The following is a 72089-nucleotide window of genomic DNA, read 5'->3' as shown; positions in this document are numbered from 1 at the left end:
TTCAATTGCCTGCAGTCCCCTGCCTCATTTTCTGCACATTTTATAACTTCTGGAGCTTGTGAAGCAGGAGTCATGCTGACAACAATGAGAACAGATACACGACCCTGAAACCCTCTTTAATTATTTGATTGCAGATAATTTTTTCCCAACTTATTCAGTGCAGAGAAAGAATGATCTCCAGAAAAACACTGTAATGAAAACAGAGCAGGTTGCATATGAGCCTGACTTTTCAAACTCTGCCTTCTCTAATAAATCTATGGGAATATATTCATGCAAAATATTGAAATAGTTTCTTAATAAAATGACCTTTTATCTTTTTTTTTTTTCTTATCACTGCTCTGTTCTGCAGAGAAATGTCTGTGTTGTGAAAGCCTAAGGCAAGAAAATAGGAAATTTATTTCCAGAATAACTTCTGCCATAGACTTTCTTAGTGACCTTGGGCACTCCTTATCCTTGCTGTCATTCCCTTTCATCATCTTGAGGCTTGGACTAGCACAAGGGCTGCTTCAGGGTAGTTTTGTGGTGCTTGACTCATTATTCTTGGTAGAGGATCAGATTCTTAGGTGATATGAAAGTGTGAATCATTGTGCAACAGCATGCTGCAACAGAAGTGTCCAACACTAAGTTCTGTTATGAAATACTAATAATGGCATAATTGTATTAGGAAATAAGCCCTTAAAAATTGTTTGTACAATCTTTATTGATATCACTATTTTGTCTTGGCTTGAGCATGATGATTAGGTACTAAGGCCCTAAAGGCAAATATAAAATGTGCAGCATCACTACTTGGCTTCAGAGCAGTACTACACAGAAAAACAAGTAAATGCACACTGTAGGACATACTGGGCTGTCTTACTCATTGATCTGAACTACTTGGTTACCGGCACCAAAATATATTTTTATATAGTCTGAAACAATCTTATACAAGGAATAAAAGTATTCAAGCTTGAGAACAGAGTACTCAAGCTGCGTGTTCATGAGGGCCATGTGTTTGGGACAAGCAGACAAGGAGCTCTCCAGGAGAACCCAGCACCACACAGGATGTGCTTGAATGGGGTTGCAGGCAGCAGAAGTGTGGAAAGATAATGCTGTAGGTGGAATTGGTGAGATGGATATTGAAATACCACAGAGTTCTTTGATCATTTTAGAACATACAGGAGAATGCAGGCAAAAAGCACAGAAACAAAATGTCTGACAAAGGGTCAGAAACCACAGTTGTTAATTTGGGTAGATGTTAAGATTTTACAAAGAGATTAAATTCCTCTAAAGTGGTATCTTTCTGGGGAAAATATGATAGGTGGGATAAGTCTCTTCAATTTGAGAAGGAAAGCTATAAGAAAAGTCAGTGCCTGTAATTTTAAACCGGGTAAGTTTAATAGGATAAAACTCAGGGGGTTTTTAGTGAGCTGGTAACTAATAAAGGGAAGATGTCCTCAGCAAGGATAGTGGTGGATTTTCTGTCCTTTAGGAGTCACAGTTTGGATGCCATCTGGAGGATAGGCAGTAGTCCAAGACAAAAACATCAATATCAATGATATACAGGACAATCTAATGATCCCTTTTGGCCTGAGACTTCGGGAACTGAAGTTCACAGGAGTTCTGCCACTGACTTGAACGAAGGCAGGATTTCATCTTCTGTTCCCAAGGCTTTAATAATAGAAAAGGTATTAATTACCTCCACTCAAATGAAAGGAGTCAGAGTGATGTGCAGTACCATGAAGAAAAGCTGCCAACAGAAGCAGCAATGGTGTAAATTGAAACCAACTTTTTTTTTTTTTAAGTGAGTATTTTCTGCATTTCAGCTGCATAGTCTCTTGAAGCACATCTGTGTGGTCAGTTCTAATTATAGAGCTCTTCTGGGACATAACCCTGCGTACAGTGGGAACCAGAGCTGCATTGGCGACTTTGAAAAGCAGCAGATGAGAGGGGGAGATCCCAGTGATCCAGATTTTGCAAAAAGAATGGATGCAATTTTGGTAATTGAAGGCAAAGGAGGTTGTCAAAGATGGGTCAAATTGAAGGTCAACTACATTCTCAGTGAAGAGAAGCAGGATTAACAGCAATGGATAATTCTGGACTCTGGAGATGACTGCATCTCTGTCAAAGAGCCAAGAGAAAAGACAGATCCTTCTGCTTCAGTGGGGTTGACTATTGCTTCAACTTCAGAAACTGGCTTATTGTGTAGCTGCATTTAGGTGCCTTTGCCAGAAGTGAGGCTGCTGGCTGTGTACTAGTTTCTGTTAATAAGACACATTTGAATGTTATAAATCTTCACATTTTCTATTTCTTTCTGTCTCTGTTGAGGGCATGGAGGTGATGCACCATGGTAGCAGCATACTCTGCTCATTAATGGCTGATGAGTTATTTACCTTCTCCCATGGAAAGAAGAGCTAGAAAACTTTCTACAATAAAAAAATATGTCTGGTCTAAAAAAAGATTTAAATGTCAAATACAGGAAATACTCTGATGATACTGAAGATATTGAAGGAATACTTGTGATTTTCCTGTTTTCATTTAGATTTGCATTTTGTTGCACTGGTTAATGAAATGCAAGAGATCCCTCTAAGGTATGAACAGAATCCAGTAAAGCATGGATGTATATCCAGAGTGAGTGCACAAAACCTACAAACATGTAATTGATCAAAATGTCTGTGAAGTGTCCTGTAAAAGGATTTCAACATCAACTGTTTTTGATAGTGAGTATATATAGTGAAGCCATCAGCACAGTCAAAGAATAATGGTTAATGCTATGCTTTAGATCTTTGAAAATGGAGAGAAAAGCATAAATAAATGGGTTCCAGTTTATCAACTCTGCCTGGTATATGCCTTTTTCAGAAAACTCTGAAATTCCAAACTGAGTTTGTAACAACCTCGTTCTGGAACAAAGATTATGTGACTGCTCCACTGAATCAGTGCTTCACTGAATCAGTGATTCACTATCACATTTTATTTGCTGTGAAGTTGCACTGTTTTTTTCATGATAGTTAGAACTAGGACATACAAATTTTACCTTGCTCTTTTCTGACATGACCTATGATCTAAATAATTCACATAGTCTCAGCGCTTCTTGATCTCCTTATCCAAAAATGCAGTGCCAGTTAAGCCATACCAAGAATCACTTCAATGGAAATATTTGTATTTTTAAAGTTCCTTGCACCTTGCTGCTCTAGTTCCTTGCACCTCTTCTGCTTTTTTTTCCTTTCTCTCAGGTGGTAGGAGAATGACAGCATGTCAAAGAAATCTGGCTGGTCCAGCTGTACTTCTGCCTCTGGGCTAGATTGGAAAATAAGAAGATAATTGAGTAAAAGTCTTCTTAGGAAATGTCTATGATTACTAGATTATTACGGGATAGTTTTACCATCACTGACCAAATTCAGACATGACAGTGCCATATCCAATCCTATTTTCTGTACTTTTGATATTACAAAAACTATCAAAGTCTTTATAGGTACTGCTGAAATGTTACATCAATTCACCATGAGAAGAAAAGGTCCCAGTACTACAATGGTTTTTGTCATTTGATAGCTTCATCACACTAAAATTTATCTTTCAGTGTCCCTGCACCCATTTTTTGCTATATTCACAGTTGGCTTTTATTTCTCTTTAATATTCTATATATTTTTCTTTTATGGTATGTTTTGGATACAGGTCACTTTTTTTTTCTTCTTTTTGTTTTTTAATTCCTACTCTCCAGCTACACTTATTGCTTTCTATTACACGTATATCTCTTACACAGTTTAGGCAAGTAGCATTATTTCATTGCATTTGGTTCCTTCTGATCCTGGAATACTTGGAAGCCATACTTATTGCTAAATATCACCATTTTCTAAAATCCAGAAAAGTAATTTATGGCTTATTTGCAAAGCAAATGTCACAAATAGTGAGGTGCTTTCAAATTCTGAACCTTGAATCCCCTAGCTAGTATTATTCTGGCTCTTGTACAGTCTAAAGCAGTGTAACTATCAATGTGACACAGCTTTAGATCCTACTCAAAACACAGGAATGCATTTTCCATGCCCCTTCTCTGGTTCACACTCAATATATGCAGATGTACAACACCTTCACTTGAGTATTACATCAGAAACCTCACTGATGTTGTCAGGAGATGTGCTGCATGGCTAAACATCAGATGACTGAAGCTATAGATTCAGATCTGTAGAAAATTTTTGAATAATTAGGCCATTTAAATAACCAGTTAAAATATCCTTCTTTTAAATTCAGTAGCAGTTCCCACAAACTAAACTGACTAATCATCATTGCAGCCATTAGTCATATCAGTAGAAATTATTGGTGCAATATTATGAGTAACTGGAGGAAATTCTGAAATCTGTTTAGTGTAGACTGCACCAGCTGTTTGTGGTAGCTCAGAGAAGATGGCAATGCAGCCAGTGGGGTCCAGCTCAGGACAATGCATCTGAATTCAAGCACCTGTTGTTGCCCACACACAGGTATCTAGAGCCTTTTGAACATCCCTTGAGCATCCTGCTGAGCCCTCAGCTCCAGCTGCAGAAGGGTTTGGGTCTCACTGTTGTACGTAGCAGCTCTGTGTGGATGAGTGGGATGCACAGGGTCATCTTGAACAGCAAAAGCAGCTGGTGGGTGTGTGGGTGAGTCCTGCCCTCTCTCAGGGGCTGTGGGAATTTGGACAATTGTCTCACATGTAGACTTTGATATGCAGACATCTATGTGCAGGTGTTTGCCTCCTTCCCTGTATGCCATTGAGGGAGAGAGATTAATTTCAAGAGGTTGTTTAGACACACTTAGGGCTGGTCCTAGCTCTGGTGTGCTCCACAGAGCACATTTCTCCCCAGATGCTTTAGGAGGTCTCACAAATTCAGAAGCTGTCCACAAATTCAGAGTCAGACCCAGGACTGAACCAAGAGGGAGAAGAGAGAAGACACAGACCTCTGCCTTGGGATGGGCAAGCTCTCCAGGCAGTGCTGGGTTTGTGCACATGCCCCTGGAGCACCTGCCTGCTCCCCTCAGAGGATTTGCTGCTGGGGCAGGAGTAGATGGGGAGCAGTGCTTGCCAAGATTTGGATATGCAAAGCACAGACACACTGCAGCACAGCTGGGGATGGGCTTGTCCACCCCGTGGTTTCTACATCTGAGAGCTGTCTTTGCACAGCCGTGGGCATGCAGACAGCATTCCTAAAACAGCACAGTGATCTCTGGCTGTGGCACTGAGGGCTGGCTGTCCTTGAGGATGCACAGGAGGAAAAGGGGGATGACACAGCAACTGCCATCTATAGTGGAAGCATCATTTGTGGCAGAAAACAAATGCTGTATCTTCTCTAGCACTCTGCTTCCTTTTTCCAGTAAAGAAGAAACTAACTTCCTAACTTCCTATGAAGTTTCCTAACTCCATGCCCCAAATTAATGTTCTGTGCTTTGTATATAAAGGCCAATCTGAAATTCTTTAGCCACTCCAGAAGGTACTGATAGCCTTTAGGAGCTCAGATGTAGCATCAAACAGCTGGCAGAAAAGTGACACGTTAATATCCATGGACAGATATAAAGGTGCATAGTATATCAGCGACATTGCTGGTCTCATTAAACTCATCCATATGCACGCTTCTCTTCCTAAAATGATTCCGGGGTGTGAGAGCCAGTCTCCGGCCATAGATGGCACCAAACAGCCACGAGCGAAGCAATCCCTTCTTACAGAGGGAGCAGCCGGCTGAGGCTGCACCGGGACAGCCCCAGCAAACGCTCTGCCTGCCATGAGGGGCCAGGAGCGTCTCAGCTTCTTCCAAGACACCGTTCTGTACATCACCCCAAATCAAATAACCTTTCTGAATGGCACAATTATTTTTATCTGTTCAATTCTCCTCCCTACCTTCGGGTTATTTCTTTTTAAATACAGCAGCACATAGAAAGTCCTACTACAGTCACAGATAGAGAATATTGGCACTTGGAAAAAGTGTGGAACAGGACCAGTGCTACCTTGAAGATCTAGCAGTCTGAATAGGTTTTTGCAAAGGGTTGAATGCCATGAAGCCTAATTTTTATATTTTCATGCAATTAGGTAAAGTAATCCTATTAATAAAATGATGAATCTGTACTTTAAAACCTAATCACTGGTTTTTATTCCAACAATAGTTACTTGGGTGTGTTACCTGTGTTTCTCCGGTGCCTCCCTGAAACTTAGAGTTTATAAATTCCAGCTCAAATTAATTTGTAATCATGCTATTCTTTTTCATTTCTGTACCAATTTAGTCTTTTAGTTTAAATAGTTCTTCTCCCTACCCAGTATTTCCTCCTCAACAGAGCTTCCCACCATTAGACAGTGTAACTTGCAGCCACATAGCAACAGGCTTAGGAGGAAGACATTTGCTCTTCTAGCCTTCACTTCCATACCCTGAAGATACTCCCAGAGGTTTTCCCTCCTTGTCTCCCAGCAAAATATCCATCTGCCATTGGGGCTAGAGCATCATGGGCAAAGGGCTTATGAAGACATCAGCTCGATGAGGCCATCTGGAGGGCAGGAGTCAGCTAAGGTCAGGGGAGGGATGAGTGAGGAATAATCAGGAAAGGGAAGAAGTGAGGGCATGGGATGTCTAAAGAAGAGGTGATGGGGTTGAACAGTGCTGCAGATAGCTTGGGGCAGACTCTCTTGACCAGCTTTGGAGGCTTCTGTCATTGCCTGCTGCAGGCATACCAGGGAGACTAGAAAACAGACATTTTGGGCCACACGTGAGGCCTTTCTCAGCTCACTATTATCTGTTGTCTGGAGTCTTGCCATTAGGGTCATCAGTCTCCTGCAGGTCACTAGCCTGATGGTCTCCTGACCTGCTGGTGTCTCACGGCTCTGTGCACCTTGGAGCCCACCCATTCCCCAAGCCTGGCCACCAAATGGATCCCAGCCTGATCCTCCATTATTTCTCAGAATACACTCCCTAATCATTTGCTTGCCTTCAAGCACAGTGTGCCATTATTCTCCATCCCTTCTCCTTCCCTCAGTTATGGCCAGTCCCCTCACAGTGCCCTCCTTGCACAGCTATGCTAACAGCTTTTTCCATTTGGGAGGCTTATTACAAATATTGCAAGGGTAGAGCCAGGCTTCTCTCCCCTCTCTGAAATAGGTCATTTATTTTGAAATTATAAAAGTTAGATGAAATTTAAACAACAATCTGATGAGCAGGCAAAACTGGGGACTCATTTGCAATACTTACTCAGAGGTGGGCAATTTGTGCAAAGCTGCTATATTTTGGTCTAGCTCTCTTTGCAAACTTAATTGCATATATTGAATGAAGCTTTGTGTATCCTTAGTAAAGAATGGAGGCTATAAAGACTGCATATTGCTAGATCTGAATGTCTGCTTTCATAATCCTCAACTTGGATGCCCAGTATTATATTTGAGAAGACTCCTTTCCTTTCATTTTAGTCCATTTAATTTTAGTCAATTAATATTGACTGATACTGAATGATTGCTACTGGGACTAAAAAGGGGAAAGTGCTACATGAATATGGAAACGGGATAAGCAAATTTATTTTGCAAACATAAATTTGGATTTTTAAGGCTTTGTTCAGGTATATCATTAAACAATAATAACAATACGTTCCAGAGATCAGGGGTTTTTGTGTCTATTCTGTAGACCACTTTAGCTATGGAATCAATTATAGTTGCATTGTGAGATTTGCCTTGGTACATGTGCAACACAAAGTGCAGAAGTAGAATATTAAAAAGGTCCAATTGGCTTAGCCCAAAAATTTTCTATTAACAGTGGCTCCCTCTGAATCAAGAGGACAGTATTTTCAGCTTCAGCTTGGAATTTATTTTCCATAAATTCCTTCACAGAAATTAAGTCCATATCAGAGTACCAGATAAATTCCCCTGCAGATCCCAGGACACCTAGCATCAAACTGCTGTCTTTTAGATAGGCTGAATATTACCTGGTTTCCAAAACCTAGGAGTAGGTTTTGTATGACCTCAGGCAGCAAAACCATCTCTACATGCACAGGCAGGTAGAGTGTTCCCAATGTCCTCAACATGCCTGAGCTCATAGAAGATGAAAAGACTTCCCTGTCAGGCCCCAGAGGTATTTAGAGCATGTACTGATGGTGGCATGGAGGGTGTTATTTTTTTCCTGACCCTGAAGCCTTCAAGCATGAGATTTGATTATAATCATTGTCCCATTGCAGAGCTGCAGAGAATTTACGAGTATCAAGAGCATGGCAGGAAGTTCCTTTTCTCTGTAGAAGACCACCAGTGGGTATACAGGGTGACCCTCACATTTCAAGTGCACACACACAGACACACACAGCTTTCCCTACCACACCCACAGGTAGGAGGGGGACAGCTAATTCACCTGAAAGCATGTAAACAGCATCTCTTTCTCTCCTGGGTGAAGCATTCAGGCATTCACTCCTCTCTCTGTTCAGCTAAGCTCATATGGAAATTCCTGAACCATATTTCTATTTCCAAGAGTGGAACCATTGTGGCTTCTGCATATGAGACATGGCTTTCCAAACACCTCCCACCTTCCTTTTGTGAAAGGTTTTTCCTAATGTCTGGATTACTTGTGGATCTCTTCCCAAGGCTGGTGCAGTGTGGGGCACTCTCCCAGCTGGGCTGAGTGGGGGACAGGTTTGCCCCCTCACTTGCACCTTCATCCTGACATGACCTCTCCTTCCTTACAGCACCATGATTTGTCTTTCTCATTTTCTCATTTCTTCTCATTGGAGCTGCTAATTTCCAGCATATTCTCTTACACTGAAAATGTGTAGAAATATGCTTTTCCCCCCAGTAACTGGATCTTTCTTTTGTAGATGTTAAAGCAAACCCTGCTGCATTGGCACCGTGTACGCAGCAGATCCAGAGTGCTAAGCAGCTGATTCCTGGTACACATTACCAATGCAATCTTCTGAGATCCAAAATCTTGCCAGCAAAGACTTTGTGACTCATCCTGTGAACCATCAACATAAATGCTGAATAGACTTGGACCAGAAACTGAGTATTGGGAGATCTATCAAAACCTGCCCAATTCATCAGAGATTTCCATTCTCATCTACCTTGGGACCTGTCTGTAAATTTCTGGATTTAGTACTTGCCTTCTTTCACCAAATAAAAGCTTTTAGATCTAAACCTATACATAAATAATATAGATTAAATATGTTAATATATATTAGATACATATCAATATACTAAATATATATAAATACTTTGCCAAAACCCAAGCATATTGTCACTATTGTTCAAACTGTAGTTAAGTCAAAGACAGTGAAATTTGATTTAAGATCTATCTGCCGTGAAACTGTGACATTGATTACCTGCATTTTTCATCAAATCGTGGAATCATTGAGATTGGAAGACACTTTCAAGATCATCCAGTCCAACTGTTGACCCAGCAATGCCAATGTAACCCCTAAACCACTAAATCACATCACCCAGCAGATGCAGATACATCTTGAGCACACTTCTAGCCTCACCTCTTTGATACTACATCCTTATAGAAACCATTCCATTTGCATATAAGGTTCCACATATTTTTCCATCTTTTTAATGTTGCAAATGAATATAATGAAATAGTTTAATACACTGAAATATTAGTGCTAGTGATGAAAAAATCTCTTTGTTTATTTCCTTTAAAATCCTAGGTGTGACATTTCTAGGATGGCATATTTGAAAGGGTGTAATTTTGATAGGCACTGCTTTGAATTTTCCCATGTTAATTTTATAAAAATGAAAAAGAAAACTTCTGTGGCAGCTGAAAATTTGTTGCTGTGGTTTATATTATTCTTTTTGCAAAAAGAGGACTGAGTAGAGAACTGGTCCTTTTATACCACTAAAGTATGCAATGGAAATCTTTGCTTCATGTGAGAGCTTCACCCACAGGCTTTTAGGAAGCAGATTTGGGGACCCTCCCCGCCACTGTGGTGGTGAGTGTTTGGGGCTGCCCTTAGTTCCTCAGTGCCTGCCACACCCACCAATGCCCAGAGCACCCCCCCTGGCTATTTCATCTTCAGCTTCCTCTTGAGAAGCAAACACAAACTAAATACATTTCAGCTACATGGTTGGCAGGGTTTGTGTTTGCATCCTGGTCGCATGTGGTTCAACAGATGATTTTTCTAAGCATTTAAAGAGCTGCAAAGAAAGCAACATTTCTGGTTTTAGTACTTTAATCACAGTTTAATGATGTACTGTGCTTTTACTGCTCCCTTGCTCTACAGTTTTTCTTCCCCAACACTTATTTCTGATCTTCAGGGCGTATTTAAGCACCACAAAATGTAGCAGATTGCAAAGCACTTACTGTGTATCTTGGCACTAATTGCATTACCAGTTCTGTTTTTCTCTCCACAGTTATTACTTATGATATTTATATGAGGCCTTCCCCTAGATATCTTAATTGATATTGATGTTATTGATGACTGTGGTTTGAGAACTCTTGCCTCTGTTGCTGTAGGGCATTTTGCTCCCAGATTGCACCAAATTCCAGTTATCTTTTTTACTGTATTGTATTTTAAACCACATAGATGTTAGTGGATTATTTAAATAACTTTTCCTTCAGTGTGGAAATAGGCTTCCTATAGCTAGTTTGAACTCATCACTCAAGGGAAGTCTGAGAAGATATGACAGTATGGCCACAGTAGCCCTGGCAAGGCGACTCTTGGGGAGGTTCAGGATTGCTCTGTGCACTCCAACATTCACCACAGGTGGTACAACCACCTTTGGTTGTTTCTTGTCACGTTGCACAATGACAATCAGCAGGTTTTTTCCTCTTAACTGTCACAACTAATGAAAAAATCACAACAAAAAGCTTGCTGCTTCATAGGATCACACAATAATTTGCATTGGAAGGGACTTTTAAAGGTAGTCTAGTCCAGCCCCCCTTCAACGAGCAGGGAAAACTTCTACTAGATCAAGTTTCTCAGAACCCAGTCCAACTCAGCCTTGAATGTTTCCAGGGATGGAGTACCCACGACTCTCTGGGTAACCTGTTCCAGAAGTTTGAGACAGCCTCACTTAACCTGATTAACAAAATTCATGGCATGATATAAAAGTTCCCAGAATTGCTTTGGTTTTGTTCTAACCTAAGCACCAGCTGCTTCAACTGAAGTATTAAAATAAATTGTAGAGGTTTTCTACAGTCAGTTGATTTTGTAAAACTTTTGATGCTTTACCAAAATTGTCCACAAGAGCTGAACATGTTGGAAAATTCATCTCCAACTGAGATAAATTCAGATATGCTTAAATATTGCATTATATTATTTCGGACTTTAGTTGCTTGACAATATCTTTCTAAGATAACAGAGCTTTGGAGGCATTTGTGTGTGAGCTTAACTCATTCTTGCTATGTTTGAACTTTTGTGTATAATCTCTTACTGCTGTTAATTGAGACAATCAGTTCTCAAGGAACTTACACAATACTAAGTGGAAAAACTAAAATAAATTAAAATGTGTCCCCAGTACAGATGAGAAATGCTAAAATATGTTGATTAAATGCCGGCATTTGTGAGTCAAGCATGGGAATCAGGTGAAGAACAATATAAGTGTAAACATGTAATTAAAGGTGAATTCTTTTTCCTAAAGGAACCAAGCCAGCCCTTCAAGAAACTGCAAAACCCGAGAAGTCTCCCCAACACTGGAGCCATGCACGAGTTGAGAGCAGTTACTGATCCTCCATGAGAGACCATGACTTGGGAATTACTCCTCAGTGGCAGTTGAGGAATTAATTTGAATTAATTATTTGGTTTTAATAAGTTTAAAAAAAGATGTTCACTTCTAACATGTCTAAGCTAGTTGAGCAGGAAAATAGAATAAACATTAAAGTACAGGACATGCTCAAATGAAACATTATCACTAAAAAGCTTTGTAAATCAAGTGCCCAATGTAACAAAATCTGCTGTAGAACAAGCTGAATGGGCATTTCTGAGACTTTCTGTATGGCTGAGAAGGTAAAAATATAGTTCCTTATTTGTGCTATTATGGAGCTTCAGCCTCAGTTTTTGTTGCCTTAGATGCTCCAATATCCCTGTGAGTACTGGTCTCCACTGAAGTTAAGTAGAGGAGATTTATAAAGGAGATTTAATTACACATCTAAGACTTGTATTTTTTTACTTCTATCTTAGATTCAGTTACTAAGTTTCCATTTTTCAAATTTCTTATTTCTACTTATTAATATAATAAAAATATTAAAATGTAAAAAGAAATTATAAAAATGTAACACATATAGTTGTGTTTGCACAGCCTGAAAACCACAACTTTGATGCTTAGTGATTGTAACAAATGTGAAATAAAAAAATCTAGGATAAAATGTCTGTCAGGTATGCCTCAAATTGAAATTCTCAACACTTTGCTTTATTTTTTGACTGTTGAAAGTAGCTGGAAGAAAACAGGACCTTTGTTTCTTAAGACTTTGTTTCCTTCCACTATTTCTTTCCTATCCTAAGCCACAGATTGTAATCCTGTTGTCACCACAGTCTGTCGTGGGAATATGATATGATGCAGTTCTCACTGCTGGCAAAATGTGTTTCAACTCAGAAACACAGGGAACCACATTGTATAATCTCTTTCCTCAGTTTATATGACATAGAGTCGAGTCAGCCCTAACCTATCAAATGGGTAATGAGTAAAGTGTTGAGATAAGGAAAAGAATTAGAAAGAAGAATGTTCAGGGTGTATGAGAAATAATCTCAAATTAATATTTTCAAGACTGTCAGTACCTCTTTCTTACTGAAAACTAGCTTGTGCACCGGGCTCAATGGGTTCAAATATCTTACATAAGTCTCCTGAGGCTTGAGACACAAAGTCAGATATTATGAACGAAAATTTCATCCTGGGCTCTACACTTTCTGCTTAAAACTGTGCAAATTGTCTTGCAGAAGCACATGATGTGCAGTGGCAGGATCCCCCAGTAAGAAAGGCACCAGCACTGCTCGGCATAGCATGTTTCATGGCAATGCAAAGGGATGGTCTGGAAAAGGAATGAATCCTCAGGACCTGCCTTATGTCATTTGTTCTCTTGCCAGGGTGTGACTCCAGGTTTTGTATTATTTCATCACAAAGAAGTCGTGACCTCTTTCAATCCCAGCTGCTGTTTTCTTCCACTTCCCTCTTGTTAAATCAATACTAGCATAGCAAGTGGAATTTGACTCATGAATGCTCACATCTAATCTTAATCTGTTAAAATTTGAAAAGAAGAAAAAAATCAATAACTGTACAGATAATTTTTTATTAGACACAAGGATCTTTATGAGAAAAGGAAGGTTATATGAGAAACAACATATAGGATATTGGATGCACCACAATGATCTGCAGATTTCCCACTCAGCTTTTTGCGCACCTGGAACAAGGAATGTACTTAGAATCTATTTTTATTTTTCATTATGGAAATGTGAAGATTATGAAGAATGTTACACAAAATCTCCATGGGTTAGGACAGAACATAAAGGTCATGCTCTAAAGAACTGCTCACCTTGAATCTCTCTGTGGGTTCTGGCCAACAGGAAGATAAGAAGTCTCTATACTTACAAGTAATCATAGCTGCAAACTGTATTTTTCTTGCCTCATTTTGTGCACTGAGTTGATTGAAGATAGAGCAAGATCTACTCAGAGGATTGTCAAGGTTATCAAAATACACTCCCAAGGTTTACAGCAAGGAAGGAAAATAATGAAAGATTTCATACTACTAGCACAGTTAATGAGAGAAGAGATGCAGACAGCACACATCAGTTTCTTTTCTCTGCTGATCTCTGAGGAAAAGGCAGGTCATTCTTATCTTGATGAAATACCAACAAGTGGAATTAAAATTGGAACTCCAGGAAGAAGCAAGACATTGTTGGAAATAGATCTGCACAAGGAAGTCTTGAAAGTAAAGGCAAAATAGAAAAAAAGAAAAAGAAAAATATTTGAGTTACAAAGTACATTTTAACTACCTAATCTGTGAATGAGGATCTTGAGAATAGTGTGACTCTCCTACTCCTAGGACAACCCTTCCCCACCTGCATGGCCTGATGTTTCTTGATAGGCCATTTTCTGAGGAAGTTGAAAACCTGAGCTTTAGTCCTTTCAGTCTGAGATAAGTCAAACAGACACATCCAGGTGCAAAACACAGCTGAGACCTCCCATATGGTTTATAAGGATCTATAATCCCTTTTCAACTGATAACTGTGGGGCAGATAAAATGGACATATCCCAGAACAGATCACAATCTACCCTGCCTTGTCCCTGAATTTAGCACTCCAAAAGCAGTAACTTGTTTGTCTACTCAGTTCAAAATACACAACTCTGTGAATATGAATAGGAAGTTCCTGTGCACATTATGTCTAGAGCATTTCTAATTGTAATATAATTCTGAGTTTCAGGAAGGCTGGTCAGATGTGAAAATGTAAAGGGAACTGATCCTGATGATAACGATAAGGACAAAGGGGCGTTTGGTGTTTAGCTCATGTTTTCTTAGAACAAGGCCTGATAATAAAAAGGAACAAAAGAAATGTGATGAATGAGAGTGGGGCTCCTAAGAGGAAACAAAACACAGTTGCAAACAAAGATAGTGAAATAATAGGGATCCTTTAAAACAGTTGGTGCTTTCCCGCAGAACCTAAAAGACACAAAGTTCACATAGGCCAAAAAGGCTGATTGCTAAACATTTATGTGTTTGTAAACAAGGTGTAATTTGGAGTCAGAAAGAGTCAGGGCTGGATGATGTGCTGACTGAATGGGACATTGATTTGGTCAATTGAAACTTCAGTGCTCCTAAAACTTCAATGGCTTGTTTAAATAATATAGCTATCCTGTATTTCACATGAAAAATAACCTTGGACACGAGCATTTCCCTGTTTTCAGATTTTGCAAAATGTAAATTTGGCACTTTGCAGTAGAACACAAAATGGCAAGCATAAAAACTCATCAAGTGTATCTGTATTTTTTGGCATCCAGTTTAGATGAAATAGAAATAATAAAAAGTATCGAGGCAAGGCCTGATACCAGGTCAAGGCCTGATGTCTTCCAGTGCAAACAAATGCAGGTGCTTTGGTTTCCTTTTACAGAAATACTGACAATATATAAACCCCTTCATCTTTCTTTGTCTCCATTGTAGTAAAAGACATAAGAAACAACAATAGAAATCACATTACCATATGTGCACTGCCAAGTTTAAACATGGATTAATTCAAAAGCAAAAATTCTAGCATTTCTGATGTATCACTGGGCCAGTGTGCAATTCATTCATCCCCACAGTGCTCCAAAGATGCCTGGCCTAAAATCCCTCAGGAAGAACCTCAGATACTCCAGCAGGCCCCCAGGACCTCAGTTGTGCTGCTGGTCAGGAAACACTTTACCACATTATAGCTCCCAAATACTCTTCTCATGATGAGTTCATGGCTGTGATGCTTTCCTCTCTGAGTTTGGCCTGAGCACAGCCATTCTTCCCCAAGAGACCCAGGAGCTCCAAACATGTGAGATCATGGGGCACTTCCACAGTATGAGGATGGAAAATTCCTGTACAGCTCCTCTGCACCCCCACCTCAAACACCAGTCAGCAGATAAAAGAACAACACAAATGAAGGGAATTCTGGAGAGTGGAGTGTTACACAGCCCCTCAGATGGAGAGGAAGGTCTGCTGGCTGGTCTGGCACAGAGATGCAGTCGATGCTCATGTGCTGATGTTGGCCCCTATTGACCAATATACAAACTCACATCTAACCATTCACATCTGCATATATGCACCTTTTACTTCTTTGTGTAAGATGTAGGTTGGGCTGATGCACACTTGGACAAAAGTAACTTTATTTTTCCAGACTGTGGTGGTGGAGCTGTGAAAATCTGACCTTCTTCTTGCAGTGGGGAATAACTGCAGATATAATTCTGGTAACTTGAGGGTTTGGGATTTGTTATAATTATTTTTTTAGCTATGGGAGGGCTACCTAGAGCCTTCTTAGCACAAATCGCCCCCTCCTGATCCCAAAGAAATAGTTTCACTTATTGACACAAAAAATTCTGCTCATAAGACACAGAATAACTTCTCCGAAGTGAGAAGTGTGATCAACACATGCTTGAAAGCATTTCAGGACCATTTGTAGAAATAGCTGTAGTTGTGTGGTTTGCATTAGTACTCTGAACTATTCCCAAGCTGAGACCAGATCTTGGTGTTTGCTCATGCATAAGGGGAAGTGTTAATGTTTACTGAGACAGAATGCTGTTGCTTAAGGAGCTCAATTAAATTTATCTTTCTTGGCCTGTGGTGTCTCACACACAGAGCACCAGAGAAAGGCAGATAAGGACAACCCCATTTTCTGTGTTTTTCAAGTAACTGTGACAAGTGGAAACATCAGTGTGAAAACGACTCTATGCTATTAACAGTTTTTCTTACCAAATCCCCATTATGAAAGAAGAATGTGGAAATGGAAATAGCCAAATTATGCATTGAAAGAGATATATTTAATATGAATTAAAGATACTTATCTTCATTAAAATAACCTGACAGGCAGCTGCTGTGCATCATTCAGTTAGAAAGACTTGGTATTCATGTTTATTTTTCATTTACAAAAGAGAACCCCTGGGATATGATAACTTAGCTAGAGCTGTTCATCTTGAAATTTTTATTTGGAATCCAGCCTGGTTTGCAATAATCAGAGGTTATTATCTGATGGGTAGAAGTGGGGAAAAGAATATCTTAGGGTTTTTTTCTTGCAAGTTTTAAATTACTTTGGTTAGAATGTGAGAACAGCAACCTGCAGATAGGCAGGGCACTGGTCCAGCTCAGTCTCTGACATTGGATGCTGAGAAGGATGTGATGGATCTGCCTTATCTATGTCTGGTAGTTTTTAAGCTTCTCCATGCTTTTGGTCTCTGTGACACCCTCTAGCAATGAGTTTGTAATTTTAATCACACGTTATATGAAAAAGCATCTTCTGATAATTTTAAGCCTGTGATGCCCCACAGCTATGTAAAAATAGCTATTTACATTCTATATCATTAATGATTTACAGATATCTAATAAAATTCTTTCGGCCACCTATTTTTTCTGTGCTGAAGAGTAACATAAGAGAAAATAGTCTGTAATATTTTCTCCCTTTTCCTGAGTGTTGTTCCCATTCTCTGATCCTAATTGTTGCCTATCTGTACCTTCTTTTAGTTACTGTATCAGTGGAGCCAAAGTCCAGTACTCAAGATACAGTTTCACCAGTGGCTCAAAGGGTGGTATAATCACAGTTTCTGTTTCATTTTGATACCTGCACTTAATGAGCTTCATTAACAATGTTTAATTCATTGGTGAAGAGTGACTTCAACCTTTACAACTCAGGCTTACACCCTCACTCAAAAAGCCATTTTAAATCACCTTTAATTTATTTTTTGACTTTTGACATTTATTTATGACTAATTTCACCATTTGCAAGAAGCTCCCTTCTTGAACTTGGGATGTTGGTGCTTTTTCCATTTTTTGCAGGAATACTGTATTTGAATACCTTAGACTTCTCCAGTGCTATTCTTCCATAGTCATAGGTAGAAATACTTCCTTTAAACTGCTTAGGATTAAATCTAGAATGGCTTTTCTTCTTGTGGATCATCTGACTAGTTGGGCCAAGAGTTGAAACTATCTAAACCGGTTGTCTCTGAATAATAGCGTGCTCTGAGCTCTTCCTAATCCCCCTGCAGACAGCTGCAGTCTCCCCTTGCACCTATCTGATCCTTGCAGCCTTTAATCTGAGGGTGCTTTGCAGCTGCTGTCACTCTCTGTGTGAGTCACCAGAAGCACAACCTCAACCATCAGGTGGATTTATCATGCTGAACTTTACCCACTGAACAGGTAAATATTTTGTCAGAGTTTGCCTGGCAGACTCCCACGCTTGTCATCAACAGAGAGGGACAGGCATGCACAGAGTGTTGGGAGTTCTACCATCTTTGGGATGGAGGGGCTGTCCTCTAGATTGTCCAGGCTGACCTGCTATTTAAACAGAATAATTATTTTGTTTCTGAAGAAAAATCAGATAATTATAACTGGTTTTTAACTATTGTTCCTTTCTGGGTAGGAAATTCCAACCTAAATTGATTTTACAGCACATATTCTTTCTGTTACCAATATGAAGCTGAGCTTTCTTTTAACTCACACTACTGCTCCTCTAATGGTGTAGGCTTCTCTGCTATTCAGATGTATTTGAACTCCACTGTAGTACAGTATCACACTGATTATTTTCTATCAGATTCTTACTACTATAAACATTTAAAATTAAATATTCCTGTTCATTAACCTCCATCACACAGAGCACTTTCATGTGGAACACTGATCTAACCCCTGTTTATATGTCTGACTCCTTTTGAGTGTTTGCATCGCATCTTTGTTGTCTGCTGTTTGGATTTTGTCATCTTCTCTCAGGCATGCAGAGCGTTTTCAGATTTGCCCTTTCAATAATGAGTCACTCCAACTGGCGTGCTCTCCTGCATCTGTCACCTTGTCTTCAATCCTCCATTTTAAAGCACTTCTACATTCTCTTTTTTCTTTTAATCCTGAATGCTAGCAGACCCTTTCCCTTCTATGCTGAAAGCTGGGGTTTTCACACATTCTGCATTTTCCTTTGTTATATTTACTGGAAAGATGGTTTATGGAAATAAAGACTGTTAAACACAATACTTGAGATGTTCAGGGAATAGAAATCTTAAATTATAAATATGAATCTGTGTAGTGTCCTCGTGGGACACTCAATCATAGCAGCCCAGTTCAACAAGAGAGCAGAGAGATGTGGTGAGTCTGTTGATCTTGCTGACAGAGTTCCTTGGTACACATCAGTTTGGTTAGAAGGAACAGCAAACACAGTTTGTGCATAATTCATCAAAAATGGAGATCTATGTTTTTAAATAAGCAAACAAAATCAAGTATTTCTCCACCTGTATGTACTTATACAACAGAAATAAAGAAACAGACACATTTGCACACACAGAGATGAACCTTTTGAAGTAAATGATTTATTAAAAATTATATCCCTGGCTCAGGTGCTCACTGAGGCATGCTATTCAGCTGAGCTAATTTCTTGTATCTGCCTTGGAAAGCCATTACCCCAACTGTCACCGTGGTTTGCATGTGCAGCGCAGAGGAAGACACAAAACCTGTGTCCTCCCGCTCTGGGGAGAGCTCCCAGAAAGCTTTCCAGCCTTGAGTTCCATTACAGATTTGTCCTGCTACTTGGCCTGTAGGGAATCCCATGTCCATGTGAAGCCCATGGAAAAAACACAGCCTTGTGCTGCACGTGCTCCTCCACAGTCAGACTTACATGCATTCTTAAAGGGTGTGCTGGGGAGGCTGATGCCATTCATAAATCCAAGCCTTTGCAGAATATTCACTATGCTTCCTCTCATTCCACAATACCAAGAGCACCTTGAATACAAAGGAGGATTAAGCTTGGTCAAGCCAGTACTTTCAGGGGCATCTCACTCCTAACACTCCCCCCTCAAACACTCTCATTCCCTTAAAAGTGGAATTCTCCAGAAAATTAAAGGTATTTGTATTTATGACTGAGAGGAAGAAATTGAAAACTCCATGTGGAACATCCTGTATGTGTTATGCATGCATAAACCCTTGGGTATTTTACACAGAAATGTTGATTATAATTATAGTACTAGAACATCTCTATCTGCCAAAGCGTCTGCCTTGCACCTGCTCTCCTACCATGGAAAGAGAGCAATGAAAGAAAACAGAAGCTGCATCAGGAAAGGGAAGAAAAATAGTAACCTCTTTAGAAAAGCACCATCAGTTTTTATTCAAACAAATTTTTTCCTGGCTTCAGTGTGAGGAAAAAACAACCAGGGATCTTCCACTCTTTCCCTGCTCATGTTATAAGCAAATTCATGAAGGCATCTCAGATCTATAGTTCTTTGAAGAATTGAAATGACAGGATGGATCTTCAGAAGCTGCTATTTTCTCTTTGTCTGATTGAACAGTAACAGGTCTTGCAGTGTCAAAACAGGTTTTCTTTCCCTACCTCTGAATGTCACGTGTTTATTGGCACTGTGACATCGCCTGAGAATTCATACAGCTCCCTTGCAGGTCAAAGTAAAGTCACTGCAGGTTTCAGAGGCAGGCGGGGCAGGATTTAAAATTTCCTTTTGAGGCATTTTTTTTTTGAGGCCATTGAATCCTTTCTAGATTTCCAGTGTGCTGCCAATCAACATATGTTTTTTTCTGATAAAAGCAAAATGTGCACCTGGAAATGAAGCTCTCAGCTATTCTGAGTTAAACATAGTGCTGGGTTTCATATATAATGAAAATTATATGTTAATATACATACTAATATATGTTCAAATGCAAAAAAAAAATCCCCAAACTTTCTCTCAACAAGGTACTTGAGAATGCTTATGCATAAAAGTTGCTTTAACAGAGCATTCACTTAATATTTTTTAAAATTATGCCTATCACTCCATATTCATGTCCCCTTAATCCTTTCTATGTAACTCAGTAAATAAATAAATTAATAAACCCACAATTAAATATATATGTCTCAATGTATTTAAAATATTTATTTTAAACAGAAAGGTACTTGGTGTGCATGTGAAGCCATATTTTATTATGGAGTATTTGCCAACAATGTGAGGCATCTCTTGCAGTGCTGAGAGAATGAATACCTAAGGAAATAATTTCCAGGATTAGCTCTGCATTTTGGGTGGAAAATGCTCTTAAAATTTTTTGTGTTTTAAATTTCCTCTAATAGCAGCACCATTTAAAAAATACATATTTTTCACAATTTTTATTTAGGAAGATACATCTGACAAAGTTTAGATTTCCTATTTTTCAGTTTCCAACTAGGCCATATATATTTAGGTGAAAGTTAATTTAATATGTACTTCATACATATGCAAAAATTCCATATATATTTCATGGTATATATATATATGAAATGTCAGTATTCTTGGATGGTAAGAATATATATATTTATTCTCCTATATAATGCATGTTTTATATACAACATATTTTTACAGTATAAATATAGCTAAAGATAAATATAAATTCTGTAAAGGTGAAAAACAGAGAAACAACAATAATTTAGAATGTCTGTTATAGCTACAAAGTATTTCAGTAACAAAAAAATCCCCAAATTTGTTATAATATGAACTGCTATTTTGAATAAAGAACCAGTTTAGGAAGATGGAAGGTAAATGTAATGGAAAAATGTCAGATTCTTTTTTTATACTCATGCTGCAGCAATGCCTGGAGGCCAGAGAGATACTTGGCTGACTAACAAAATGCTAATTATCCAGAGACTTCTGTTTCACAGAGTAAAGCCACATCAGTAACTTGGAAAGTGGGATCGTGGAATTCTTAAAGCATACTAATTAAAAAAAATGCCAGGAGAAAATTTAAAAGATGAGACAGTAAAAATTATTAATAATGTGATATCACACTTATTGCTATCCTTTATTTCTTATTGTGAATACCAGGATGTGCAGGAATGCATTGTCTCATAATGAGACTGTGGCTGTAGCTCAAACAGGAAAGAAATCAATAAAACTGTGAGCATAGGAAGGTGATTAAAATACTGAGGATGCAGTTTTAAAAACATTGTGACAATGTTCTTCAAGGTCTTAAAAAATGACAAATTTATGACTATCAGAGAAAATTTTCAATTACCTATTTTGAAACTTTTACCTGTGTATGATACCTGTATCTGATTATCTACATTCATGTCAAAAGCAAATATTATATCCCATAGTTTTCTGCTTGATTTGAAATATATTGAATATTTTGATAAATTTGGTGGTGAATAATATCTTGAATATTATATTTGGGCATATAAAGACATGCACAAAGGCTTTTGAGGGAAATTAAAAAGGGGAGGATCTTAGGCAAAATTTCCAGCTGGAATACACCACAGATAGTGTCTTACACTCACAGACAATCGTGTGCCAAAACATTATAAAGACTGTGAGAGTGAGCATCAGAAAGTTAGAAAAATGCCAGGATTATGGTTATCTACACAACCTAAATTCAGCTTGCATGTGTATATGCATTATGGCAGTCAATGGCACCACCACTTCCTGTTTTTCACAAGTCCCTTCCCTCTCTCAGTGCTCAGAATAGGTGATGAGAAGGTATTGATTGGCTTTTCAGCAAATCATTTGTTCTCTGCTCAGCCTGCACACTCTGATAGCTTCCTTTCTTAGCAAAAACAAGACAAGATTCCAAAATGCTGCTCTGATGGCCAGGGGAATTGGATCTAGATGATTTTAAGGTCCCTTCCATCCCAAACCATTCTGTAATATTAAGATTCTGCCAGTAACCATGGTGGCTACAGGAATTAAACAGACTCCACAGAGCCTTTAGAGACTACTGCTGCCATTTTATACCAAGTGGATAAGTTTCTTTAAACCTGGCTGGCCAGTTTGAGATAATGAGGACTTAATTTTTCCATAGACTTGAAGTATATAGTACTGCATTAAAGGCATGATTCTCATTAATTTCAAATGCACTCATGAGCCTCAGATCTGTAGTGTTCAAGCTATTTAGGACACAAAAATGCAAGAGGGAATTTGCACTTGCAAATCCTGGGAGGGATGGACTTAAGCACTTCTACAAATCTTACTGCAGTCTCGTATCAGACAAACAAATACAGAAATGTGTCATTTGGATTCACATTACCTAGCTTGAGACATCTAAAAGCTATTGTCAAGCTAGACTAGGCATTTCTAAGTTAAACTGGTCATCTTTCAGAGACAGTAGAGACACAGATTGAGCCAGAGAGCTTGTCATCTTGCCTGCCTAGTGCATTTTTGACATTTTAGGACATTTTTAGAAGACATTCTCTTCTTCTAGGGCACAATCAGTTGTCTGAAAGTTTCTATTGAACAGCAGCCTGAATTCATATTAGATTTAAATTAAGAACTATTAAACACCTATATATGACGAGCTAAAAGTCACATGTGAACCTCATAGAATTTTTTTTAGGTTTCTGGTTTTTTGGGTGGCTGACTGCAGCATTAAAATTGTTCCACATTACAGTCTTGAGGTGAATTGCTATGTTATATAAGTACAAATGGAAAAACCAGGTGGGAAAAAATCATCAGGTCTTGCAATAATAGGACCTGGATAGAAAAATTCAGGCCTAAGATGCAGGATTTTGTTCTTTGAGAAAGAAGAGTAACAGTGGTACTAACTTGGAGCCTCTCTAGAAGGCTATGGGACCTTTGCAGCAGGTTTCTCAGGCTTTGCTGGAATAGAGTCTCCTGAGGTCCACACAGGCTTTGGAAAAGTGTACACTGGGGCTACAACTCCTACATTGATTTTATTCCCAACTCAATTACCGTCTCCCTTCTCCTCAATGTACTAATATTTTAGTCATGTATCTTCCCAATTTTGACTTTTCATCTTACTTCTTATTAACCAGTCCCAGGTTCTAGCTTTCAGACTCTCTTTAGATTATGTCTGGGAACAAAACATCCAGGCTCAATGTCCTTCACTAAGACTGTTTTCCCAGTATTTTCCCATTTGTAAGCACTTGGAGGTCTTCCTGTCCCCAGTCCTTCACCTCAATCTTCTTACCCTGTTCTGACATCACCAAGTTATAATCTTCCAGTCCAAACTGTCCTTCCCAAGCTAAATGCCTTCTTTTGCCAGCTCCTATTCTAGTCACTCTTGCTTTGCTTCTGCAACCTCGCTCTTTGGTGACTGTCCTGCCTCTTCTCCCTCCCTGTTCTCTGCTGCCTATCTGGGACTTGGATCCAGTCTCCTTGCTCAAACATTGTCTGTTCTTCCCACATCTTTAAGATGCCCTTCCCCATATCGACTAAAACCTACTCCTCTCCAAACAAAAGGCACCAGAACTTTTTCATATTGCAAGATGATCTCCCAGTCCCCAGAAGTGTTCAAGCCAAGATTGGATGGGGCCCTGAGCAACCTGATCTAAAGAGAGACATTGCTGCCCCTGGCAGGGGGGTTGGAACTAAGTGATATTTAAGGTCCCTTTCATCCCAAAATATTCTATGATTCTTGAAAATGGCTCGGTGATTTGAGCTGTTTTATTTTGATTGCAGTCTCCTCCACTCCCACATTCTCTCCTACACCCACCCCCAACTAATTCCTCCACCACAGGAAAATTTAGCTCAAATAAAATTTGGAAAATTATAAGCAATGGAAATTGTGATTTTAAGGGTACTAACAAGCAGCCTGAAAAACAAGTGATATCAGTTTTTACCTTTGGTACCTTTGGCACTTATCTGCATCTTCATTAATAACAGACAGGCTAGCAGCCTATCCCTTGTGCTCAGCGCTATCACTAAGGATCCCTGGGAGCATGCTCAAAGAAGTGCTGAAATTCTGACACGATAGAATTGGCAGCCTCATAACATCAGTCACAAGAAGCCAGTGAGGAGCTGCAGGCTTAGAGGGTCTCTGTCAGCACCTATCTGCAGGCACCTGAGTAAGAGCTCTGACATCCCTGCAGTGCAGTACGAGATACCGAGTGTGCGCCTCCGGCTGGCACTGCTTATCTTCAGGACTCACATTGCCTTTCTCAGGTGCTTGTTTCTCAGAGGTACAGCTCTGTTTCTTGCAATTCATTCCCTCCTGACAGAGGTTAAATGCTCCATTATATACATCATTCTGCATTATACACATCATGCTTAGTGGCATGCATCTTTAGGAAGAGTTGATGCTGTGCTGATAGCTTGGAGAGACAAGGGAAATTGAAAAACAACCACTCTGCCTCCATCGCTATCTTTGTAGCTAGGAAAGCAATATATCTGAAGAAACAGTTAATTGAATGGAACATTGTGAGAGAGGAGATGACATTGCTAGGGACTGTATTACTGGGGGGTCAGATCAGGACACTCCAATGATTATCTTAATTTCTTCATCTCTTCTGTCAATAGCTGTTGACTTCATTTCATTTGGCTGCTTCTCACTTATTTCCAGAGGCAAGAGGGCAAATCCTGCCAGTGCCACACTGCAGCACTCTGTGCTCCAACTGCAGCAAACACTGTGACATTATGCTGCGTTATGAAATGAGCCAGCCAGACACTTCTGCTGAGTCCTGGCATCAATGATGTATCAGTGTTTCACTGACTCCAATTCTATTAAAAGAGGTTAACAAGATTGGTGCTCAGCACTGATGTCTCTGTTCCTTATCTGCATGGAATTTAAAGTGCCCATAACTCAATAGCAAGTGATATTGCTATTTTTTTAAAAGATCCCTGTAACTGGTGGCTGATTCCATTACACATTCTCAGTCCCTTAATGTGCTGCTTTCCCATGTGGATACATTATCCTTTACCATTTGCCAGCCTGGGCCTGGGAGCGGAGTGCAGAGGGGGAGGGAAACGAGGAAGCCCAAGGTGCTGTGTGCAGTCACACTTTGCCACTTGGACACGAGGGGCCTTGCACGTGTAGCACGAACAAACACAACACATTGCTCATCCCCCAGCAGACTGCAACCATCACCCCAGCACAAAGTTTGTAACAGCACCAGCTCTGGGATAAACCTAAGGAACTTGGAGGGTTTCAGTCTCATTGACAGAGTGAAATGTAGAGCTGTGACCCTTCAAGTGAGGCCATTCACTCCTGAATTACCAGGAGCTGGTTCCCAATAGCAAAAAGAGACTGAAAGACATCCTTTCTTGGAATTGCATCCCTCCTTTTCACAAAGTTTTCTTTCTGATTAAATAGAGGAAGGGGAAGAATAATTTTCTCCATAAAATAAAAGAAATACATTTAATACTAATACAGCCTAGTCAAAATCCAGTGAAACGAGGAGAAGTGGGATGGATTTGTCCATGAAAGAGGATTCCATCTTTAGACCTCCAACATACACCTCTGTAGGAATCACCTGGCACTTTGGTTTAAGTGGAATGACTCTGTTTGATTATATACTGCATTTTTGTATATAAATAGGATGGAAAAATACACACCAGCAATAGGACAAGCACCACCTTTATTAGCCAAGCAGTCATTTTATAGCCTTTGGTAACACTGGTAATGTGAATAGACTGGTCTGCTGACTTAGTTCTGTTCCTTTTTTTTTTTTTTGTTAAATAAAAAGGTTAATTTGTATTTATTTTATTTCTTGGAATGTAGTTTGGATCTCATATTATTTATTGACAAAAATAAATCATTTTGTGGAAATGCTGAATGAAGCCCACTTTCAGGTACATTAGGTCTATTGAAAATACTGTATCAAATCCAAATAGTGGTAAGGATAAAGGTTGGTGAACACATCTGTGGTGGTCTTTTTGCTTTGCAAATTGATATTTTACTTTCAAACTATAGCAGAAAGAATGCTCTTTGTGTCATATCACAGCTAAAAAATTCTTAAGGCCTCATAAGACACCACTACAAAGTTTTCAGTAAATTGTTTTTGCACATAGATGAACATCTATCAGAGCTGTTCACAAATTTCCTGTGTGAACTTTGCTTTTAGTAGGCAAAAAAAAAATCAATTTATGAGCTAACAGGCCAAACACATAAATAAATGACATATGTATGTACAGTCAATACCTATATGCAAATATCAGACATAGACTTAATTCCAAAACTTGGTCCTGAAGTGTTGCTAAAAGTGGAAGCATCAAGATGACGCTAGGCTATAAAATAATCAAGATCAAATTTTGTCTGTTGATCAGTTTTCTCAGTTCAGTCTCAGTAAGCAGAAGAACAATTTCTCATGTTTGACCTTGCTTTTGTCACTAAAACAAATTCCTGACAAGATTAAGCCAATTCTCTCCCTATATCAACTCATGTAATAATTTTCATGAAATGTCCCTCCTTTACTCATAAGTGAGAGGTATTTCTGCCTTAAGTGAGGTGAATATGAAGCCAGCTGACTGTCCTCTGTCCAGATATTCCCATGTCCCAGTGTGATTAGCACTGTCTTGTCAAATTTAGCTCTAAGCCATTTGTGAACACCTTTTTGTTTATAGTAGCACACTGAAATCTGCACAGATCTCTGTGTTTGCTTTTCTGTGTATCCTATTAACAGTGCACTACATTTCAAGATATCACACTGTGGAAAGCCACAAAATCATTTTTAATCAATTTAAACCAAATTTTAAAAAAATTACTTTCATTCTGGAAAAATACTACTTGGGATAATTCTGATAAAACAAAATCAGGGTTTTGTTCCACTGTTGTAAAATCAGAGTAGAAGAATCACTGTACAAGAATTTTTGCACTCCATTTGAAATTCTTCAATTGCAATTTTGTACAAAAATTCCTATAAAAATCAATTTATGGCTAAGCAGGATTAAACCCTGTAAATGACTGGCTATGATCTGCTTGGAAAGTGGTAAAAGGAAATTTTTTAAATCTATGACCTTGAGAGAAATTTTCAAAAAGCCCAGGTACTTTTATTATTGCACAAGAGTAAATAAAACTACAAACCACAATTTTTCAGTTTTCATTCCAGTATAATAAAGCACAGTGTACTAGATCCTGTTTAACAGCCTTCCTTTCCTAGAGGCAGTCTAGTTATATATGTACAACCTTCAACTCAGGACTTGCACTTTTTTAAAAAAGTAGAAATTCAAAAAAGCAGGAACTAAGGCAGAGAACGAGGAATATTGCTGTAGTTAGATGAGTCAAGAATGCATAAAGGAACTGCCTTTATTGGACTTCATGTTGAATTCAGAGCTATGTATTCCACTACTGTATTAAAAGAACCAGTTTAAAGAGTATTCCATCACTCCCATTACACCAACTATTTGTTCAGCAGTGGTATGTAGCTCCTACTTGAAGAGATTTTAGCATGATGAAACAATGCACCGTTACTACACAATGCACAAATTGTAGAAGAGACAAACATGACAAAGCATCTTCTATCCCTGATTTACCAGTTTCCAGCCTGCATTTCAAGGTCAATGGGAAGATAGTAAAATGTTAATGGTGTTGTTTTTTTTCTTTTTTGGGGGGGTTGGTTTTTTTTGCTTTTTTTTTTTTTTTAATGACATCAATGATAACAAGTTATTGCAACGACAGACTTCTGTATTTCTCTCAACAAACAGGACTGCATTACTGAACTGTAAAGCCAAGAAGACTCACGCAGTGTGAAAATATGCAGGGGAACAACAGCTGTTAGTCATTATTTTCTCCTTATCCTTTCAACACCTCTCTTTCAATTTGCTCTCTAATGGGTAAATCACACTTTCTCCCTAGGATATTTTCTCATTTCAGGCAGGTACTAAAAAGAATCCTGAGACAATTAAGAATCATTGGTCAAAGACACCCCATCTTTTGTTGCTTTTACTGTAGACATTAAAGCTAATTTTTATGCTTCACCAAACAGATAAAGCTGATGTTGTGTTCTCCTAGCCCTTTGTCACTACTAATGCGATGGAGGATGTTTCTGCTTTCCTTCTTTAGACAACGAACCTTGCCTCTTCTTTTCCCTTACATAGCCTGTGTTAAATTTCTCGAAGGAGAAATGTGAAATATAAAAATTACTGCTTTCACTTAATTTAAGCCAAAGAAGAATCTACTACCAGAGAGCTTTTAAATATTTCTTTTATGCTTTACCTCACCTGACAAGCTTCACAGTAGCTATTTGGAGAAAAAAGTAGAAACCGTTTTGCTTATGATCATGTTTGGTTTATTGCACAAGTTACTATACTTGGCTTGATTCTCTATTTCTTAGCTGTGAGATTAATATGTATTGTAGTTTGAGCCTTTTGTTCACTGATTTTAATTAATCTCATTCTAGGCCACAGTGAAAGTGAGGCAGGGAAAAACACAAAGAGCTACAAACATAATGTCCTACTAAATTGGACTTTTCACTGGGAAATACGTTTTTCTTTATTAATTCTTAAAGTCATAATTATCAATTTTTCCAAGTGGCCAAATGGCACAAATCTCCAAAATGAGTATGTCTCCAAATAGAGTATGTCTACTGATAAAGTTGGAATGTGTCCCAGCACACACAAGCTTGAATGTGTGCATTCTTCCAACTATTTCTTGTTCAACGTAAGTGGTTGCTTTCCTTCAGAAAGGCAAGTTGGTCTACATCTGGTTTTGACTTTAAGATGTGAAAGATTACCCTGATTACATTTCCCACACAGCTTCTAACACGTAACATTTTTTACAACTGGTACTGCTGGTACTATTTAGTGAAATGGATTGTGCTGAAGATGATGTGGAGAAGGCACAAGCCTGTAGCTACTCTTTTTAGAGCAGCAGCTACTTGCAGTTATTCTTGGGCAATGCTAAGGTAGATACATTCCTATGCCTCAGACAAACTCAAGAAGGCAAAATATTATTCCAAACAGTGCCTCAGTAATGTGGGTCTTTAACGGGACAATAAATTACCTGGGGTTTAAGCCCTCCTTCAGCATCTAGGGCAGCTCCATCCCACCAACCCTCCTAGTCCTTAAGGCTGATATTATTACTGTTTACCAGCTCTTATGTAACTTGTTTCTGCTCCTCTCACATGCATCACTGATTGCAACCTCAGAAAGAAAAGGGGAAACAAGAATAATAAATAAAAATTGAAACAAAAGTAAACTCCCTTGGTACCGGGGAACATGGAAACGGCGGGAGCTCCATGTAGAACCTTGCACATGTAGTGACAGCATCCAGTGCTGGCAGCGGAACAAAGTATTGGGACCACAATAAAAAGGAATTAAGACAGGCATGGTAAAAATACCCTATTAAAAAAAGGGGTGTGTTTGTGTGTGAGTGTGTGTGTGTGTGTGTGCGCGCATATATTTAGATACAAATATATAAAAAGAGCCACCGCCGTTGCCTGAGGGGGAACACGTCAGGGAGCGCACTGGGTCTGACGCGATTAAGAACTCCACTGAAGGGCGTCATGTCCTCCGTCACCCCGGGATGGGGTCCCTTTGTCCGTGCCTGCCATCCGCGGCCGGGCCGCGGTGCCCACACGCCGTGACTCGCCGCTCCGGGGCATAAACAAACACGGCTGGAACAACAAAAGGCCGCGGTCGCGGCTGCCGGACCCCGCCGCCGGGGCGCAGAGCGGCCGGGCGCATCCCCGGTGCCGCCGCCCCCCGCTCCGTTCCCACAGGGCTGTCCCCGCCCGCCCCCCGGCAGCTGCCATGTGTCTGCTCGAGTGCGATTAACACCGACTCGCCAAATCCCCCCCACGCCCGCTTCCCCTCCCCGGGCCATTTGGGGCATGCCCGCGCCCCGTGTTTACACGGCGGCGCCTTCGCGCGGGGCCTTTCTGCGGATGGCGCTGGCAGATGAGCCGGGGGAGGTGGGGGCTCCGCGCCGCGCAGCGCCCGCCGCCGGCTATAAAAGCCTCCGGGCCCGCGGGCGGCGGTGATAAGCGAGCGGCCGCGGACCGGCGGAGGATGGAGGGCGGCTGCCCCCGCCCGCTCTCGGCGGCTCTACCCCCGCAGGGCTACTCGCCCCTCTCCTCCTCCCGGTGCGGGGGGCGGCCCGGTCCTGCGCTGACGGCCCTGCCCTCGCCCCGCAGCCCTGCGCCCTTCTGGAGACCGTGGGTGCCCGCGCCGGGTGAGGTGGCCCAGCGGAGCCCCGGCCCCGCCGCGGTGAGTGGGGAGCGGCGTGGCGGAGCATCTGCCGCCGGCATCGCCGCGCACTCGGCGGGGCGGGGATGCTCGGGGAGGGCCCCGTGCCGTGCCAGCGGGCTGACCTCTGCTCTCTCCTCCGCAGCCTCACAGCCCCGGCGGGCTGGCGGAAGCCTCCCGAAAGCTGGCGCAGTACACGCACCCCGTCAGGTAAGCGGCAGTGCCCGGCCGCCGCCGGTTTCCGCGGGGGACCTCGGGGCGCCAGGGGCCCGTGGCGCTGCGCGGCCAGGACAGAGTCCCTCGCTCGCCAGTGTGTGTAGTATCGTAACATTAGCTCTCCCGCCCCTATTGTTTCCACCCATATATTTGTGTAGATATTAAAGTGCCTTGGGAATGAATTGGCCATCTACGTGGTTTTTAACTGACAGATCCTTGGGCAAATTATTGCCAGGATTTGTGTATTTAATATATTTGAGTTGTTGATGTGTCTCTGTGGTTTGAGACTTAAGACATATTACACAGTTATGTGTAATAATAATATGGGTGTTTTTTGGTGGTAGTGGAGTTGGCTGAAGCACCCTGTTACCCATTCCCGTGATTAAAAAAGGCACGGGGCTGTAGTTCCTAGGCTGTGTTGCTGCGCAAACATCCAGCGCCCTCCCACAGCAGAGAAGCAGGTGGAGGCGTGGGAGAGAGTGGCAGGAAGAGAAGGTATGCACTGGCTAAGCCACCATTGCCGAGGAAAATACTTGTGTAACTGCTGCTTTAATGATAAAGGCAATGATAGTATCTGCACTGTCAGTTCTGAAAAGGAAATAAAATAACAGCAGTTGAATCTGTAGAAGAGTCTGTATTCAGAAATGCTGCTAGGTGTTGCAAGATGCTTAAAATAATTGCACAGTCAGTTTTTCCAGACAAGAAGTGCCTTTCTTTCGAATCTAGGCTTTCATCGCTCAAATAGTGATGCACTAGCCAAGCAACTGTACGGGCAGACTTCACAGTGACAGCTCCAATGCTTAGGTTTGAGTGAATGCTGTTGCTGGGAACATTGGGAATGGCGACCTGTTACAAAGCTAATGTCAGTGACTTTGTTCTGCCAAGGAAACAGTGTTCTGTTAAACAGTAGCCTAAAAAATATTTCTTGTAATTGCTAGAAAGCTGTCTGCTTCTGTTTCTTCATGCATTTCTATTTTAAACAATCTGCCATCAGCATTTCATTATGTTGTAGTGTGCTAGTCTCTTGGCTCTTGGGACTTCTGTGGTCTATTCCTTCTAGCTAATTCCAAACTGTAAGCAAAAGAGGACACTAGTTGAAAAGGAACAGGAACTTGGGAGTATATGAATTGCAATATATTATCATTAGCTGACAGCCCATGCTAACTGTGATCTTATCAGCATATTTTGTTAATTTCTGAATACAACACAGACTGCTTTAAAATCTACATCCATGGGACATCTTCCTTATGGAGTCTGTTGATTGTTTTTGGAAAGACAGATGAAATATCAAGGTCTGATCACACCCAGACCTTTATCATTCCTTTGAATTTTACAATGGTGTGAAACAAGTATCACCAACTACCTAGGCTGGGGACCTTCTGTAAGAAAACTACTAATTTGATTCAAATGGTTTTTTTTTTTTTTGATCCTGTTTGATGCCAATTATATGAATAGTTCCAGTAGGGGCAGCACAGTTAATGAGGTACTGGAGTGGGAAGTTCCAGATGCAGAGTCTTGGGCTTTTGAAGTTTTGCTGCAAAACTCTCATTCTAAATCATCTTTATACCTTCAGATGAAAATAAGAATCCAGAGAATTCTTTTCTTAATTGAATGTAGAAAGCAACTTAGCAATTGAGCATGTAAGGAAAAGCTCTATAGGATGCTTGTTTTAATAGAATTTCACTTTGTTTTTTTGCATGTTCCTCCATGTAAAATATGTAATAACAATAAGCAAATCTATTGTATACTTGTTTCAGACTATTTTGGCCCAAATCAAGGTGCTATGATTACTTGTATCAGGAAGCTGAAGCACTTCTGAAAAACTTCCCAGTTCAGGCTACTATTTCCTTTTATGAAGACTCGGATAGTGAAGATGATGAAGATCAACTGGAACAAGATTCAGGAACAGAATCAGGTTGCTGACTGCAGGGAAGACTAATGCTACTTCTAAGACTTAATTTAAACTTAATATAAATATGTATTATAGTATTTTTAAAGATAATTTATTTCTACGTAAGTTATTCTTAATAAAACTGAGATGCCTTTTAATTTTAGCCTTTTTCCTTTGTTCCTTTCCTGTCCTGGTTTAAGTGGGGAAGGTATTGATTAGTATTTTTCTGTCTGAGGTCCTACAGTTTGTAGATCATAAGCTGAACACCAATTTTTTGAAGCAGAGAACAGATGCCTTACTTTGAAGGGCTCTACGGTTGTGACTTTCTCAAAGTCTGAGGACACAAGGAAAACTTGTCAATGTGATTTTGTAGGCTCCATATGGAAGTGTATCAAGGAATCATTGCATTAAGTATTCCAATTGTGTTGTGCCTGCTGTTACAACAGAGTTTCAAACATGGAGAAGAGAAACAATATAGCTGTTTTTGAAACGGAGAAAAGAGTCCAAATTCTAATCTAGTTCTTGTGTAGAAGAGTTTGCCTCACATCACTTGTGTTCTCATGTATATGTGCTGTGTTCTTATACGTAAAAGTGAGTTTTATACTGCATTTGTTTGTAAAGTGGACATCAAGAAACGAGAAAAAGGTCTGAGTTGTAATAATAGCGAGCTTGGTTTTAATAATTGAAACAAAGTTGCATCGTGAAGGCCAAAGCCCCTAAAAGAACAACAAAACAAACCCAAAGCTTTAAATTAAAGGCAGTGCCTGTCAGGGAGCGGCTGTGTACTTACCTGGACCTGCCCTTGCCTTGTGTGTGCAGCTGCAGGCCGCGCTGGCTCAGTGTGCCAGCGCCATCCAGGGAGTGCTTGCCCCGTGCTCCCAGGGCCCTGCCGCAGGATCGAAGCGGGCCCGCACCCGGCGCCTGCCCACACTTAACCTTCAGAGCGCGGGGTGCACCGGCTGTGTCCGCCACAGCCTTCCGGCCTAAGCACCTGGCGCTGGGACCCCAGCTGGACGGAAAACCAATCCTAGAGCAGGGCCGTGCACCCCCCTCGCCCCCGGGGTGGGTACGCTCTGCTCCGTGCCCACAGCGACGTCCGCTCCCGGCCGGTCTACCCCGCGCCGCCCCCCAGCCGAAGCCTCCGGCCCCGCCCGCCGCGGCGGAGCCTGCGCGCTGTGCCCCAGCGCCCCGCCCGCCCGCCCGCCCGCGGGGGCCCGGCTGCGGCCCGGCCCGGCGCGATGCTCAACGTGCCGCCGTCGGCCTTCCCCGCGCCCGGCTCCCAGCAGCGAGCGGCAGCGGGTGCCCGCAGCAAGGTACGGGCGGCTCTGCTGCTGTTGGTGGCTTGGGGGGAGGTGGAGGGGCCCGCGTTTTTCCCGCTGCGGCGGCGGCTGCCTGGCCTGGCCCCGCCCGGCCGAGCTGCGGTGGCTGCCCGTCGGTTCCCGGTCGGTTCCCGGTCGGTTCCCGGCTGCAGCTGGGGCAGGGCTGCTGTCGGCCGCCCCTCTCCTGCGGCCGGGTCTCGGGCGAGGGCCCGGCTCGGCTCGGCTGCGGCGCTGGAAAGCATTTGGTGCTTCTCGTTAGAGAGGGCGGCGGTGATAGCGCTTCCGGCACTTCCTGCCCCGGCTGTGCCTCCTGTGCAGCGATGGAGGCTTTCACCTTGGAATTACTGCGTGCAGCTCTTGCTTTATGTGTTGGATCTTCATCTTTGCAGGGGTTTTGAGAACACTTGTTGTCTAGAGACCTTTCTTGGAAAGCAGACTTGGACTAAAGTAGCATTAAGAAATGTTAGTTTATATATGCTTCATTTTTTTTGCTTCTGTTTTTCCTGTGGTTTTGTAAGACCGCAGTTCTTTAACCCTGTTTCCTGTTGTTAAAGCTTGGATCAAAAGGGTTCCCAAACTGTGGTCTTACTTGTTTACTATTTCTTTAAATGCTTTGAAAATCCTCAGAAAATAAAGGTTCTCCAGCATGGGTGTGCTTTCTGCAAGGAATTGCAAACCTGGTGTTGTAAATTGTGATTCACCGAGTCGGTATTTTTTAGAAACAGACACTTGGTGGGTCTCCATTACTCATTAGGTGCTGTTGAAAAGGAAGGTGTTAGATACCCTTTAGATCTTGTTCTGCCTTTCAGGACAGGCCGTGGCAATACTTCTCTGGAAAGCTACGAGACTTCTGTCCCAGCTTTCTCTGGGTCAGGCTTCCAGTTGCTGTAGGGCTTGTGAAAAGTCTTAATGAATGCTGTGAAGGCGAAACTTGTATTACCTGACCGTGATTTTTAAATTTCCTTTCTTTATAGAAAGAAAGTAGTTTCTTTACGAGCTTTATAGAAAGCTCGTAGTTTTCCAGACCGTATCTCAAATGATTTGCCACCACAGGCAGACTTGGTGTCTTCAGCTTGCTTTGGGAAGAGTTATCTGAATGTTTGTTGCTGTTCAGTAATTTCTGTGTCGCTACCCAGAACACTCCCTGAAGCACTCTTTCTACAGAGTAGGGTTCCCAAATATCAGTGAATAATATGAGTTGGGTCATTTCTCTTTTGTTTTTGTCTGAGCCCTCCTATGGAGCTTAGAAAAGTGTATTCTTAGAATGGCTTTTTCTTCCTTTAGAGGTGGAAGTTGTTTGTATATTTGTTATTTTTCAGGTACCTTTAAAACCAGGAAGGAGTCTTATGGATTGGATTCGGCTAACTAAAAGTGGGAAGGACTTGACTGGTTTGAAAGGGAGGCTGCTTGAAGTCACTGAAGATGAGCTCTCTAAACACAACAAAAAGGAGGACTGCTGGATATGTATAAGAGGTTGGTTGCTGTGATATTTCTTCTGTGTTTTTTACCTGGTTTCTCTTTTGTGTACTTAAAGAAGAAGCAACAAAACTCAAAAAACAAGAATAAAAGCCATGCTCTGAGAGAAACTATGCACCTCCTGTGTTTAGGCCAGGTGTAATCTTGACGTACTTTGGCATAACTTCAAGTAAGAGATTTTGTGTTACAAGGATTTTCTTTGCTTTCAAGCCTTTCAAAAGAAATCTTCCAAATTGGCATGTTTTATACCTATTTTATAGCTGCCTATGAAAATAATAAAATACAAGATTTTAGGTAATGTATCAAATAAAAAGGACTTAGCAACAAAACAGGGCTTTGAAAATGGTGACATGTACACTTGTCAGCCTTGGACAGTTTATTATTTTAAGCAGTTGACTATTTTTAAGGATTGCTTTAGAGCATCCAAAAACATATAAGTATTAAAAATACTACTTCAACCTGGAGAATGGTCTTTAAGAAATAATTGTGAAAGCACACGTACTACTTCATAAAACTTAGTAGTGCAAATGACAGTTGCCAAACAGAGCAAATGTAATCTCTGACTGCAATGACAAATACCTGTGGGGACTATGCAATTCTATTTCTGTTATTATTTTAATGAAATTTTAGCTCAGAAGTTGAATCATATGTTATATGTTTAGCAATGTGTGAAGGTGGACTGGAGCAATAGCTGTGGCTAAAAGAGTATTTTCAGAGTTGCAAATGACGTTCCTAATTGTCCTACAGAAAGGAGCAAAACATTTCCCCTGGAGTTTAGACATTTAGAGGCTAAAATACACTAATATCACTGTAAATTTATTAGGAGGTAACACAAATTTCTATGAAGATAGAACCACTCTTTCTACAGAAACGTCCCATTAGTGTCTCTGATCTTCTTAATCTCTTAGTGATAACATTGATCTGGTCAGGAGCAGCATTGATATTTAATAAAATGTCATGTCTGAACTTCAGCAAAAGAAAGTTAAGAATTTCTGTGTGAGGGTGATTGTATTATTGTTGGGTGTTAAAGGTGATGAGGGTGAAAGTAAAGGTAAAATGTTATTCAATAGTGGCCTTTGAGCAAAATAATAGGGTTGTTAATTTCCTGTGCTGCAGTTTCATGTGCTAGTAAAACTACAGTAGGAGGAGAGATAAGGAAACCTTGTCTGCTATGTTCATTGGTTCCTTTTTCAGTCTGAAAAAGGAACAACTACTGCAGACAGAATTACTGCCTAAAGATGCTTCTGTTTTCTTTTTAATCTCATTTTACCTTTACTGCATCTCTGAGGCTGGTTTTTACAAGAACTCCATCAAGTTGCCTCTGTATCTTGCCTTAAATTTTTCCAGGTCTGCCTTTTCTGTGTTCTCAGATGACTAGTGAAAAAAGCATCATATCCAAAAATGACAGTAGCCCTCATATGTGGGCACGTAGTAAAAACATATAATTATGGAAAAAGCTAAATTAGGTCTCTGCATTGGTAGTTAGACTGTGTCTCTAAAAGAAAGAGCAGAAACCCATGAGAGCAGTGTGAAGTAAAAGAAGAACAGGAACTAACTTGGTTCAAAACCCCAGTGTGATCAAAGAAAGGTGTCATATAGGGCACAAATTTGTACATAAAGGGGGGTTCAGGGAAGTTAAAAATGCCTGAAGGGTGTAGAAATGATATTTTTCTTTTGCTCCAGCAAGTTTGATGGTAAATTTGAGTAATATTCAGGAGGCCATGGCTATGCAGAATCTTATAATTCTGTGTGTGCAATAATCATTGCTGCACACAAGATGGCACAGTGAATACAGCCATCAGAAGATCAGGTTGGTAAAGTGTGCAAAGATCCTTCCTTTGTTGTTGACTGGATCATTGTTGTTGGCTGGGATGGTTGTTCTTGCCAACTAGGATTGCTCCAAATATGTCTGCCCCAGGCTCAGTGCTGAATGCCTTTCTCTTCTTCTGAAGTAATTAATGTACAATTCCTAATGTCTTCAAAGCTTTTTCTTCAAGCACTGGCACAGTTCTGGTTTTGGTAGCTTTGTTTTGATAATGTTAAATATCTTCAAATATTCATGCAGGTAGGGAAGCAATGATCACATTAGCAGCAATATGTCTGCAGTTAAATCTGTTTATAGCTGCATTCTTCAGGCTCCAATAAGCCAGTTGCCTAGCAACAATAATTAGCTGGCATCATTTCGGACCTGTGAAGAAACATTGTTTTATGTTGCTGGAAGTGTAGAAATAGTGCTGAGCCCTTTTACTGGGACAGATACAGCCAGAGTTGTAAGCCTTTAATGAGCACGAGCTGTGTTAGGTGTCTTATATTGCTGAATCTGAAGAATGGAAGTTTTGTTGCTGATGGTGACAGTATTTCCTTGTGTGGGACAGTTCATTCCTGTAGGCATTTCATTCCATGATGGTGATGGGTGATACTGGAACAACTATGACAACACTTCAGGGAGAACTTAATTGGAAGGGAAACTGAAAACCTTTTTGTGCACTAGCTGGTTCAATTTTGTCTCTTTTTAAATCTGCCTGTGGTACTTTTACCCCCTAGCTAGGATACATCATATTCAATTTCTAGGTTGAAGTCTTAACCCAAGGCAAGTGCTGTGGCATCTGGCATCTGTTGCACTGGCATCTTTGTGTAATAAGATACCTCTTGTGCTCTGTACAATTGTGTCACTTATGTTTCTGTTTTTGTGAAGTCATACTGTCTGTTCCAATTATGCCTACTGTTTGCTAGTACACTCTTTAATTTGTGCTATCCTTTCCATTATTTTTGGAGACAGGAGTGGTTGTAGAAATGCTGCTCATATGCTTTTATATTCTGTTTTCTTCAGGATTTGTATATAATGTCACGCCGTACATGGAATACCATCCAGGTGGTGAGGATGAACTAATGAAAGCAGCAGGAACTGATGGTACAGATCTCTTTGATCAGGTGAGAGCAACTGGCAGCAAATGACACTTGCTCACCATACTTGAAAAATGGATGTTTTGCCATTATTTTTAGGGCATTTCCGTGGAAATGGTGATTTGAACTTTTTCAGTCCCAAGGAAAGGCAGCAGGTCACTGCTGAGAATGACACTTACATGTACTGGAAGAGACATGTAGTTTAAACTTTGTATCAAAACACAGTAATGAAAATATTACTTTATGTTGTTAGAATTACATTTCAATTAGACTTCTTTTTTTTTGTAGCAGAAACAGCAATAAAGCTAGCAACAATTTGAGATACCACCTTCTTAATAAATTGCTTCAATGACTACTGTTGTTGGAGAGACCTATTTTTCTAAGAGCTTTCTCTTTTTGAAAAAAAGCTTGTAGAATTCTTTGTCTATTTACTTGGCAGCTGCATTATCAGAAAAAATGCTGGAGCTTCTATTAACTTTAACTGGTGAACAACTCACAAGATGACAGTTGGTCTCTTATTTGTTTACTATTTCTTTAAATGCTTTGAAAATACTCAAAATAAATGCTCTGAGGCATGGGTGTGCTTTCTGTAAGGAATTGCAAACTTGGTGTTGTAAAATGTGATTCACTGAGTTGGTATTTTTTAGACACTCTGTGGGTCTCCGTTACTCACTAGGTTTATCTGAAAAACTGCAAAAGAGCAGAAAAAAATCTCTCTTTCAGACAGGAAATATGCTACCTCTTTACATGTCATGCATCAGAATATGTTATGACTTCATTTGCAGATATTTTTACATTGTAAATAAAGATGGATAATGTTTTAGCTTTGTTGAGTCCTTTGTTTAGCTTTGTTAGTCCTTTCACAAATGAAGTGTTGGTTTTGGGCATAATTTTTTGATTTCAAGAAATCTCTGGTATTGAGTATCCAGTATCAAGTTGGGGCTTGGAATTATCTTGCTGGGTCATTATATGATGTCCTTGAAAACAAAATTTTTGACATCAGGAGTATTTGGGGAAGCCCCTGTAGTTAAGTTCAGATATATACTTGCAACTTTTTAATTTTTTGTCATGGGAATGGAAGCAGGTTTAGATCCAGAAAATAGGCTTTTCAGTTTTATTGTTTCTGGCTTACGACTTTTCTGTTACTGGAGGTGTTTGTTTTCCCCTCTGCTTTAGCATTCTGTGTCTGTCAGATAGTATTATTTTTTTTTTCAAGAGCTTGGTAGATTGCTAGTGTTCCCCAAATTTCTGGAAAAAGTAACTGTCATTCATAATCCTTCATTTCTTTCTGTTACCTGTATATGAGGAAACTACAATTTGTTGATGGGATTCTTTATCTCATCTCCTTAGCTAGTCCAGTTGAAAGTTTTTATTTTTAAATCTAGGTACCATTCAAATTTGTCATGCAACACTTTGTTTCCTTTTCTCTTCTTGTGATGTTATCCTGGATGCCTTATCAGAATTCGCTTTTCTGCCATCCATTTCCTCTACAAGTTCTCCAGTTCTGGTCTGTAAAGCTACTGCTTTTTCTTCACTTTATTTTACTTTCTTAAATAGGGAATTTCCAAATGATTCAGTGATAGTAAGACAGAAGCAAACAGAAATACACCAGCTTGGTAGGAGGTGTTTGTTTGTCTTAACTATTATTTTTTATGTTTGTTTCCTTCATTCCTTTTCCCTTTACTTGTCTAAGCAAGACTAATAAGCATTGTGATAATGGCAAGGTCTTTGTTCTGTTAGTTGTGTAGCATGCATCATAAAAATGCTGTTCTAAAATATATATATATTGTAGCTCAAGGTTATGATGTTCAGGTATTGCAAAGCATAAATGAGTAAATTAAACTATTGTAACTTTTTTCACAATCCTATTGTTTCACTTAATGACATGATATCTGTAATAGTAGTAAAAATAAGTACTGACTGATGTGATAGTGACTTCTAATGTGTTTAAAAAATAATCTGCTAAATGAATTATATTAGTCAATGTACAGAAATGAACTTTTCTATTTCAGTGCATAGAACAACATAGTAAGAATTCCAAATTTTATGAAAAAATATTTTGTTAATGTAGGTTCATCGTTGGGTCAATTACGAATCAATGCTGAAGGAATGTCTTGTTGGGAGAATGGCTGTCAAGCCCATTGCTGTTCCAAAAGGTGAGTTGTTTTAAGAAAGAAATATTGTCTATCATACCTTATTCCAAAATTATCTGGAAATTATGAGAAATCCTAAATCACCTCATATTTATGAGGAGAATCTATTCTTGTGTAGAGTTGAAGGCTTTTGCATATATTACTTTTTTTTCACCAGATACCTGAAGATGAAATTGTTGTATAATTGAAGACTTTTAGTAATGTACTGCTATGTTTCTTCTTTTGTTTTCAGTCATTAGAAAACAGCTGTACATGTGTGTTATATATATTTGTGTATATAGAAAAGACCTTTTTACTGTCCTGCCATCTCTCTTTTTTCTTCTGATCCCAGAGGGAAAACTGTCATAGGCAGCTATCATATTGAAATAAAAGTCAGTATTTTCAGTCTAGTTATTTCAGCCCCTTACATACATCTGGCAAGTTGCATATGCGTTGAGTTATTTGAATACACTTTGTGGGCAATTATTTTTTCCAGAGGTCCTTTCATTTGAATTTACCTTGAGAAAATTTTGCTGATACAATAGACTCCTCTGAGCCAGGAGAGCAAGAAATGTAGCATAGTCTTAGAATGCAGCTGTTGGTTTCCAGAAACTCTAATCTTCAGTCTGTTTTTTGGTTTTTAGGCCACAGCCAAAATTTCCTATACCTGTGAAGCAGACATTGTTACTCAGTATTGACCCTTAGCAAAACTGCAGTGAAAACATGAAAGGATTAATGATTACAACTATTTTTCTCCAATTCTGTGGCATACATAGTTCACAATTTCAGCTATCTGGTCACTCTTCAGCTCCTGAAGAAGTGCACTGCATGCTGGCTTAATACTTAGATAACATTGTCTTAACAGTTGAGTTTGGTCTTTGTGTGAAGTGGAATAGTATTTTACATCTCCATGATGCTAGGTAGCTAATTCCAGTGTGGAACTTTTAAGGTAAGTGCTGCAAAGTATGGAGAAACCTCAGCAGCATAGCTGCCTCACTGAGTTGAGGCATTACAGAGACATTACTGCTACTCTGTCAACTGAGTTAGAAATTTAAAAGTAAACATGCATTTTGTTGATTTTATTAATCTAACTTTTCGGCAACTGGAAGGAATTCTTGTTACAGCCAGTCAGTAAAACATAAACACATCTTCATCCCTGCTGGCTCTGGCAGTCCATTTTCTGCTGTTCCCTTCTTCTGCTTTGTTCGTTAATAGGACTGTCTATTTTGCTGTAGTAAAATTTGCAGGATAAAGGTTCTGTTGCCTGTGTCACTTTTAACCATTTCAGACTTGAAAAGACTTAATTTTGTTAATAAAGAATCAAGCTGGTAACAGAACTACAGAGTCATTTAGGTTGGAGAAGACCTCCAAGATCGAGTCCATTTTTTGAACAGTCACCACCTTAACAACTAGACTATGGCTAAGTGCTGTGTCCAGTTATTTCCTGAACATATCCAGGGATGGGTATGGGCAGCCTGATACAATACTTGACAGCTCTTTCAGGGAAGTTCTTCCTGATCTCCAACCAGAACCTCCCCATGCAGAGCCAGGAAGCTGACCCTCACCTGGCTACACCCTCCTTTCAGGAGCTGTAGAGAGCAGTAAGGTCCCCCCTCAGCACCATCTTCTCCAGGCTAAACAACCCCAGCTCTCTCAGCCACTCCTCACAGGATTTACCCTCTAGACTGATCACCAGCTTTCTGGCCCTTCTCTGGAACACTCCAGCACTGGACTTGCTGAAATCCTTCACTCTAAGATTCTCAAGGTTTACTTTGATTCCTGTGGAGTTATATATCCTCCTCCTTCGAATTATCAAAAAGTGATTGACTTACTTCTCTATTAGCCAGCAATAATTCTAGTCTTTTATCTTTTGAGACCATATTCTGCAAAGTTTGCATTTCAGAATAGAAGAATAAATTAAGTTAAGGTGCGTGTTTTTGAATAGAGGATTAAATGGGTCCCATAAGTATAGAGGGAAGACAAGACTTCAAATTATGGATAACATTGCTTTCTTTTTGTGACAGAGAATGAGTGTTCAGCAGTAGGATGAACATTAGTATTTGCTGTTTGGTGCAATCTCAATACAGAGCAAGGAAGGCAGATGTAGGTTTGTTAGGGCATTGCTGGAAGATTTGTGGTTTTTTACCTTAGGGTATTTTTCCTGTGGTGTGGTGGTTTCTTGGGAGATGGTACAATGGTTTGCTTACTGAACTGCTTAAGGAAGCTGAAGTTGTCCTTGCACACTCTAGGTTGGGGATTTTTGAGGAAGAAGAGTCTTTTGAAAATGCTGGTAATAGTTAATGTTTTGTCAACTTGTATTTTGAGAATGCTGCTTCATGCTGTGCTGGTGACTAATAGGAAATTCTGAAGTGTCCCTTCTGTAGTGTTACAGTGGATCTTTGCACTGAAGCATGTGGTGTTTGTACTTGCTGACAAGGCCATAGCTAGGTGTGTAAAAGATGATTTCAGAATCTCCCTCAGCAAACCTGTACAGCATGAAACTGTTTGCTGTCCCTGCAGGGTGTTCAGCTGTAAACATTAGCACAGTCTGAAATATTTTAATACTGCTGGTGTTTCCAGAGACACTGTTAGTGTGTATAGTAACATAATCCTTATGTTACTTTAGTGGTTACTTGGGAGTCAGAATGCATGTTGTATAATTGTTAATTCAACAAGATTAGACTGAGAGCTGTGATGTCATCCAAGGAAGAGAGGTAGGGCTCTGCCTTTGATGTATCTCACGTCATCCGTAAAATTGCAGTGCTGATTTCTGTGCAGTATGTTAAAATATAGTGAAATGAGAATAGGCTTCGAAATACAAGAATTACCTTTCATTAGAACACAGTTTTTGTGAACAACTTGCCCATCCTGGCAGAAACCATAAAGTGGTGTATAGCAGAATATGCAGACAAATGTTACCTCAACCAAAAATTTATGGAGTATTTTCTTTTTACCTCAGCTAAAAATGTGTGGAGTATTTTCTTCTTACATTGAAATGGCACAATGTGAAAGCCTCTGATGAAGGTTGTTCTTAAAGAGCTCTCAAGTAATTTTGGAATACCATTTGGTTGGTGCTTTGTTCTCTGAACCTTTCTTAACTTCTCTCTAGCAATTTTTCTCTAACACTCACTGGTGTGATGCAGAGCACTGGGAATGATATGGAAGACCGGGGAAGAAACATTCCTGTTTTGGTTTTCATAAAAGGGAGTAGGAAGAACAGATTTGTTTCTCCTACTTCCCAAACTTGGCTCCTGTAAGAGAGAATATAAATGGAGCCTTTCATATAATGACATTCTGAGATGTGCAATGTAGAGAAGGGCAGAAAGGTGCCCCAGGTATATCCAGAGGTCTAGTTTCCCCACAGATTTACTGTGAACAGAAGGACATGTGGCTGAGAGGTACAGTGCCTTTCCCATCAAAGTGAGCACCCAATAAAAGAATTGATGCTGTGTAATTCACCTGCTTGGTCTCTTTTTTTTAATTTTCTGTTAGAGTCAGTTGGTTTGGAATAGTTGTAGCGTACTGTAGAATAAATGAAAAACTGAGATAATAACTTGAAAATAAAATCATATGGCAGAGGAAGCTTATAGAAAAAATTTCTTTTTCCTATGTTCCTGCCAAGGATTGGGTTCATCTTTCTAAGGATTGGATTGGTCAGATTTGCAGTCTACTATGTGATGTTGTGAGACAGGTGTCGTTGGAATTCTTAACAGATTCAGTGAGCTTCTTAGCTATGAAGTTTATAATTGCACAAGATAATCTGTGATTGTTTTTTTGAAGTGTCAGAATTCCTGCATTTCCTATCCTTTAGAGCTGTGCAAGTTTTGGTGCTTGTAATGTAGCAATTTTTAAATTAGACATACTCTTTTGGAATGGTAATCAGTGCTGCATTTATTTGTTGCTTCTTGATGTCTGAAGCATCCTGGTCATTCTGTTAAGACTTCTGGAATGTTTACTTGGAGATCCTTACTTTGGCTAATTTAGCATGATGTGGGGAAGTACTGTAGCTTCTTAACTGTTGTGCTTGTTTTTTATTAATGCTTGCAGAGATTTCTTCTGCTGTGCCTGAAGACAAGAAACAGCTTAATGGTAAGTTCTCACCTGGAGCAAAGTTGGGAGTGAATCTCAAACTTATGTGAATATAATTGAATGAGCAGTATTTATCCATACTTCTCTCTCTTTGCATTTGAATGTAGTAGTCAGGCTGTAGTGGTCTGTGGAAATTTCAAAAGGCAAAATCCTACCCAAGTATTGTGAATTCTGTGTTTGAAAGTATTATAAGACTGCTGTAGAATTGTGTAGATAAGGGAGCTGTGAGATGGACAAACAAGGTCATCTTGCCTGTGAAATGCCCGGAAGATTTCCTGCCCAAGTCTTTTCTATCCAGTCAGGTTTTCCATTTATTTTGCCAGATCTTTTTTTTTTTCTTTCGAAGCGCAAAATTTTGCATTTCCTTCTGAGCTTCATGAAGTTTTTGTCAGCCCATTTCTCCAGACTCTCTGCATCCCTTAATAAGCTTAACCTTCCATGTTTTGCCTGTTTGCATGATTTGTTATTGCTCTGACTGGGAGAATGTGTGCCCTGTAGGTTGCTGCTGACTGTGTGAAACAATATCAGCATTCCCTGTTCCCTAGGGAGTGCTTGCAGTAACTACCCTCCAGCTGGACTTGGTATGCTGATCACACCTTTTGTGACTGGCAGTTCTACTCACTTTCTGTTTGTGTTGCAATCCACCGACCAAACCCAGCTCTTTCCAGTGTGGCTGTGAAGGTGGTGTGAGAACCTCTATCACTAGCCTTGCTGTCCCATAGGATTGTGCAAAGCAGTCCTGTGATGTGTGCAGGGTTGTAATTGTGCTGTTCATCTGGTCACATTAAACTCTTCATTTCATGCCTGCCATCAGCCTTTGGCTTCACCCACAGCTTTTCTTTATCTGTGATCACCATGACTAATAGAGCACTTTGCTTAATTGGTTCACTGATCACCTGAATCACTGTCTTTTTATTGCAGCATGAATCACTGTTTTCATGTAGCATCTTGCAGTATTTCAAAATAATTCATAAATAACTTGGTTTGCCAGAATGTTCTGTTTTATTGTGGCTGTTCATATATTTCTCTGGACCTGCAAAAGCAAATAAGAGTATGTATGACCATAGATTCCTGTTATCCCTGGAGACCAAGCAATTCATATGTTCGTCCTCAAGAAAGGCTTAGCCCTTGAGAAGGCTTTTATCATTAGGTGATTGGTTTTCTTTTGCAGTGATCTGACTGCTCTGACATTTAGCTTCCTTGGCAGCTGCAGATGTTGTGTACTTAGGAGTAATTAAGGATCAAAGAATGAGTAATTCGACTGAGTTTTAATTGCTTTGGGTTAATTCTAGATGATCAAATAGTTTTGACAGATTGGGTTAGACCAGAGTGGCTCTTTTTGTTTTTATCTACTTCCCACGTGTTGGAGCCACTCAATTATGTGTTTAAGCTTTTAGTCATACTAGAAAATTTACTGGCATTTAGAAGATAATAATCTGGGTAACTGATAATTCATGTGCTAATTATTTTATGCATAGCCATTTCAGGTTTGCAAGGTTTGCCTTTGAATGGGCTTGAAACCAGCACTTACCAGCTATTCAGGCTGCAGCTTCCTCCATCATCATTCTATTTAGCTTCTTTGTGTTAAAACTGATCCAGGATTGCAGTTGCTTTTATCTATCTCTGTCCTCAAGTTTTTGCCAAATACCTTCAATTTATATTCTATCAGAGATTGGTACAGCTGACATTTTGAAAGACTGACCAACTGTTGCTTCCCAGCAGAAGCTGTTTCAGACTGCTTCATGCAGTTAAGTAGTTAAAGTGAATGTCTGAATTCTGTGAAAATTCCTAGCCAAATGCTGTGTAGAAAGATTTGGGCTTCTATCTTTGCTTAATTGACTGATACAAAATGTTACTTGCAAATTAGGTTAGATCAGACATCTCAAATTGAATTTATTCATCTGAATTGTATAAACAAATAGTTCTGTTAAAGGAAAGTCATTCAGATAACCTTTTTGTCTTTTTGTGCTACACTATCACAAAGTGTAAAAACACAAGCTACTAACAGATAAAATCGAGTACAACACAGGTACTGTGGTGTGTGGAACTCTATTCTGAAGTAGACCTCCATGTTCTAGAACACTGCTCTCCAAGAGAAAGTGCTGAATAAAAACTAAATACAAAGTGTATATAGTCTAGCTACCTGTGGAAATAAAGCCACCAAATATTGTTCAAGAACACTTAGAACATTCAATTAAAAAACCAAAACAACAAACCCCAAATATACCTGAGTATTATTTATATTAAGCAAGCATCCCAGTAATTTTAGTGACTGTCTGCTCTTTGCAGGTGTGCTTCCTGAGAAGAAAGGACTGGCTTCTTCTGCTAAAGATTTAAGTCCGAGGTAAGCCTTTCATTAGTCTGTCATTGTCTGTTGAACAACATTCTGTTTAAGAATTCTGTGCAATTCTTAGTAAATACAAAACAAGTTCTTCCATAGGTAGCTCTTGAAATTTCAGTTAAATGAGTGTATGTCATTACCATCCTTGTATAAGTAGGAAAGTTGAAGTTCAGGTTTAAAACAACTTGCCAGAGGTCATATGGGCAGGTGATGGTTCTTAACTTGTTCTGTTGATTCCTAAATCATGTGCTGCCTTGATTGTATACAAATGCTTGGCTTATATTTGCAGGCTTCACCTTTGTTTCTTGGGAAAACTCATGGAAAGTGATTCCAGTTGGACTGATTACTTTCTTGACTTTAATGAATTTGTCCATAAACAATTGCTGTGCCTTGAAAAGGGGCATCATTTCAATCTGGAATATATTGAGATTAATAGCTGTGTTCAAGTTTCTACAGTATGTAAAGCAAAGCAGGCCCTGAAAGCTCACTCTGATATGCCTGCTGATGTCACTGATGCATCATTTTACTCCATGATACCTTTGGTCCTCAAGATCTAGCTTCTCACCTGGCATCAAAATCCCCTGGGAGTGTGTGTTCTCTGGGCTAGTTACATGCAGTCATGAAATACTGTGGCTTGTAAACAATTGGAATGAGGTTTATTTTCTGAAGTGCTCTCCTAACCTTGCTGCCTTTCTTCCCATGTGTGTCTGGCATATTCTGGCATGTGACTGGAAGGTGTGCAGCCTAAGATGTGTTGGCTGTCAGGAGTGTTTTCTCCTCCCTTTGTCCCTGTTTTTCTGGTCCAGGAGTAGATGGAAGTTACTTCCTGGCAAGTGTAAGGCCATGCCAATAATTACTGACTGAAGGCTTTCTTTTCTTTTTGTACTTGACACTGGATTTATTACAAGGTTTGTAATAAATAGGAATGAATGCAAAAACTTGATTTGTGGAGGTGAAAGGAATTGTGGTTTTGTGGTATGTGCATCAGATCTTTAACTCTTGGAAGCCACCCTGCCTATTTAATGCTTTTGTCTGGACTTAAGATTTTAATCATCCATATGCAAGGTTCATATACTACAAAGAGAATAAATGTGCTTTTAAAGTAAAATTAATGCCATACAATTTTAACTACAGTGTACTGACTATAAGAATACATAATTAGTTATTTTAGTAGTTTTGTCAGAATTACTGACTTTGAACTTAGTCTTCAAAAGTAGTAAGTAATATGTTTGGCTTGTAAATTTGCTATACAAATTCTGTTTGAAGGCTTGGGGTTAAATATGTTTTGATATGCTCAAATAAAGTATATGTTTTTTTTCTTGATTGTATTTTTTGTTTTACAGTTACGACTGGTTCCAAACAGATAGTTTGATCACAATTGTCATATACACTAAGCATAAGGTAAGTATATTTCATGAAGGAAGAATTACAAGATCCAGTTGTGATCTAGCTTGAATTCTGGGAGAACTTTATAAAAATTTTTGGTTTTCTTTCCCCCTTGGCTATGAAAGGACATGAATGCAGACTTGGTGATAGTTGACTGTCAAGACAAACAATTAAGGGGAGAAATCATCATGGATGATCACTCATATCTTGTAGAAGTTGGTAGGTACTGTAATTTTGCAGTTGGAAGTATTGTATTTTCATTCTACTGTATTAAAACCTTTTCATCACACCATTAGCATTTTACATGCACCAATTAATATTTTATTCCTCTTTCATTAGAGATGGTTAAAGTGCCTTGATGTAATTACATTGTTTATCAATTCACATCTTCATTTTTTTAGCATGTACTAAATTTCTTACATATGGACTAAAATGCAGTAAGAAATGGATTTTAAAGTTGTGTAAAATTTTTCTTCAAGTGTGTTTTTTACAATTATTAAAAAGCCCTCATTCACAAGGGCAAGTGCAATAATTGCAGATTGGTAGCTTTACCTGAGCCATTGTTAAAAGTAATGGGAAAAATAATGCCTTCATGCATGAGGCTTGTAGAAGTCATGAGTCAAATTTCAAGGCCAAATAAACATTCATAACTTTTTATTAGTATTATTAGTTTACTCAGAATTCCTGGACTTACCTATACTTTGTGTGTATATGATGGCTGTAATAGAATTTCTTTAATGCTTAACACACAGTTTGTTTGTTTTTATTTCAGACTTGGATCATGCAGTTTCAGAAGATGTGGCTGGTAATTTCTGTCTCTTGCAGCACTTCTGTATCTCTTTTAGGATAGTCCAGTCAAGAGCTGAACTTCCATGATCCTTATGAGTCCCTTCCAACTCACGATATTCTATGATTCTGATACCAGAATTCAATTTCAATTGGGAATTTCAGTTTATTTTTCTGACTCATCAGATACTTCACAGTTTTACTTACCACCAGGTCCTGACAGAGTCAATCAAACCAAGTCATAACATGAAATATTTTTTCTTAATTGTGGCATTTGGGCCCGTGAAAGTAATAAGCTGATAGTGCTCTGATCCCTCTGAGTATGACTGAAGGCTAAAAGAGCTAGAAGTTAGTTCTGTTGTGTATTTTTAAACTATTCTTTTCTTAGCCTGAGACTTTCTTGGATTTACTTGTTAATTCAAATGGCCTTGAAAAGAAGGTAGTAAGTAGTGGTAACTAACAATTTCCAGTACATGAGGACTCTGGGTTCATGAGTGTTTTCTTGACCAGATGGTCTGTGAAGCTGTCCTGGTTCCACAAACTGTTAAGCAAATAATGTGTATTAATTATGCATATCCAGTTAGTGCTTGTTTTAACTGCACTCTAAAATATTATAGAGAGATAGCTGGAAGTATTTTAATTTGATACTCTACTTCAAAAATTAATTACATGTGTCTTGAGAAATGAGTAATTGTTCTGAATGTCTTTATAGTTTATGTGTGAAATATTTTTTTGTACATAGTGTAACTAAAAGTAACAATATGAAATCTTTTCTCTTTTAGTAAATATTGCTGAAAAAGTAGGGAAAGTAGAGATTATCTTAAAGAAAAAGGATAATGTTCATTGGAAAAATCTGGGACAGCCCTCTGAGGGTCATGATACTTTTATCAAACGCACAGACAGAGGTAAGCAATTTTATAGCCAGCTACCAACTATTTTAGGACTTCTTGGAGCTTGTCAGTGATATTTGTATTTTTCCAGGATTTCTTTTTCTGTTGTTGTACCTTCACTTCTTTCACAATTTGAAATTCTGATCTTGAAAGCTATCCAGGAATTTTCCTAGAAAGAGTTTGATTTGGAGGAGGGTTTTTTTGTTTTAGTTTAGTTAGTTAGTTTGTTTTGTCCCACAGTGGAGTTGAAGGTGAACCTAGTATTGGAAGGGGAATACTGCCTGAGTGTTGTTCCATCTCATGGTTACCTGTGTGCTTAGTGATCTCTCTGTCCATATGAAAACCTCAGTAGACCCTGAGGAGAGCATACATGGACATGTGTCAATCATTATGGGAGTAACTAGAGTGAAGTATCAAAAACCTTCACTTGCAGTTGTTACTGTACATACAGTAACATCTGTCCGTGCTGCAAGGTTGTTCCAATACTCTGCATCTCTGTAACTTGAGCTCAGATTAAATAAGGGACTTCAAGTCATGTGTAGGTACTAAAGCCAGCTCTGAATAAGCTGTGTCTACAAGCAGTAAATGTTATATATGGATTCATTTTGTGGTAACAGAATAGTATGAACTTGCTGCAGCACCAAAATATGTTACAGTAATCAGTGTGGGTTTGGGTTTTTTTTTTCAGCTAGATTAAAAATTTCTGCACAATTACATTGTGTAATATAATCACACTCCTGGTGTTATTGCTGTCACCTAGTTTCTCAAAACCCTCTTGGTCCTCTCTCTAATAATGCTCAAAAATTGACTCTTGGATTATAGTGTGCCTTATTCTGTGTGAAAGCAGAGCTGTGCCTTTTTAAGAGCTAATGAAATGTTGCACACCATGTTGTACACCTCTTACTGGCCCTCAGTTACGCTACGTGGACCTTTAGAGTTGAGAGATTATTGTGGTACAAAAAGGAAGACTGCAGGAAAGCTCACCTCTCTTGCTACCTTTAGCTTATGTGGAATGTAATTTTCCTTTTGAGAGTTTCAGAAACTGTTGAGTCACCCACTTTAAAATTAGATTTTTCAATACAATGCTCTGTATCTAAGGGGTTACAGCCTGATTTAATGTGTTGTCCACTGTCTGTTGGTCATTTTCTCCCTCATCACTTTTTGTGATTATAGAAAACAGAAAGAGAAGATAATCTAAAAGAATAAGAGATGTAGGATATAGTGGCTTTATAGATCCTTTGCAAATGAGGAAGGTTAGATGCAATTGACAAAATACATATTGAGCATTAGTAACTGATGCTTTCTAGATAATGTTATATTGTTATATCTTGTTACACTTTTTTTTTTTTTGCAGTTTATTTTACTCAATTTTTGTGTATTACTAGTTCTCTTGGTAACTGTGCTTTCTAATATCATTTTACCCAAAATGATTCCACTTTGATGGCAAGGCTGTGAATAGTGAGTGCTTATGGGAGCAATAGTCTTTAATTAATTGGGATTTTCTTGTCTTTGAGTTTTTAGTCTTTCTGTGTGTATTGACCAGTTAAAACACTTCCATTGTATTCACAACACAGGAAGAAGGGCTGAAAACCAGCCAAGATTGACGCTTGGAAGTTTACTTGATGTTATGTCTTTATTACTTGTTGATAAGACAGCATTCATAAATGAGTTTGTAAAGGATGGGTGTGTGACCACCACATGTGCAGAAGCATCTATATTTTATAAAGTTATCTAATGTTTATTTCTGAAGCAGGCATGTCTAAATTCTACAAAAAAGTGATAAAGGTCTTCTTCAGGAAAAACAACTTAATGCAAAGATGGTACTGGCAGCCTATGATAACTTTATTATACGAAGAAACAATTAACATAAGCCCCTACTTTTTTTCTTCATAGGCTGGGAAAGTCATACTCCCAGATAAATTGCCTATGTATTCTCAAATTCCTGCTGAGTTTATACTAGCATTTTGGCCAGTGTATTTTAGTCAATTGGAAGAAATGAACAGAATTGTTGAAATTCCTCAAAGTTGAAGGGGATTTTTTTTTCAAAATGACTTCAATTTCAGTTAATTGCACTGTGACTTAGGATGGTCAGGAGATGCAGAAGAATATTCAATACTGTTTCTACTCTTTAAGAAGGATTAAGTGCTTAGTTTACTGGAGAAATAATTATTTATAACCCACAGTATTGCATAGAAAACACAATTCAGTATAATTAGATTGTCAGTATAGGGGGTTGGTGACATTACTTTTGGGTAGGTATTGTGACACTGGTCATTAAAAATGCAAACAAAAACTCATGGTCATAGGTCTGGCATCCTGTGAAATTAAAATGCAGTATAAAAAATAAAATAGAGCTTTTTCATTAAACCAAACAAAAAAAAACCAGAACTCTAAAACCTGACCCTGTCCAACCAACAAAAATATCATACAGCACAGTTGTAGAGGGCAGGTTTTCATGTAGGTATTAAGATGTGATTTTCTTATTGGTGCTTTTTCTGGGAAATAAGGTATGGAAGCCCACGCATGAGGGAGCATGCACATAAATGCAGTAGCCATATGCAATTAAAAAATTACATGTTAGTAGGGATGACTTGGAGGTGTGTGTGTGTGTTTTTTCCCATGGAGAATAAACTGCTTCTTCCTTCTGAAAATGATTCTGAACTTTTACTCAGACTCCTGTTTTGGAAAGTTATCTAATTACTAAGTTCTGCTGTTTTAAAGAGTGTGCAACTATTGCCAGATGTTCAATAAAGAAACAAGGTGCTGCTGCCTCTGAGGGTTGAAGTGGGGTGCAATTTCCATGTTTTGTGTAGTGGTTTTTGTACAGATCAAGTGGAAGATCATAGAGGTTTTTTGGTTGGAAGTACCAGAAGGGAGCAGAGTGCTGCTGCAGCACTTACTGTGTATCAGTGAGACTGACACTGTGACAGGGTGCTGCATGACCAGGGAAAGTTTAGAAGGTGTTGTTTCAGTGGGAACTTTATTTTGGGAGGTGAGAGAGGCCATCCAGGAAGAGCATGGCTGGCCTTCTTGGGTAATATCAAATAGCTTGTGAAATCTAGTAATTAACTGAAGCATTTGGGGGTGCTGATGATTTGATGGTCAACAGTGAAGGGTCATGGTTGTCTTAGCTCCTAAAACTGGGCTGCTGCTGGAAGTGGTGGGAAGCCACCTTCCTTTAGCTGTGGTCTAACCTCCATTAGCTGTACTATGTCCATTAGCATACTCCATTGGCAGTAGTAGTACTTGAGGCTCCATAACCAAGAAACCTGAACAAAATAAGGATTAACATTCAGCAGCTGGTTGGTGAGCATGTTTGGGTGGTAAATGCTTCCTGAGAATGGGGTGGAATTCCTCTACCTGAGATGGAAGGGTAGTGGAGCTATTCCTTTTTTTTCCAAGCCAACAGGCTAATGCTGCCACTGAGCATCACTAGGATTATGACTAGTAACTAAGAAATAAGAATTGTCACTGAAGTTTTGTCATTGAAGAAAAGCAAAAGAACATCATTAAAGAAAAATGTTCAAGATCCCTTTCATGACAAGGAAGAACATGCAGTATGCAGAAGGATGATACTCTCCAAAAGCTATTGTTATCTTTACAGCAGCTTTGTTACTAAAACTGAATTTGTATGCCTATAAATCAAGGTACTGTAGTTCTTGAATCCAGCAAAGGTGGAAGATGAGTTTAGAGAGTGAAGTCCGTGATTGTATTGTTTTTTTGTGGCAAGCCTTTGGTAGTGAGGCGCTGCAGGGCTGCTTCTCCTAGATCAGGAGCTGCAGTTCTGCCACTTGATGTCTGCAAAATGTTTAATCCAACCTAATCTGCTCACTGACTACTTTGGTCACTTTGAAAAATTAGGATTTGCTGCTAGACACTGACATCATGATGAGAGAACAGTACCTTTTGCTTCTGTATAGTAGCAAATTATAAATCTTTGGCATCTGACATTAACATGGCTTTGTGGGTTCACAAAACCAACTGTTTGGCTTCAGCTTGCTACTAGGGGCTAGCTCCTTTTGTTGAAAGGCTTTTCTGCTTTGACAGTTATTTTTGCTTGTGGCCTCAAATTTTATAGGAATGGCTGATAATGAACTAATTTTAGTTAATGTAGCAAAGACTACAGTCTAAACTAGAAGTTTACTTAGAAAGTTTCCAAAAGTTATATTGGATGAATGAGGACGAAAGTTCTGTGTGGCAATTGTGAAAATATGTGTATTAAAAATAGGGAGATAAAGGTTATTTATGAGGAAAAGGCTGGAATTAGTCAGGTTGGAAAGGTGAAAAAATTGTCAGGGAATAGTGAATCAGTTGATGAATCAGTTTTTTAACTTCTTTCTCCATGCCCAAATATGTGTAAGAGTATTAGTTGATGAGTGTTGAGGGTTACATTACCAACCTCACACATCCTTTTAAGCAATTCTTAAGTCTGCAGAATTGACAGCAATCTTGGCATATTTATTTGACTACTGTACTTTGCAATCTTATTGTGTATTGTTTTACAAAAGAAGGATAGGAAACAAATTTCCACAAACTTTTCATAATATTTATATAACTGGAAAGATGATGTTTTGTTTTACTTCAAGATTGGTATGAAGTAGAATTACTGACTTCCACTTTTTCAGGGCTTTAAGCATTCTTTTGATTCATCTGAAATGCTTGTTCACTCAAAATAAGGGATCTATAGGATGTTAGATGAAAGATGTGAGAAAATCTTAATAAAGAAATACTTATTTGGTGTCAGAAGCTTTATGTCGTGTTTCTGCAGGCATTTGTAGTGGATAACTCACTAGCAGCTATTTCAATAATTTAAGAAAACCAGTGTATGCAGAAAAATGCCAATTGTAGACTGACTTAGCTGAAGGGGAGCTCTGGAAGTCATCTGACCTAACCTCCTGCTCAAGGCTGTTCAGTCAAGGTTTGAATACTCGAAGGACAGACTCCCTCTGAGCAGCTGTCCCAGTGTTTGACCAGACCATCCTCATGGTGGTGCCTGGTTGGAATTTCCTTTGCATCTTCTCCTGTTTCATGAGTAGCTCAGCTTTTCATGTGAGCAACATGAGTATTTTTCAATACCATGGAAAAAAGGGAGAATAAAACGTTGCTTCACTGAAATTGCTCTAATGTAGAAAGTGTTGTTAGAAGAGTGTTATGCTCAAGTGTTCTCATACATGAACCTGCCAAATTTTGAGAGGCTTTACATAAAAATATCCAATGGGATTGAGTTAGAAACCTGTTTAGGCAGTGTGGTGCTGTGATCACACTGGTATTCCAGGTTGGAGCTAAAATATTGCAGTGCTGAAACAAAGGCCTGGCTGAAAAATGCTCTCCTAGAGGTAGAGGAGAGAAAATTACTCATGATCATCTTTTTTACTGGAGGCTCCTATAAGCTCCCTGGAGCTTTCTCTTCTCCAGGTTGAACAACCCCACCTCTCTCAGTGTATCTTCACAGGAGAGATGCTCCAGCCCTCTGGTCCTCTTTGTGACCCTTTTCTGGACTTGCTTCAGCAGGTCCGCATCCTTCTTATGTTGGGGACCCCAGAGCTGAACATGGTACCCCAGGTGAGGGCTCACAAGAACAGAACAGAGGTGCAGAATCACCTCCCTCAGCCTGCTGGGTGGCTGTGGGCAGGCTGGTGCTGTGCTGGTTTCTGTTTTATTTGCATCCCACCAGCTGCTTTTGTTCTGCTTAGGTGTGTACCCGTGATGTACTTGTATGGGGAGCTCAGTGCAGGTGCAATGTGGTACAAATGGTTCTGATAGTTATTGGTGCTTTTCTACTTATTCCCAGTCAATAACTCAGAGGCTCTTAAAATAACATTTGAAATGAGTCCTTAGTCCAAAATTATAAAAATTGTTATAAGTAATCACAAAAGAAGCATCTATTTATTGTCTTTTTATAAGTATATAGTGAAATACACACATTTGTCACTCTTATTGAAGGATACATAATTACAAAATGACAGATTGAGACTTAACTAACAAATAAAATGTTTTTAGGAGTGTTCTACAGAAAATGCAAGTTGGTTTCTAAGACAGAAGTTACCCATGACACCAAACTCTTCTGCCTAATGTTGCCTAAGGGAACACATCTCCGTGTTCCTACTGGACAACATGTTTACCTCAAACACATTATTGCAGGTAAGAAAAATTGAGAATGTTATAATAGATATATTTACATAAATCCTTTTCATAGTTTTGGGAAAATGCCAAGTCCATGGCCACTAACTCCCTGATTGTCGTTAGCAAGTCTCTGCTTCCAGGATTACAGTCAGTAATTAATAATGAACTGACTGGATTAATAATAATGGAAAGCTAGTTATTGAGATGGCTGGCATTTACTGGTGACCTTACTGGTGGTCTCTACTGCCAACTCTTCCTTGAAAAAAAGCCAAAGCAGTGCTGTTCATCTTTGAAGTGTAGAGGTTATTGTATGTGTATGTAGTGCATGTATATGTATCATTAGTCAGTTCCTTTTAATTTGCAGCTTTTTTGAAATGAGAAGGGTACTATTGCAATTTTTTTTTTTTTTTCCTTCTGGAGGATTTATAATAGTCATGGTTACTCTGCTTTACACTCAAGTTGTGCAATATTAATAATAATGTGAGGTTATGAGAGGAATGTGTCTTGAAAATCATGTGCTTTTCTTCAATGTACTATTCTTCAAAATTTTACAAAAGCTTAGAAAACAGAAGGTCAAAGAAATAGCCAATTTACTATTTTAAAGGGTACTTCTTAAAATTTGCATATTAATAGTTATACTGGTCACTGCACTTAGATTGCAGTATACATGGTAGAGACTTCTCAGAAGAATTTTTAAACATCCATTAATTTAGAACTGTTATGATCTTTTCCTCCTCCTCCTCCTCCCTTCCTAATTCTTTAGCAGTGTCCAGCTATTGAGGTATTACTATCATTATACAATAGCTTTTTGAAATGATACTGCAAGAAAATATACTTCTACAGTATTAAAAATCTGCTGTTTAAATTTAAAATAAATCAAGCTCTGTGGTACTTGAAAATTAATGAAAATGTTTAGATTTTCATATTCTTTGGGAATGACTCAAGATCTTTTCATCCTGTGTCCTGAATTGCTAAGTAGCATGGAAATACCATATTCAAGTTTTTAATTGGAAGTAGAAGACTTCCAATTCTGTAATAAAAACTGGTGCAGTGGAAAGTAATAACTTGTGTAAAAGCATGGGATGGTTTTATTTTTATGTATGTACAGGTTATTTATTTACTCTTTGCTTATTTTGGTATTTGTTTGTAGTATCTGTATGTAGAGTACTTTTCATATTATTTGAGCTGTATTTCTGTCTGCTCTCTAGGGACAGAGGTAGTAAAACCATACACACCTGTGTTGCCTTTTTTGCCACTGGATTTCCAAGAACCACCTTGCCATGATGGTGTGCATATATATTTAATGGTTAAAATTTATTCCCATGGACTGTTCACACAGGCACTTGACCACCTAGAAATTGGTAAATATATGCTGGGGGGTTGTGTTTGGTTTTGCAACAATTGCATTGTTTTTAAAGATTCACTATCTGAGTATTGTGTCGTTCTGATTGTTTACCTGCTTAATCAGGAATTACTGAAAACTTCTTTTAATCTTACTCTCCATTTCCTGAGTGTAAAGGCTTGTCCTCACTGTAAACAGTTGTCCATTACAGAAAGCTCTCTCCTGAGTGATGTATGTGAGCTCTATCATGCATCATAGTTGATGGCTTTGATGTCCTATGCTCTGAGAACAACTTCTTGTACTTTTGCATAAAGAAAGGAGGTCTGTTTTATGGGACTTAGGATGTACTTCCTTTTCCATTTCAGATACAGAGGTAGATTTTTAATACTGACTTTGCAAATGTTTGTGTTCTCATTGTGTAAAATTCATCAAGGCAAAACATTTTATTTGTACATCTCTTCTTTTAACAAGAATGATCCTTATGTGAAGTATATATAGTACCTTTCTGAAAGAAACCCTAATATTACAAAGATGAAGGCAATATGAAATGGCCTTTAAAAAATCAGAATGCTAATTAGCCTGTTTTCATCAAATTAATGTTTACTTTTTATTTTTTTAATAAAGGAGACTATATTTCTGTCAGCAATCCTGAAGGCAACTTCAAGAAGTCACAAGTTCAAACTTCAGAAGATCTCCTTTTATTGGCAGGAGGCACAGGTTTCACACCAATGGTTAAGCTGCTGAATTTTGCTCTGACTGAAGTTAGCTGTCTGAGGTATGTGGACTTCTTGACACACAAGCTTCAGTGTTAATAAAACAATTAACACAATAAAATGGTATGAAAGCATTTTTCTGGCATGCTTTAGGGAAGAGTCTGTCTGAGGCTGAGGCAACTTCCACTTATTTGCTTATTGGCTTCTCTCTGATACATTAGAATAGTTAGCTATGGTTTTCACCTGCTAAGCAGCAGTAACACATTGTTCCCAGATGAGTTCCAGTTTTCACAGATTTATATGTCACTTATGTAAGTACAGCATTAAGTATATTTGAATTCATGAAAATATGTGTATTGCATATACATTCTGTACTCTATAAAATCTACAGAAGAAAGCATTGCTTGTTCTTGCTCAAGGGAACAGGTTATGTCTTGCAGAACTAGCACTTCTGCTTTTGAAACACAGAGAGATTAATTGTACACTAATCTTCATACTAAAGCTACAAAGGATGACATAGACTGCAAAAGTTTGTTTCCAAAAAAACGGACCCCAAATCCAGACACTATTCTTAGATTGTTATATTTCAGCAGTTACATATAATCCTATTTTGTGAGCAAAGAGACTGTACTGTTTGGTTCTTCCAATATGTCCTGTATTGTCAGTAGCAGATAAAAAGTGGTTGACTGGCTTTGTGAAGCCAAAGGATGAGTCTATCATCTGACAAAGTGGGAACTCATTTTTAGCTCTTTTCAGCACAATTTCATATGGGAGTTCGGTGTTAGTTTAGGGTGCAGCAGCATCTGTTTCCTTACTAGTCAAAGTAAATGAATTTTTCCTTCTTGCTGTGGAGGCTGGTTAGGTGCTGGAGTGACTTGAACTGAGGCAGGTTCCATTTTTAAGGCTTTGTTTTTCTGACTGTTCTAGGCAATTTGGTTCCTTGGCCTGATATTTGGTCTTTAACCCTCAATTTATTTTTTGGGAAAGTACTACCAGACTGTCTTTAATATATGTATGTTTATCTCCATGAGATACATATGTGTGTATATATATGAGCAGTATTGCATAGAATGATCTTTGCAAAGTAACTAGCCATAAGCTTGGTTTGTATATGCTAGGACACAAATTGCAGAAAGATGAGGAGTAATCTGTACAATGACAGACTTGTCTCCTGAGGGTGCCAAAGCCACCTCTGTCTGGAGGGCTGGGTGAGTGGTGCTGAACCTCTGGGGCTGCACTGTGAATGCTGGAGAATCTTCAGCTTTCCTGGGCTGCATCTGCTGTAATGGGCTTAGACAATTGGATTTTCATTCTTACTGTACAGACAAAGTCTGCCTATTGTCTTGTAAGTCTATTTCTTGCCTACTGTAAACGGGCAAAACAATTTGTTCCCTTCATAGCTGCACTATCCTTTTGTGCATCAAGTCATGATGCTTTTTCTGCAGCCTTGTTTCCTCTCTTACAGGCCAAATTAAATTTGGCCAAAGTATTAACTATAAAAGAATATTGGTCCTCTACGCTTCCTTTTTCAGATGAGGATTTTTTGCTCCTTTTACTGGTTGTGTATAACTGCAGTCAGGTGGGTACATTTCTTAAAGAAGACTGAAGCACAAAGACACTAAACACTAGGTAGGGGGCTAATGCTCTTCTCAAGTATAGGATGCTGGTAATCTATTCTTGATTCTCCTTGATCATTGTATCTTTGTCTCCAGCTTTTCATTCCTAAATTACCCCTCTGTTGTCATATTCACTTTTAATATAGTGTCCCACTTTCATCATTAGTCTTTTCAGAAGGTAATTTTTTAGCTTTCTATCTCCTTCCTCCATTTTAAAATCCTTTAAGGGTCTCCAACTCCTCTTTCTGAGCAGTCTTCCATATGACCTTGCATACCAGTGTTTTTAGTTCATTAAAATCTACATCCCTTGAAGTAGTTTCCAATATGTTAGATTCACTCTCTTTCCTTACAAAGGGCTGATGAAGCTTCTTTTTTGTTGTCTAAGTTTTTGTTATCATTCTGTCAACCAGTTTTTCTTTACTGGTGGGGATCATATCTAAATTTCCACTTCTTCATTTTAGTTGTGTTCTCCCTTATTTCCAGCAAGACTGCAAGCAGTTTATTCCAAGTTTATAATTTTCTGTTCTTTATAGTGCTGAGTACTGAGCAGAACTTCAGCAGATCCCTGGGGAGTAGGGTGTCTCAAAACACCATTCTCCAAATAATCAATTTCTACTTTTGTGCCCATGAACAAAATGCATGGTTTTCCTATGCACTTTTTATTGATTTTCCACCACCTGAGTAACACTCAATGCTGTGGTGCACAATGCAACTGTTTAGAGCACTACTTTTGTGTAGTGGGCTTTATTTTCCTTGTTTTCAGAGAAGCATGGGCCCTGGGAAGCATGTAAAGGTTCTGGCACATTCTAGTTTCTGAATAAGATGGTTTTAGTATTTAAAGATGGAGCATAGCTGATTTGGTGCTGTTTTATCTATACCAGGCTAGTTTTTCAAAGCTTGTTCAGTGTGCCTCATTTTGACTTATAATGCCTCTGGAAAAAACAAACAATATAAGTAAAAGGTTTCTGTATGATGCATTAAATTCTGATTCTTTAACAGAAACAATCTGCAGTTAATTTTAATTTTTGTTTTGTATTTTTAAGGACAGTGAAGCTGATCTTCTTCAACAAAACTGAGGATGACATACTCTGGAGAAACCAGCTAGAGCAATTAGCTCTTAAAGATGAAAGGTAATTAAAAGTCTTATGGAGAACAACTTGTAACATCTCTGTGTGCAGAACAAGTCCTGGGCTTAGACTAACTGTTCAGCTTTGGCACAAGGCCAGATTCTGATTCTGTAAGCTCTTATTTAAGAATATGATAGGACCTAGGGAGTGGAAGGAGATCCATTGCTCACAGATGCATAGCAGAGGCAACGTTGTTATGTTCTGTAGGTCCCATGGGAAGCCAGAGATTTGATTTACAGTGTTTAATAGATGGTTATTGGAGATGATATGTTGGCTTGGATGATTTCTAAAATCATCTAATCATCTAATAAAAAAGTTGAGAAGCTTTTTGATGCAGAAAAAATTTGCCTTAGCCTTAACGATAGAAAACAGTTATGCAAAAAGGAACACAGAAGAGAGAAGGAGAATGTACCCCAGGAGAAACATTCTGAATTTAGAGAAGTCTTCTAAAAATCATTTTGGTGTCACTGGTTATGAAAATGCTTATATAGAAATTCAAAGTTTAAATAGGCTCATTTAATTTTTTCTTAATAATTGTTGCATTTTGCCCTCAATTACTATGTAATTGCAGATTAAAATGCAAGTAGTGCACATGTAATGTTAAATTAGTTCAACATGCCATAGTTCTGTCAGGAGACAGAGGATTATCAGGTTACCCTTTAATTTCAGTTCCCTTGCTGTTACCACAAGATAAATTGTCACTGCTTAGATTTTTTGTGATAAAAATATGTTTTGTTTATGGTTAATTCTTAGTTGAATTCTTCCTCAGTAGTAACCACTTGTTCCTTCACAACTCTGAAGTGAAAAATCAATACTATTTCGTACCCTAGTGATGTCTGGCACATTCAAAGCTTTGTAGTCCAGACATTGTGCAAATTTACAGTAAAAGCCTGCTCTCCCTTTCCATAGGAGCCTCAGATACAGAAGTGTTTGGTTTTTACTCAGTTGCTATTCTGTTAGTGAGTTTTTGAAAGCAACGTTCAGTAATGAGTATTTTCTCATTACTGAAATTGCACTGACATTTTCACAAGCTTGGCCAAGCATTCTTATCTCACTGCTTGTGTATTGAGCTGCACCAAGGTTTGTGAAGAAGTGCTAATGGAACAGTAAAATCTGTGCTTAAGTATCTTAATTGGTGCCCAGCTTAATGGCTGGGGCTTTTTGTAAGGTGAACTAGAAAGCTGGAATTTTTAACATTGAAAGATTTGGCTAAATAAATACGCAATATTGGAGGTGATTTGACTGACTTGATCAATAGGAATGACTAAATATCTGTGAGATCTGATACTGTGGTGGGGAGCTGAGCAGAACAGGAAGGTAATCATAGGAAACATCAGTGTCATGGTCACTAGCATTTTGTGTAGCAGATTTGTAATTGGGGGTAATATTTATGAAATATTCTTCTCCTTACCAGGTTTGAGGTTCAGTTCATTCTTTCACAACCATCAAAAGACTGGGTAGGTAAACAGGGGAAGATTTCTCCATCTCTTCTGTCTGAGTTTGTGAAAAGAAGCAGAAGAGACTCCAAAGTGCTTATCTGCATCTGTGGTCCAGCACCTTTTACAGAACAAGGAATACAGTGAGTATTTTAAATAATGAACTGAAAGTGAGAATTTTTTTAGAATTTGATCACCTAATCACCTGTAGTGTTTCTGATTTGGTAGTCTTTAAAAATGGCTTTCTGTTGTCTGCTTTCTAAGAAAATTTTCAAAATTTAAACAAAAAAAAAGGAATTAAAAAAGTCACCTTGTGCCATACTTGAGGAGTATATTTATATTTATGTATAGCTGAGTAAGTATCAGCAATGTATAAGTTTTGTGAGTTTACTTAGTACGTCATCCAGAACTTTCTAAAAGCAACTCTTTAACAGTGCCCTTTTTTCCCCAAGGTTTTAAATGCTGCTTTTAATGTGATGTTCATAGAAAAGTTGTAATAATAGGAAATAAGCTTTCTTTCTTGGTGTTAGCTTGATAAATTAAGTTACAGAAGATCAAAGCACTTGTTCTATCAGAAGCATTTTTCTCAATTCTTTTAAAATTAATGCATTTATTTGTGTCTGTACCTAGTATTTTCCTTTTTTTTAATACATGTTTTAAGATAAAAGGTCCTCTAAATTTCTCTTGAAATTTATTGAAGGCCAGCTTCAAAATATTGAATATGATGGCATTTGCATTTCTGCAGTCCTACTGAAGTCAACGTGTATTGGCCAGTAATTATGCTGCCTCTTGAGAAATCTGAGATAATTCAGATGATATCTGTATGTAATTTTAGAAATTGTTTTCATCACCCAAAAAGTTTATGTAGTATATCTGAGCTCCTGGTCATTGATTGTTTTCTAAATGTATTTGCAGGGATAAAGCAGAATGTGCATGTCTGAATAAAAACAAGGAAGTGGTGCTGAAGTTATGCTTCATCTGTGTCTGTGGTGGGTTTTGAGTTCCAAATATTAATATTGCCAACTTGATTTCTGACTTTCAGATATCTGAAGGACCTTGGATACTCCCAAGAAGAGATACATGCTTTTACTGCATAAACTCATAGGAGGATATCAATGTTTGTTTGTATAATTCAGTGTTATTTATTTATCTTCATGAATTTAAATAAGTGAGAAACAATTTTGTAAGACTTGAAATTTCACTCTTGGTACCAAACTGTTTCTTGGAAGAAGCATATCTTGGAAAAGAAGTTTTATACTGTGTTTTATCTTCTTTTTGTAAATATTTTTGCTAATATTTAAGTCATCCAGGGTATTAATTTATTGTAGAGGCAAGCAAAAAAGTGTAGTATACATTATGTCAGGTCTTTCATGTTGTTGGTTCATGAGAATTCTGAAATTTGTGACAAGCTCTGATTAAGGTTTTGACTTGATAAAGCTTATTATTTCTTACTGTAAAAAGTCCAAAGAGCAATACTGTCTGAAATTAAATATTGCACTGTAACTCAGGTAATCGGTCATTGAAAAATTTTCCTTTTCATCTGATGTCTCTTATTTGACTTGCAAGTGATCCAGATACATTTCTGGCTTTGTAAACAGAGAAGAAAAGTACCTTTGGTAACATATAAAATTTACATCAAATAATAAAAAAATAACAATTTTACATTACTTCATGTGTTTCTCCAATTTTTTTAATATTTTCATTTAAGTGCTATAAAGAAAGGTTTCCACAAGCTTAGTACTCCAGCTGAGGAGTCAAAACAGAGCCATGGAGTCTTGGTCTCCTGCAAAACTTCCCATGTGACCATTTGACTGATGTCAGGCATCCTTTGTTGTGACACAATCTGAAGATAAAAACATGACATCACAGATACCAGGGTTAGGACCACAGAAATATCTAAAAATATTTGACAGGCTGCACTAGTATTAAGTGATGTTCTTTCCATCAGTGTGGTTTTTTACACTCCATTATTAAAAATGAGTTATCATGAGGCAGTAATCTGCAGCCTAATAGTATCTGGGAGAAAAAAGCAGTAGAGCAGCTACTCCCCTTGTAGGTGTTGTCATTATTTTATGTAGGTGTTGTTTTTTTGACATCTAGTATTGTTTCTGTCTTCCTGTTGTGTTGAATCGATATTTCTTCCTCCTAAGAACCAAGACTTGTAGTTAATTAATACATTCAAGAAAAATATCTTAATTATACCCTTTAAAGAGGCTAAAATTGCTATCTGATAGTGACTGGCTATGCTTAACTGGACTGTCATCTCTTCAGTGCCCCTCCTCAGTTTACTGGACTTGAAATTAGAAAAGGATCTGGTTGTCAGTTGTTGCCCATAGGTCACAAGTTATTTCAGAAGACTGTGGTTGAGAGCAGTCATAATTTGGTATCTACAGTGCAGTTAAGTAAAGGGACACTTTTCAAAGTTCCAGAGTGAACTTTCTGCTGAGATAAGCAGAGTTGTGTGTTTTCCCCAGGACTGGCTCTCAAAACCTTAGGCACTTTGAGGATTTTTCACATGTAATTTGGGATTAATTGTCATAGTTCCAAAAGCCTCAGATGTTCTTTGGAGTTTTGAATAGATTTGTTATTACTGATAATAGATACAATTTGTTAAAAATGCCTGAAGTGGATCTTTTAAGTTTTACTTATATTGTTCAAATATTTGAAAAACTTGTTGCAGGTCATAAATTTTATAATACATTCCTAAAGTGATGGCCATCAGGCTAAGCATCTAAAATAAAGGTGAAATGTTTTTTGAAGGCAGCAATCGTTATGGTCTGGCTGCTTGCATTAGGAATTAGCCCAGCCTTAATGCTGATGTTAAAATGGAGCTGCTGGCAGCCAAGGTTTTTTTCTTGTAATTAACCTTTTTGGCTGGTGATGTGATCAAACAGGCACAAAATGTTTTGACTGGAGAGCAGCCCAGCGCAAAAGGATGTGGAGGTGCTGGTTGACGATGGCTGAACATGAGCCAGCTGTGCCCAGGTGGCCAAGAAGGCCAATGGCACCTGGCCTGTGTCAGCAATGGTGTGGCCAGCAGGGCCAGGGCAGTGATTGTCCCCCTGTACTCTGCAATGGTGAGGCTGCATCTTGAGTGCTGTGCCCAGTGCTGGGCCCCTTTACTGCAAGGATGACATTGAGGTGCTGGAGCAAGTCTAAAAGAAGTTAACAAGGCTGATGAAGGGTCTGGAGAGTGCCTCAGTCATATGAAGAACAGCTGAGGAGGGAGCTGGGGTTGTTTGCCTGGAGAGGAGGCTCAGACAGTCTCACTCTACAGCTGCCTGAAAGGAGGCTGCAGCCAAGTGGGGGTTGGCCTCTTCTCCCAGGCAACCAGTGACAGGATTAGAGGGCATCATCTCAAGCTGCACCAGAGAAGGCTCTGGTTGAACATCAGGAAGAATTTCTTCAAGGGCTGTCAGGCATTGGAATGGACTGCCCAGGGAAGTGGTGGAGTCACCATGCAATGGAATGTTCAAGAAACAACTGGACATGGCACTTACTGCCATGGTCTAGTTGACAAGGTGGTGATTGTTCGAAGGTTGGACTTGATGATCTTAGAGGTCTCTTCCAACCTAAATGATTCTGTGATTCCTGGAAGTTTTCTGTGTTTGTGTGTGAGCTGGTGCTGATAAAGTGTATCTCCCAGCAAATTGTGTGACTTAAAAAACAAGCAAGAGAAACAAAGTACTTAAAATATTCAGTTGAGTGCTTCCAGTACTCAATACAGTGTTCTGTGGTTAAGTGAATATCAAAATGTTTTACACATAAAGCAATTATCTCTGCTCATATAAGCACTACCTTATAGCTTTTTTATTCCTTTATAGGATGATATTGAGAGTACCATGACTGATTTTGTCAAGTTGAGATACTTTCCCACTCTTTCATTCTTTGCATTATGTGTTTAAAAGGGGCAAGGGGTGAAATGACAGGGGGAAAAAATGGTAAAAAAGTATTAAACACCTTACAGTTCAATGCTTTTTTCTATTTGATCTCCCCAGAGCAGGATTTAGATTGAAAATAAGATGTCTAAAATGAGCTGCCTGCAGCAGAGCTACTTTTCTGAGCTCTTTATAATCACTAGAATTCAAATCAGCACAGCCTGTGCAGGTCTTGAGAGCTTGTGCTGGATGTGGGATTAAGGATGCCCAGGGCCATTTGAAATATTCAGGGACAAGCCAGACCTGTCAACATCAACATCATCCTTTTTGTTTGTCTCTTTGTTTTTCCTTCCATTTATGCCTGTCAGACAATGTTTTCTATACATCTGAAGCCCATTTTGATGCCTAAATCTGTCTCAATATCTGTGTCTTTGATCACTAGTAATGTAAATAGTACTGATAAATAGTCACAATAGTACTGTGAAAGTAGGTTTAGGTTTTTTGGTGGTTTTGTTTTTTAACTGTCTTTAGGTTTTTCCTGTATATGTTTATTTTAAAAATATATCTGCACTCCTAAAGAGTTAATATATGATTTTCCTGATCTTATTTTAAATGGTCCTATTAAAATAGCTGTTTTCACACAAACAGCAGCAAGAATAAGTTTACTTCATTTTGTATTCTACAGATATTTAAATCTACTTGGAGAAGGGGTTACATAATTTTCCTAGGCTAGTCTGGAGAAATTGGGATTCACAAAACCCCAAACTCTCTGTACCACAGCACTTTCAACTTCTTAAGCAGATATTATAAATATTGAAGCTGCCAATCACTGAGGGGTAAAAAAAAAATCATATTTTTACGTAGCTGTCCTAGAGTGTGTGATCAGTGGCTTAACACTCTAGTCAGAGTCCAAATTTGGCCAAGTTCTTGGCCAGAGTAAATGTTCTGTGGTTGTGTCTCAATACAGTCCTATGAGTAGGCAGTATACAGATTCTCTTAGTTAGCCACCTGCCTCTCTTTCTTGTTATTGGATAAATGTCATGTTTTCCCAGCTGAAATTTTAGGGCAGAACTGCATGCATAGTTCCCATAGAAACATATTACTGTCTTCACACAAACTGGACATGCTGAGTTGCTGTGGCAACACAGGTAAAAAATTCTAGTAGGTGTAGAAAATTGTCAAGTCCATGCTGGCTGCCAAGCCTGAGCATCTGGCATCTGCCAGGAGCTGCTGCTGGGTGCCCCAGAAGGGAGTGACATGCTCCCTAGGGTGCAGATGATGGTGTTAAACCTTAAAATAGCAGAATGTTCCTCCCAGCTTGCATATATTTCTGCATTTAACCATGAGAAATACACTTCCCTTGTGTGTTTTGTAACTTCTCAAGGGATGTATTGATTCTGTTATTGATGATTGGGCATGTAGAGGTCAAAGAGGAATGTCTGGATTTTGTCACCAACTTGCAAATGTTTCTAACTGATATGTACCTGCTGGTAATCCTGAGTGTATTTGCATCTTCCCATAGAAAAGATGATCCTGTTAGAACTATTTTCCCCTATTTGAATTAAGAAATCAGTTTAAAATGCAGTGAGATGAGGTAAGGAAGATCTACTTACTGTGGATTTAAAAGCAAGTAAAACAAGAAGTTTGAATCAACTTGCAAAAGATACAAAAATATTTACCTGGCAGAAAATGGAGGGGTGGGAAAGCACTTGAGATTATATGATAGGGGAATAAGTGACTTCATGCTAGTTGGATTGTAGTCATACAAGAGCAGCTTTTGCCAAAGTCTGTAAAGACAGGTATGTTAGTTAAAGTGCAGTATGATATCACCTTTCTGCTCACTAAGTCAGGAGTGGTGCCTGGCTCATTCTCAGTAAAGTGGAAGACAGTTGCTAAACCAATTGACCAGCTCAGGATGGGGAGAAGGGGCTCAGCTTCTTTCCGTTTTGGTCTTGCTGATCTGTGCTTTGAACTGTGTCCCTCTTGATCAAATGAAGGTCAGTGCAGAGCACAAAGTAAAATGTTGAGCATCAGCTCCAGAGAAGATGAAGAGGACAAACCATTTTAGGGAAGAGTTACCTGCTTCAGTTAAAATAAGGCCTTATTATGCATTTTATTCATATTAAAATAAATAAATAATTCAGTTGTTTTAAATGTGAACCTATAAGGCTTTGGTTAACTTTTGAACTCATCTCCTAGACTCTTTATTTATATTTGAGAAATAACCTCTCAAAAACTCCACTCAGGAGACGTTTGATCAGGCCTTTGCAATGGTGTTCTCACAGCCACAGATGGTCAGTGAGCAAGGGCAAGGCAGGGAATTCTGTATTGATAATAGACTAGATGTTTGGTGTATTGTTTTTCACACTTGTTTATACATCAGTTTGTCCAGTGACACTAATCTCTAGCATAGCTTGCCTTGCTGTTGTCTCAAAACGTCTCTCTACCCTACTCCCTCCAACCTAAGGTCTCAAACCACCTCATATGCATGAACCTAAATATTTTAGATACTCCACAGGACTCCTGACTGGTGTGTGTTTGTCCCCTGTGCCTAACACTGTGCTCACCATTCTCCTCAGGAGCACTCTCCTCTGCTCCATGCTGCTCTCTTTCTTTCCCCTTAAGCTGAGTAACTGAGGAACAGAATCAAGTTAAATTCAGATCAACCATCTCAAATTTCAGCTGGAAATCTCTTCTTTCTGTTTCAGGCACCAAGGTGGTGTGCCCTCTTTTTTTTTTTTCTTATTTCAGTTTATCTAAGACAGGAAATAGCATCTCCCAGCAAAACACATCTTGTTAAGATTATAAAACCTCAACACAGACCTTTAGGATGTGTTGAGGGCATAGGAACATGGTGTCTTGCATATGTAAGGGAGACATTTGCCAATCTCTCTTGATGAGGCCTTGAGCTAAGATATAACTTACCTTGGTTAGTATTTTATTCTGTGTAGCACTCCCTGACATGCTCTTAGAAAAATAAGAATAATTTAGTAATAAAATATGCCAGTGTATCTATAACTACAAAAATAGCTTCTCCCAGCCTAGCACATAATTGCCTTGGAAAATAATTTCTAAAACATTCATAGAAAATACAGATCTGGCAACAAAACTTGCAAGTAAGGGCCAAACATTTATGTAGACTCTTTCTGATGATTAGTATAACTACTTCAAAATGATTACAAAGAAAAATTGAGTGCAGCTCCTTTCCTTTTTCATCCTTTGTCAGAAGTCAAGAAAATGCATAAATCCTGTGCATAACTGCTTACTTTTTTCAACTGGGAATTATAATTTTGTATATTCTTCAAGGTAGCAGAAAAAAATAATTAAATTTCTATACTTCAAGATAAGGATAATTAAAAAGAACTGCTTGAAATAGGTTTTCATCAATTATTAACATTTTATTGACTACTAGTAGTAAAGACACTGGTTTCAGCTCCCTCAGCCCATCAGTTGCCATTGAGAGAACTTACCGTGAGCTCTACTTTGATATCCCAATATGTTCTGCAGTAAAATTGTGCAGCAGATTTAATGCTCCTAGTTTTGTCTGTAATGCATCATAGAGGTTGGTTTTGTGGTACCTTTGAACCCTAGTTGTTATACCAGAAGCCATAAACTGAGACCAATGGACAGCTTAGATGGTGGTAATAGTTAAATCTATTAAAAAGCAATGTCTTAGAGCAAGGCACTGAGGTGTCCTGATCTGACACACAAGCTGAAAGCACCAGAACTTTTTTTCTTTCAGGCACCTGACTTTGATTCTCTGTATTAGTTTCTCTAGTCCAACTCTGAAAACTATCCTATGCCATGGAGGTGGAAAATGCATGTAACCTTGCATTTCTGCATATGGCTGAGCTCCCTTTGACAGTGTAAAGTGTGGGCTTTTTGACAGTGGCAGGCATGTGTTTTTCCATTTGCAGATGTGGCTATAAAGAGGTTCAGTCATCAGTGAATATCCCTTCTCCCCAAAACATAAGTGGATATAGCAGAATAGGCATGAGTTCCCTTGGATCTGAGGAATTGAGAAATAAAGACCTAAACTGATTTCCTACCCCAGTCATGTAACAGCTGTATAGTTACCATAGCAATGAAAATGTTGCTTAGCATAAGAGAGAAATTAGCTGGACTGATGGACCATGCCATGGGTGGTTTGGAACAGCACTCACTTCAGATTCCATTCACTGGGAATAATGCCAACAGAACAATGTCACATTTAATAAGACAGGAAAATAACAAGACCACAGTATGTCTCAGGTGAATAAATTCTACGGAAAAAGACACAGGATACAATTATTGTTTGTATTCCATGCACAGTTGTATTTATAATGGCATGCAGCAGTTTTGGCAGTCCAGACAGCTTCCTAAGTGAAAGTGTGTTTGCTTTTATTTCCCTTTCAAATAGACTGGCATCACAGCACTATTTGCAAATAAATTTTATGTACTCAAGGGAGAATGAGTGTGAGGCAAATTCAGAATTTGTATCTTGTTAGGCTGTGTACCGTGAGACCCAAAGACAGTGAATTTTACTCAGTAAATAATAATGATATGTTTTCAATAAAAATAATAAATAATTATTATATGCATTTTTTAATGCAGTGGAATCTCCTCCCAGTAAAGCTCTTAATCAAATTCTAAGCATGGCAACAATGCTTGTGAATTGTGTATTGGGATGCTCATACAACCTGAACATTTGAAAAAGGAGCTGACAGATCAAGACCTCAAGAAGTGGGGTTATGTGGAGGTGTCTCTTAATGTGTGCTGCTTGACAGGAGAGCAGGATGAATCCATCACTCAGGCACAGGTTACTTCTTTTATGTTCGACATTGGAGGTGACCCTGCCACTGCAGAAAGGCCCCTCGTGTAGTCTGGGGCTCTGTGCATTCAGCTCAGTGCATGTTGGGTTTAGGAAGCACGGTTCCTGTGGGGTTTTCTGACCTTGCTGGTCTTCTGTGAGGGCAAAGCCTCAGGAGGACATTCCTCTTTCATCCTCAGTCCTAACCTGCTCTCAGCTCAGATTTAAATCTAGGTTGAAAATTTGATATAGTGAAGATGCTTCAGTCTTGTCATATTTCTCTCATCAAATTGGCTACTTGTTCCCACAGAATGGAAAACTGCTGGCCATCCCTTTGCCACCCCTTCCTGGCAAAGCTGGGGAGCTTTGCCAGGAAGCCAAGAATGTAAAAGTATGCAGGGAACCAGTGGTTTAGCCTACTTCTGTGTCCCCTAGTCACGCAGGATGGACCTGCTTCCTGCCAGTGAAGTGGCACAAACACCTTGGGAACCAAGTGCAAGTCAAAGGTTGTAGTAGAAAGAAGATGGGTGAAGATGGGCGGTCTCTTGGGAAGAGCATCCTCAAAGGCAGCCCTGTTGTAGAGAAGGTCTTTCTCTGGGGCTTGTAAAAGAGTGCTCCATTAGCCCAAAGGAGACAGGTAATGCTCAGCAAAGCTGCCTGTCCTGTTTCTGCTGGAAACAAACATTTTTCAGTACTTTTGCAGAGCAGCTGTTACTGTACTCATTGCTCTGTATGGTGGAAGGTAGGTCCAGCCACACTTCCTTGGCACTATTTTCAGCAAGGGATGGGCATGGCCACACATGGCTGCAACCTACATGTCATGGGCCTCAGCAGATGCTTCGGCATCGCAGCCTTGGAAAAGCAAATTGAGGCACAAATTGGCTTAGCCCAATTCTATGTCCATTACTCATCCATCCCTTTGGAACTTAAAGATGCTCCTGATCATAAGGTTTAGTGAGAGAGCTCTTCTTTCCAGCCTAGGTTTGTGTGTTGCAAAGTGCTGAAAATAGTTTTATCAGTAGTTTTGTCACCGGCAATGAGAGTGTGAACTCCTAGGCACTGACAAAAACCCACTTCTGGCTGATCCTGTGATAGTGTCTATTTTAGTACACAATTGACTGTATAGATGTCTGTGCTGGGAATGAATGTACTGCCTAGCCTGGGTGGTTGTTAAAACTGGAATGAAACAACAATGAGAACTGCAGTTCTTTATCTGAAGTTGACTTGGGCTCTTC

General features: G+C 39.1%; 2 protein-coding genes across 2 annotated transcripts; both read left to right on the top strand.

Annotated features, from left to right (window-relative positions):
- Positions 1-29874: 29874 nt before the first annotated feature.
- Positions 29875-32665, top strand: RIPPLY2 (ripply transcriptional repressor 2). The gene is made up of 3 exons (XM_036380400.2): positions 29875-30421; positions 30546-30610; positions 32374-32665. Exons 1-3 carry the CDS (start codon positions 30113-30115, stop codon positions 32537-32539), a joined length of 540 nt encoding a protein of 179 aa, XP_036236293.1. The 5' UTR covers positions 29875-30112; the 3' UTR covers positions 32540-32665.
- A 1058-nt stretch (positions 32666-33723) lies between these two features.
- On the top strand, positions 33724-63854 carry LOC118685087 (cytochrome b5 reductase 4). The gene is made up of 16 exons (XM_036380479.2): positions 33724-33820; positions 35146-35299; positions 38133-38233; positions 40278-40362; positions 44386-44427; positions 46717-46771; positions 48112-48169; positions 48280-48373; positions 48927-48959; positions 49723-49845; positions 55831-55971; positions 57162-57314; positions 57920-58070; positions 60668-60754; positions 62166-62330; positions 63230-63854. Exons 1-16 carry the CDS (start codon positions 33746-33748, stop codon positions 63282-63284), a joined length of 1572 nt encoding a protein of 523 aa, XP_036236372.1. The 5' UTR covers positions 33724-33745; the 3' UTR covers positions 63285-63854.
- Positions 63855-72089: the final 8235 nt, after the last annotated feature.

Source organism: Molothrus ater, chromosome 3 (genome assembly GCF_012460135.2).
Source record: "Molothrus ater isolate BHLD 08-10-18 breed brown headed cowbird chromosome 3, BPBGC_Mater_1.1, whole genome shotgun sequence".
Taxonomy (NCBI): domain Eukaryota; kingdom Metazoa; phylum Chordata; class Aves; order Passeriformes; family Icteridae; genus Molothrus; species Molothrus ater.
The sequence above is the reverse complement of the archived record's forward strand: the minus strand, read 5'-3'. Positions and strand labels throughout refer to the sequence as shown.

What these genes read in the sequence shown, in the direction of transcription:
- LOC118685087 (XM_036380479.2), top strand. Translation starts at nt 33,746, where the DNA reads ATGCTCAACGTGCCGCCGTCGGCCTTCCCCGCGCCCGGCTCCCAGCAG. An exon ending in CTGCTGGATATGTATAAGAG is followed by an intron (nt 35,300 to 38,132) that starts GTTGGTTGCTGT and finishes TGTTTTCTTCAG; the next exon opens with GATTTGTATATAATGTCACG. An exon ending in ACTTGACCACCTAGAAATTG is followed by an intron (nt 57,315 to 57,919) that starts GTAAATATATGC and finishes TTTTTAATAAAG; the next exon opens with GAGACTATATTTCTGTCAGC.
- RIPPLY2 (XM_036380400.2), top strand. Translation starts at nt 30,113, where the DNA reads ATGAGCCGGGGGAGGTGGGGGCTCCGCGCCGCGCAGCGCCCGCCGCCG. An exon ending in GGAGCCCCGGCCCCGCCGCG is followed by an intron (nt 30,422 to 30,545) that starts GTGAGTGGGGAG and finishes TCTCCTCCGCAG; the next exon opens with CCTCACAGCCCCGGCGGGCT. An exon ending in CAGTACACGCACCCCGTCAG is followed by an intron (nt 30,611 to 32,373) that starts GTAAGCGGCAGT and finishes TACTTGTTTCAG; the next exon opens with ACTATTTTGGCCCAAATCAA.